We start from the raw sequence: 72,089 nt of genomic DNA on the forward strand, positions 1-72,089 counted from the left end.
TTTCTTGTTTATATCTTATAAATCAATACTTCATTAGCAACCCTTATACGAGGGCCATTGCAAAAGTCATGGCAACTATTTCTTTTTCGCGAAAATGGTAACGAATAAAAAAAAATCTAAAATTTGGAAATGGAAGATTAGTTCATATGTAAACATTACACGTAGGGAGATGGATGAACAACACACCACCATAAAGATATAGCACGAGAAAGAAGACCAGAAACAAATGTTTCAAATGTGTTTTACTGTCAATTGCAACAGTGCACAATAGTATATTAGACACTACAAGCATTCCATGGCATCAGAAGTCTCCCCAAGAATCCACAAGATGGCAAGTCATATAACACGTGTTCCTGCCCTGTAGTATTGCGTACTGTTGCAGTTGATAGTAAAACATGTTTGAGACTGCAAAATTTTGTTCGTCTTTTTTCTCGTGCTATATCTTTATGGTGGTGTGTTGTTCACCCATCTTCCTACATGTAATGTTTACATATGAATCAATCTTACACTTGCATATTTCAGAATTTTTTTTTATTCGTTCCCATTTTCGAGAAAAAAATAGTTGCCTTGACTTTTGCAATGACCCTCGTAATATGGTATAAGCAATTTCTTTTTTGTAAGGAAAAAGAAACAAACAAACCGAGTAGTTTAGTCTTGGAGTAATTTCTTTTCGGACAACTTTCAAAAAAAAAAAAAACTCTTTCTTAACAATTTTATAGTATCAATAATTTATCCTGAAAAAATCTACATCAGATAGTTTACTCTTGCGGGTGAGTTTTGCCGAAAGATATTCTCAAAAGCTGTTCTGGCTATTTCGTTAGTGCGGTAAGGTCCATCTTTTTGTTGTTAACTAGTAGGATTCTCGTTCTTGACAAGAGAAGAATACGTTTCGTTTTGGACATAAACGGCATCAAAACTATCATTTATCCACTAAGGGACCAAAAACTATGAATTCGACACTAATATCGATCATTTTCAATTATTTTTATATATCACTATCCCCGAATAGGAGTATTAAGCTGGGCTGAATTTGGATTTAAACGGCATCAGAAGTGTCATTGTTCATCTCAGCTACCCCGAAAACTATGAATTCGATACTAATATCGGTCATTTTCTGTCATTTTTACATATCTTCTCTTACTCTAAGTTGCACCGTAAAAGTGAAATGATAAAAACGATTCCAGACCCGAACCTCATCTATGTTGAAACTTTGATCGAGGTCGGTCGGATGGTTTAAGAATTATTAAGTCACAAACATAATCGCTTTCATTTATATATAAAACGTATATCCGGATTGGGCGTGGTAGAGAGCCAATTTACGCCCGAATCGTTAAAAGTTAGCAAAACAAAGGAAATTGACCAGAACTCTTTTATAAATGTACTATATTAGCATTTGCCTGGTGAAACTAAGGAAAAATCTTGGAAAACGTTTGTTTCTTTGACCGTAAACAGGATTTGAACTTGGTTCGTGCAAATCATGAATGAAATGCGGCAGCCACTAAGCCCTTATATCTAAACATCGCAATTCAAGTGAGCATACCACAATGGAAACTTTTGAATTCTGTACTCTATGAACACATTGTCTCGTTCATCCATTCTCGGTAAACCCAGATCAGAAAAATAAAAATAAAATGATTTTTTTTTCAATTTAACGTCCCACGATTATTCTATGCCCTTTAGACTAAGGGAGACGATAATTAATGCAAGTGAATGAGGATGGGAAAACTGGTGGAATGAGAAAGTGGGAGGAAACGGTGGTAACTCGAGAAAACCCACGGACACAATGTTGTCCTCCACAATTTGTAGTTTTTGAGTCCCTAAGTTGATTGGTGACAGTTTTGGTGCCCTTATGTCCAAAATGAAATGTATTCTCCCCATGCGAAGAACGGGCATTCTGCTAGTATAAGATAAAAAAAAATGTGCTAAAATGTGCTGAAGAGTTATTTGGCAGAACAGAAAGACACCCTTTTACCAAAAGGACAGAAACATTAAACTGTACACTACAGAACACATTTCATTTCAATATAGCAAATACCATCTGTAATAGCTACTTAAAAGTATGAGTTGAATATAGCATCGTTTCATGTGCCCTTATAAAATAAAGATAAGATAAATGTTTTGTTTCATTATTTCACTAAAAAGAGATTTTTTTTAAAGAAGGCACATAATAAGACATTGTTTGCATATCTCGCTTACAAAAAAGCAAAATACGAACGTACTTCTTAATTATGTAATATTTTATGTCCACTTTTAATGTGTGTAATCTCGTTTTTTTTTTAAAAAAAAAAGCTAAATGAAAGAAACAATTCTTATTCTCTTGTAATTCTGCTATTAAAATTCCGGTCTTTGTGAAAAACTATGCAGAGCCTTTTTCTGTGCAAACATTCTTTCTTTAAAAATAAAATAAATAAACAATCTTGTTTATACCATAAATTGGAAGTCTGTTTCCTAGTTAATTGTATTTTGTACTTTCCTCACACACTCTGCTTGTGCAAGAAACATACATAACGTTCCTCATTTTTAACACAATAATTGTCTCCGTAATGTATGAATTACAAGAAATTATGTGATGTGACTACCAGTACTTCAAGCTGTAATTAAATGCAGGTTGTTGTGTACAAAACAAAGTTAGAATCTCTCTCTCTGTGTTCATTTTTTATTTTCAGTTGTTTAATTCTAAGTTACTTGCATATATTGTGTTCGAATCAGGTGCGCATCTAGATTTTGTTTTTAAAGGAGAGATCCAAGATTTGCAGAGAGGAGGTCCAATACTCAAGCCACTACGTTTATGTAGTATTGGACGGGTATTATTTTGCAACCGAAAAGACGATAAGTAATTGCAAAATACTTCCACCTATATTTCCAGGGGAAAAAATGATAGAAATAGATTGTTTTTATATACGGTGGAGCCAAGCCAAAAACCAGCCACAAAGGTTTTTGGGGGGTATGTTAGGGGGGACCAAGTCATTAAACATTCTCTTACAAATATCCAAATTGTGTTCTTTGTATTGAGGTCTGGAGGGACCACGAAATGTTTAGGGAGGCCAGCCCCCCCCCTCTGGTTGCGCGCCTGGGTGGAGCCCCTTTCCCGTGGGTGAGCCCTGATGGGAATCTTTCTATATTTTTGTACACCCTCAGGAATTGGGAAGGAGCCGTAAGAACCATTTCCTACAGACATTTTTTGATATACTTTAAACAATTAACGTTTCCCCCCCTACTAGTGTATTACCGTGTTTTTGTCTAAAAATTGAGGAATTAAAATCTGTGTTTTAGAAAAAGACTGATTAATGAATGTAGAGATTTGATGATTTTTCGTACCATTTCCGATTGGGTAACAAGTAGTGTTGTTCAGAATAGAAAGAAATTTAAAAATTGTGCAAGATAATTTTAGGACTTCTGCAGTTTAGGATTTGTACGTTTTAGGACTAATGCATTTAGAAGACATTCCATATTTCTGCCGTTTAGAACTAGTGCATTTTTATGATCTTTTAGGACTTCTATCGTTTAGAACTTGTGCACAAATATTATTTTAGGACTTCTGCATTTTCCGACTTGTACATTTTAGGGTTAATGTACTTTTAGCACTAGGTGATATTTAGGACTTCTGCCATTTAGAACTAGTGCATTTGCATGTTTTTTTTAAAGGATTTCTATTGTTTAGAATTTGCCAACAAAGATAATTTTAGGACTTCTGCATTTTAGGATGTGTACATTTTAGGATTAATGCACTTACCTGATACTTAGATCTTCTGCCATTTAGAACTAGTGTATTTATATGATTTTTTAAGCACTTCTATCGTTTAGAACTTGTGCACAAAGATAATTTTAGGACTTGTACGTTTTAGGACTAGTATACTTAGGTAGTATTTAGGACTTCTGTCTTTTAGAACTAGTGCGCTTATATGATTTTTAAAGGACTTCTATCGTTTAGAACTTATTTATTTATTTAACAATCACCAGATACAGCTCAGAGGTCATTTTTATACTGGATATCTAACAACAACAATAACAAATGGAAAGGATTTGGGAAGGTAACGGCCAGGGCCTGTTTAGTAGGCACCATCCTTGCATTTGCCTGGTAGGACAGGGGAAAACCCCAGTCGAGATGGTCGGCAGCGGGAATCGTACCCGCGACCTTCCGAATTTGAAGCCAACGCTCTACCACTTCAGCTACTTCGCTCGGTAAAATAGAGTGCATCGGCCGGCATGTGCACAAAGACAATTTTAAGACTTCTGCATTTTAGGACTTGTGCACCTAGTTGACTTTTCGGAATTCTGCGCTTTAGTACTTATGCATGTGATATTCAATATAGTGCAGGCCTAACCGGTATAAACGTGGGACCTAAAACTCGAAGATTCCATTCCATTCAATATAGTGCAGGTTTTGTGCAATTTACGACCACTGCCACGTCTCTTTCAGGAGCATTGAATGATTTTTTAAAGAATTGCTAATAGCTAATGATTGATTGATTGTAATTTAGCGTCCCTTTCCAGCACCAAGGCTATATGAGACGTGGACCTATAGTTTAAGGTGGAACTTGAACCATGGTAATGCGTTCAAATTTCGAAGTTATCCCACCGGGAATCGAACACGGGATCACATGCATCAAAGGCGCGCGCGCGCCAGCAAATAAACCAGTGGGAAGAGCTAGCTATAGTGAGAGCGATAACTCATGAAGCCTGGGCTCTGCACGAATCATAAAACTGTTTTTCCTTACGTGTCATACATCGGAATTATTCGGTACGATTCGTGGGGCTGTCCTTCCGAACGCACATTTGAAGAAGGTTGAAACAGCAGAAGTCATCAACTACGTTGCCAAACTTAAAGGACATGGCAAACGAGCGGTGAAAAAAAAAACAGCATTCTTAAGTACTATAACACTAAACAATAATAATTATTCGAGTTAAACGGTAACAATAATATTAGCGGGAAAATGTAAAACAATTACAAGAATAATAACAAAAACGAAATCTAGAGGCAATTTGACAACACTGTACTCTCAAGAGATGTTCTCCGTATAGCGCGAGAGACGACCCTGAAAAAAAATTTCATTGATGGGAGCTGCCAACCGGGACACACTCTCGCATTCTATTGTGTAGTGAAATTGGTAGATCTAGGCCAAGCTTCACGACTCATCGCGATCACCATAGTGATTAATATATAATAATATAAGTAGTAAGTTGTGTTTCTCTGGCTTCTACGTAATGGACCATCTGAAAGAAAGTAAGTTAAGGGTAATTCAAAATAAAATTTCTACCATTAAAAGAAATATAAAGCGAAAGGCAATACTAAAATTTGAGGAATGTGACAGTCTAGAAGACTGACAATACTACTAAACAGAGCAAATACTGTTTTCAGCTTAGCAATCAGACATGATAAATTTAAGATGATGGCGACAGACTGCGTTCCGTAGGCTCCAGCACCAGGAACCTCAGTAAATCCCACAATTCAATTCAAGCTTTTTAGCCACTGGCAAGTTGTAACTTGTAAATCTGTCAACAGATTTCAAAATCAATTCACAATTCGTTAAAAAGACATTCGTATAATAAATTAGACATATAAATATTATATATGTGAATATTTTTGGTCCTCAAGACGGTGCAGAATGTTGGAAAGAAAATCACAGACACAAATAAAACAAACGAAAAAACAAAGTTAAGAATCTGAAAAAAAAAAGAAGAAGCTCATGGTTACGAGTGTCAGAACAGGTTATCGAGACAGCTAATGAGAATCCATAAGAAGTATTTAATAAAAGGAAGCACGTATGACAAGGTACAGAAAAAGCCCTTTTGCTATATACTAGACGTTTGGCTTGCTTGTTATGAACTTCTTAGCTTGAAGTTGTTCGTGCACTCCTCTCTGCTCATATCTGATGATTGGTCCCGGATTTCCAAGAAGAGACACCAGCACTTCAATGGAGAAAAAAAAAGATGCGAAACCGTGCTTTTAGAAAAAAGCGCGGAGGACATCTGGGGAATAAGACATTAGAAGAAATAGCACTAATTTGCTCGGAGTCTTTGGAGCTTCTTCAGACAATCATTTTAGTTAATTTAAGCATTCTGGTCTCTTCTCTAAATAGCAGACTGAAGTGCTGTTAGGTTTGGTTGGTAGATAAAACCATCACAACGTAAAGTATGATTTTGTTAACAACCTTTGGCTCCACTGTATAGCAGACGGACTTCTGAATGAATGAGAGAACCTTTAAAAAATGATTTTTTCTTTAAAGAGAGACAGACAGAGAAAGAATACCGCAAAATAAATTCTTTATGAAGACTATTTCTTCATGTGAGCTCTCTCCTTGATAAACTGCGTTTTCGCCTTGTTGTAACAAAGCCTTCCGTCCTCTGTAAATAGGTTAAAATCTCTAATCCTTAATTAAAATTTCTAATCCTTTACTTGTTCTTAAAAGTTTTAATTCTTTACCTGTGCTTAGTTAAAAACTCGAATCCTTTACTTGTACTTACTTAAACGCTCTAATCCTTTACTTGTATATAATTAAAAGCTTTAGTCCTTTACTTGTGCTTAATTAATAGCTCTAATCCTTTACTTGTACTTAATTAAAAGCTCTTATGCTTTACTTGTACTTAATTAAACCTTTAATCTTTTACTTATACTTAATTATGAGCTTTAGTCGTTTAATTATGCTTAATTAAAAGCTCTATTTTTTTTTACTTGTACTTAATTAAAAGCTCTAATCCTTTACTTGTGTTTGATTAAAATCTCTAATCTTTTATTCGTGCTTAATTAAAAGCTTTAATCATTTACTTGTGCATAATTAAAATCTCCAATCCTTTACTTGTTCTTAAAAGTTTTAATTCTTTACCTGTGGTTAGTTAAAAACTCGAATAATTTACTTGTGCTTACTTAAACGCTCTAATCCTTTACTTGTGTATAGTTAAAAGCTTTAGTCCTTTACTTGTGCTTAATTAAAAGCTCTAATCCTTTACTTGTACTTAATTAAAACCTTTAATCTTTTACTTGTACTTAATTATGAGCTTTAGTCCTTTACTTATGCTTAATTAAAAGCTCTAATATTTTATTTGTACTTAATTAAAAGCTCTAATCCGTTACTTCTACATAATTAAAAGCTTTAATCCTTTACTTGTGCATAATTAAAATCTCTAATCCTTTACTTGTTCTTATAACTATATAATTAAAACCTTTAATATTTTACTTGTACTTAATTATGAGCTTTAGTCCTTTACTTATGCTTAATTAAAAGCTCTAATTTTTTACTTGTACTTAATTAATAGCTCTAATCCTTTACTTGTACTTAATTAAACGCTCTTATGCTTTACTTGCGCTTAACTAAAAGCTCAAATTCTGTACTTGTCCTAATAATAAACAGCAAGACACGTTCATATTGAAAAATACAGTTTTAAGTTGCAATTATAAAGGTAACCAAGAAAGTTCATCGCTTTTTGTGGAGGTCTGTGTTCCATTGGTCCTCACACCGTGAGTTGAGTGCGAATGGAGGTAACGCGAAGGCCAGTTGGTGTGAGTATATCCAACATACAATCTGGTTGTGGCAGTTCAGTTACACCGTGAACTTGCATAAAAACAGAGTGAACATAGGACCTCCACAGAGCGTCATAAGGGCGTGTATGCTGTACGAGTTCAAACTGGGGTCAAATGTCGCTGCAGCGGGGCGGAAGATATGCCAAGCCTTTGGTGAAGGTGTCGTGACTATGTGGACAGTGCAGCGGTGGTTTAACAAGTTTAAGGATGGTAACGAAACACTCAAAGACGCACCTCGTGCCGGAAGACCAACACATGTACAAAATGAAGATCTTCAGGCAGCAGTCGAGGCAAACAGTAGCCAGACATATGAGGAACTGTGACCACAATTCAGTGTGAGTGAAGAAACCATTCTACAGCACCTTCACCAAATTGGGAAGCACTACAAGTTGGGTCGATGGGTCCCACATGATTTTACTCCGAGCCAGAAGGCAACACGAGCAGACACCTGTGTTTCTTTGCTGTCTCGTCTGAGGAAGGAGTCATTTCTGGGCAGGATGTTGACATGCGATGAGAAGTGGGTCCTGTACGAAGATCCACGGCGCATTCATCATTAGTTAACATCCCATGAACCGGTTTCAAAACAGCCGAAACAGCACTTCTCCAGAAGAAGGTCCTCCTGTGTGTTTGGTGGACTGATCGCAGCATCGTGCATCGGGGATTGCTACCAGCTGGTCATAGCATCAATTCAACTGTGTACTGTCAGCAGTTGAGCCGTGTTCAAGAAAAAACTCAAAACTCTGGAGCTAACACTTCTGAATAGCAAAGGGGTTCTCCTAATACAAGACAACGCTAAGCCCTATGTGTACCTTTCTACGCTTTGAATGGGAAAACACAATTGCATCCGCCATATTTCCCGAACATTGCACCATCCGATTATCATATGTTCCATTCCTTGGACAATAACCTGATAGGACGCGAGTTCAAATCCCTAGTAGAGGTGCAAAATGCACTTGATAACTTCTTCGCTTCACGGCCCACCAAGTTCTACCGCGATGGAATCCATGGCCTTCAAGAAAGTTGGCAGAAGGTCGCCGATGCTGACGGAGACTATTTTTGATCTTCCAGGTACGTCTTAGGTGACATATCGATGTTCGAAGATGGTGGGTGGATAAACGACAGAACTTTCTTCGTTATCTTTATAAATCATTGCATTAGTTTTACATTGGGAAATTGCTTGCACACTAGCGACGTCTATTGGCATTAGGCAGGGAGGTTGCGCATGTGGTGACACCTATTAACTTGACTGTGTACTATTAGAATTAGTATTATATAAAGAAACGTTTTAAGAAAGGACATCAGATTATAGTGGTTCCTTCACAAAGTAAATCAGTGGTTAATCGGACGTTCTGTGCCACTACGACTAGATATGTTGTTTTTATTTGTTTTAGAAATAAGTGTACTGCCACAGTTACGGGATGGGTAATGACTTCTACCCGTAGTCATTACAACACACAGAGAATTATTAATATATTTATATATTGAGCAAAATTGCACGTTCCTAGAAATCCTTTCCATGTATTTAATGGTAGAATGCTTACTTCCAGCACAAGGAGTCTCCGAGGCCATGTGAGTTTTAGGAGGCCAACATACTGTCCGCGGATTCCCCCGGGTTTTGCTGTTTCCTCCCACATTCTCATTTCACGAATTATATAATAATTCTTGACATTTTCATTAATCATGTGTCTCCTAAGCATCAATGCCACTAGATCAGCGATGAGAACAGTGGCGGATCTAGAAGGTATAAACCGGGGGGGGGGGCGATCAGAACCCGACTATGATAAGTATATCATGAGTTTATTATAAACTTTCAAAAATATATACATAATAGCTTAAATTATTTTCATCACTCAAAAAAATGGGGGCTAAGCCCCAGCGGCCCCAGACTAGTTCCGCCACTGCATGAGAACTAAGTTTAGTAGCTCGTAGAGGTTAATAGTATCTTTACAGCACAGCACCGAAATTATATTAGACATAGATCTACGGTTTAAAGCGGAATCCGAACCACCATATCTAAAGGCCTTCTTTCAGGGAATCGAATCCGAGACTCCGTACACCAAATGTGCGCGCTAACCACTAGACTAAAAGGGGAGTAGCCTGGACCATGCTCAAAGAAAGTACACACCATTCCCCCTAGTGCCATGAATAGGCTCTTAAAACATGACTTGAACAATAATCATTGTTGAAATACCAGCATAGTTGATACATATTGTACGTACATACATACGATGTCTACAAAAAAAAAAAAAAAAAAAATGCACAACATAAACAGTAGTTCCACTTACTTCGTTTGCAACCGTATTCATTTAGCCATATAATTTACTAGAACGCGAAAATAGGCGGAGATTGAACTGGTAAGTACAAAGCCATGTAAACTATATATATATATATTGTCGTGGCTAAAATTTCGACCAAACTTTTTGCGGTGTTTTTGCAAACACCCTGTACTCCACGACAAAGTTCTCCCTTGTATAACCTACGAGAACTTGTGTAAATCAATTGCTATGTGAGTATCACCCAGATCTATTCTCAAATTTCTTCACTTACTAATCTAGAGGAACAACTTTATTTCTTAAAAACTCTTGGAAGCCGAGAGGTATTCAGAAATAGATGTCTGTCGCATTCTGCTCCAGACACCCTTCCCAACCAACTACGAGACGATAAGATTATTCTTTTTTTTTCTCTCTCTCTTTTCCCCTTTAAAACAACTTCTCTGATATTAATGTTACCAAACCCTCTTAGAGTCTTAGTTCTGATATGACTCCTTATTCTATATTTAGCGCTGACTTCATACTTTCGCAGCTGCTAGATTGACCCTTGAACCGATTATTAGTAAGGGACTTGTGTCACCCTTTCCTTGTATAATGTTGTGTAATTTTAACTGGTTTTAGTTGGAACCCATATCTGTATTTTTTTCTTTTCTTGTGAAGAGGTGTGCGTTCTGGAAACTCTATACGATATCAGAAATGTCGCGCGCCTATCATAAGTAGTATGATATCACCTCTAGCCAATCAGAATTTACCAAGTGTTCCGAACCATTACATCATTTACATCCAACCAGATTCTAAAGAAATTTTTCTAAACGATTGCACAATCTGTGGTAACATTGAGTCATCTTAGATTGACACATAAAACCTCGAGGATGATCTTTCGGTTGTTCAATTACCGCCGAACATCCGAAGAGCACATAGTCCGTGCTTCTCTCTCTCCCCTCAGGGGGGGGGCCGTCCTCTGCACTCTTTGTAGAGAGAAAGAGAGAGCCTCTCATTACTTTAGTGGTAACTTAATAAGGTTACCTAGTGCCGTACAGTGAAGTTCATGTCTAGGAAGTTATAAAAAGCCAAACTGTGCTGCGTCTACTATCAGGCGTGCTGACCGTTTCCACGCCAACTTCTTGGAATTGATATTGTGTATTGTGAGTAAGTACTGTTTCTTTCTTAGCTCTCCAGAGAGCCATTTACCCTTACTCAAGACTTAAATTCTTCCATAGACTAAATTAATTACTTCGCCCTAATTTCGTTGAACTGTTTCCTGGACGTCGTCACACCTGTGTGTACAAATTGTGGATATGTAGAAACCTGTAACTGAATCTTGCTTAGTAAATTATAGTGATCCAATTTAATGTTTGATATTATGGTCTGTAAATAAACTGAACTCTTTCATAATAAATAACTCGCAACATAATCATACTGCTTCCATATTATTATTACTATAACAGACCATATAAAATCCTCTATCTCTCTATTCTATTGAGAGACGCCTCCGCTAAGATCACGCACTGCGATTAAGTGGTAAGACACCTTACAGTGGATCGTCGTGAGAGTAAATCTACTGATATTCTAGATCCTAGTTCTGTCTGTTCCTGGGGACCTCCGTCCCCCTTTCAAGGGACTACCAATGAGCCTGGTAAGTCAAGATCCTGTCCCGACAGAGATGCCAGATGCCGACCTCCTCTCTGAACCATCCACAGGTAAGAGTAACATCTTTTCAGCCAATCCGCTCGGGCTATCAACTACCGCTACTAGTTTGCCAACTCCAAGAGATTAATGTAGTGAAGGAGTTAATTGCGTCATCTGTGATTAGAATGTGTAATTTGATTTGCAGTAGTGTTGTGTGTCGCCAGTGCATAGTGTAAGAGGGCTTTGGTAGGAAAGTGCCTCTTAGTGTAAATCATGTGTTCCTTACTCGTTTGTTCATCTCAACGAACCGACTTCCTATCCTTGCGGCTTTTCAATATGTTCTTTGTAATGTAGTAATTCATTTAACCAAGGGGAGTCGCTTCCTCAATCGGCTTAATATTTAGTATATAAATGGATATTCTTAAGCCCTAGTAAATCACTTGATAGAATTAAAATGATCCTTGGTTCTAATCGTTTGGTCGTTCAACTAACCTAACTGCTGTAACTGCCCATTTGCTTGAACCCTGTCAATACTAACGAGGCGCACTTTTACTTTGTTGTTTAGTCCGCCCCTCGTGATGTCATCATTTATAGCGGGATGTGTTTGACCTCCCTCTCTCTTTTGATTTATAAATTTAGAAGTGTTTCTATTAGTCACTTGCGTGGCCATACCTAAATTATAGATATTATTATGTATTTCTTTAACTAATAATGTATCTGAGTAGACATCACGGCGGACAGTTTAACACTAAATATCTTTCTGTAAAATTGCAATATAACCCCTGCCGGGTTAAGGAGTTATTGCGCCTCCCTCTCTCTGTTTGATGTACTAACCTGTAAGTGATTCTTTTAGCCACTTGTGTGGCCAGACGATAATTATAGATATTCTTCTATGTATCTCATTAACTATTAAGATGTCTAAGTGAACATCCCGACGGACAGTTAAGTACTAAGTATCTCTCGGTGATATTGTAATGTAACCTCTGTCGGGTTATTGAATTATTGTGCCACTCTTGGCTTGAACGACCCTTCTCGTACTGAGACCGTCGTCTCAGACTTAATATCATAAATCACACCACTCCCTGTCCAGACCACTGCTATCGGTGTGATCAGAGAATTATTATTTATTCGTATTAATTGAGTTTATTACTTTGATACTGTCTCAAGAACCTCGTAATATTTTGTAATATTGAGGAAGCGACTGTTTGACGAGCCTTTTGCCTTTCACGCAAGGACGGGTGTAACCTTATCAAGATCAGATTGTTATTAGAAAAATCCTACCGGTGGTTCCGCTTGAGCTCGAACCCCTGACGGGTTCTTGCGGCGCTACATAAATGGTGCTCAGCAGTGAGATTCGATTATTAGCTCGTCATCTAAAAATGTGTTAATTGGTATTGTTTTATATAATCCTATGTTGCGTTTGTAAATGACAAAGCAGGAGTTATTTATATTATTACTTTCATTGTGTTATATTGTTTGCTTAGGGTCACATCTATATTCTAGATGAGTAACGTATAATTTAATGTTTAAATTGTGTTAATTGAAATGACAGGTTTCCTATTAAGTTGCTCGAAATTTAAATCTAAATGTAAACATTTTGTGTTGATGTGTTGCGTTGGGCAAATGCCCCCTTCTACCCTGAAAGTTTAGCTATCATTTTGCTTGTTCTAGAGAAGTCAATGAGGGAAGGAAAAAGAAACAGTCCATATATCAAAAGAATAGTTCGTTCCTTTTTCTTCAACACAGAGAGAAAACATCTGTTCTCTGTTAGTTTCCCCAGCTGGGCAAAACAAAAAAAAAATATATATATCTATATATTTTGTGAAAAGAAAAAGCGAGAAAAAGGAAATGTGTTGGTTAGCATTCCTCGGTTGTGTACTGCCTTAGTATTCAAAAAACTGTAGGGAGAAAATATCAACACAATACCTTGAGAAGGTTTATGGCGCCAAATGCGGGACGGAGACTTTCTTCTTCACCTATCGAGATGAAAGCTATTCCGTTCTGTATTCAAAGCTTCTCAACGTATTCTGAGTTCGATTCTTGCAATGGATTTTCGCGAGATTCATTTCAAGAATCATCAGTCGTAAGGCTGGTGTAGGAACTCCAAGTACTCAAATTCTGCTTGTGTACTTAATGTACAAGTCAGTCAAAACAAACATCATTGAAATTTTGAAATTTATTTTGAAATTTTCATTCTGTGAGTCCTTATACTCACGCGTTGTTAGTTCTTTGATTGTGGGTAAATTCTTGATCTTTCCCCGACTGGCTTCTCAGCGTTAGTGGTAAATTAAATATTATGTTAGGTGCTAAAGAGATTCCTTACACGAACTATACGAACTAAAGCCTTAATATGTTTCGTTTCTCAGTAAAAGTTCATAATGAGATTCATTATTGTGATTTTGAAGTTTTCAAATTATTTTTAATTTTTCTTGGAGGCCAATTTAATTTTATTGTTTATGAATGGACGTGCTTTTTGTTAATTATGAGAGGATTAAGTATACCAAGATTGAAAGTTTAAAAGGGCAATAAATTCAGTTAGTAATTTGTTTTAAGTAGAGACCATTCTTAATAAGTTGTTGTAATATTAATCCTAACTCGTTATTTTATTATTTTAAGTCGTGTTTGAATAAAGACAACACTAATGTGGGACACCCCCGAAGTATAGTACCCTGTATTCAAAAACCGCGAGATCCCTTGTATTTTGATTGAATGATAAGAGCGTAAAGTATTAGGATATGCGTTATTGCTTTTGAAGTCCATGGCATCAAAGTTTTGTAATTTTAATAAAGCTCTTGTAAATTTTAATTGCCAGTGTAAGGCTGTTTTATTAAGGAAGAAATACGTGAACTTAATGTAGTAGAAAGATTAATCCTAATAATTCCGTTTGTGCTTAGCTATTGTTATTAATTAAGGAGACGTTTAAATAATTTATTAGTAGACATTATTAGTCAATGAATCTTTTCTTATTCATTATGTCAGAAGTTGCATTATCTATAAATTTATTACTTTCCGGTCACGACAAATTCGACCGTAGTCATTGTGTTAATAATTTCATTTGTTCAGGACGTAAAACCGTGCTCTGTAGTATTGTTATTAATTTTGCTATTCCTTGCCGAGTGCTAATGCCTCGAGTTGTGTAATTATTTTGTAAATTTTAGCGAGCTATCTAATTTTGGAACGTGTCGTTGGGAGACACCCTGTCGGAAAATATTGAGACGGTGATCATACCTCTCCCTTGTTCCAGTAATAATTCATGGAGTATAGATTAGGTTAGGATGTGTCAATTCCCTTTCCTAAAAGGAGTACCAATTCCATCAAACGTGATAATTAACTATAATTATCAGCCCCAAAGCGTAAATTGGTCGTTTCAGAAAATTGCCGCTTGTTTCTATCGCTTGTATTAGCTGAGAATCGCGCAATCTCTGATGTGGATCCTCTGTTATATCGACCTTATTGTATAATGGTGCGTCCGCGTAATTGTAAGGATGTTAAGCCGGATCTTTGAGAAGGCTTACCCCCTTAAAGGTACGGGACCCTCCTATTACATCCCAGGTCGACATGGACCCCCTAGGTCCCGAAGCTGTTTATTATCGTTCTGTTTACTAACGAACGACCAGAGAATGTTTGGTTCTTTCGGAAGGAAGCCCAGTGTTTCGTTCGAAAGACACCCTATGGTGTTAAAGTTTTAATTATGTGCTTTTCGAGATGGTAATGATATGTTTGGAAGCTAATGTTGTATTTTAATGGTCATAAATGTTCTTGCTCGCGAGTGCCTAATCTAATCAAAGGTGCGTTTGTGTAGACCTAATCCTTTTTGAGCACTCTTGCTCCCTAATGAGTCCAGACACGAGTCCTTAAAAAACCTAAGGTTGTCCGAAGAGATAATTAAATTCACTTGTCCGATGTATCAAGTATTGTTATGTTTTCTAGCTTCCGAGTAACTTAGTGATGTTATAATATCATGAGTAAAAGAAATGTTTTTGCAAGTCCAGGAATCGAGTTATTTTCTAGAATGAAATCCTTATCGGGCCTAAATGTCAGATACAGCCGCCCTGTTTAGTAAATAAGTGCATTGTTGATCATTTTGTAATTGTGTAATTGCATATAAACTCTTTCTTGTCTCCTAGTTGAAACGATAAATCGTTCTTTTGTGCATCTAGATATCCCAAAAGGTCTCTAAAATGTAAATACGCGGTTAAATTCCTCAAATTTAAAGTTATGAATAAATGCGAAGTAAATGTAAGTCCCAGGGTCATATGAGTTAATATTAGAAGATAGACTAAAAGTAATCCTTATTATACCTCTCTTGCCTCCTGCCGTCCGAGTGCCAACTTAATTTGTATCTAAGAGTCGACATCAGGTCTCCTGTAAGGAATTCTCGTTGAATTGTATTAATTGTTCTTAAATGTATTTAAGTAATTATAGTCTATTCCCGTTCGATTGTATTTCTATAAGGTTGTGGCACATTCTATTTTTATCATTTGGATATATTGACTATTGTATTTACTAGGAATAGACTTGTTAAGCTGTAATTGTAATAATATTCTAACGTGAATATACATTCTAATAATTATGATAATGGCATTTGATATATTATGCGTTATAATGTATATGATAATTGTATTTTGATATCTTCTATATGATATAATTAATATGAATTTTTGGTGAATATCCAGGTTGAAATTAAGATCTACCAATTGAAGGGTATCAATATTTTACTGTAAAAGGTAGTTGTTATCATAGTAAGGCAACAAGATAGTTGCCTGAAGTTATATTTAAATTTATTCACTTCTAAACGTCAGTACTTCAGTTATATTGGTTCCTTTGTTAATAGAATGACGTAAAAGCGAAGTACCTCTGTGCGAATAGTACAATTAAATATATGTTGATTTAAAGTTCTATATTGTAACTTTACCTCTTTTATCGATTAATTATTTGTAGCAGTTCATTCTATAAATTGAGATGATTTACTTGATTGATTTAATTAAGCGTTCGTTCAACTGCGTGACAATAGTCACTAAACAATAATATTGAACCACGCATTAATTGGCATATTGCTAAATGAAAATGTTGAAAGTTTAGAGAATAATTGATCTTGTGTATTGGTCGTTTGCGTCATGTTGTAATTTAGGTATTTTTTAGACGTAACTGTAGAATTGCCATCTAGTTTATGAACACCCTGTATTGAGTCGTGTTCCATATAAATGTTATTTAAAAAGGGTTCATTTTGAAACATTCATACGCTGTCCCGTACTGAATTCTAATTGTTTAAGGGATGAATGTTATAAAGTGTTTAAAAATATATATATATGTTCTAGTTATCCCTTTCGCGCTAAAAGAAATCAGCCTTCATTTCATTCGAAAGCTTGTATGAAAACGTAGAAATTCTTCTTTTGGCCGTTCTTTGTTTAAAAGAAAAACCAGACCCTTACCAGACAGGGCTGTAGTATAATTTCTTTTTTTCACACCACCCTGACCTCAGCGTGGAGTGTAGTAGTAAAAAAAAAAAGAAAACATCTGAGTGTCAATTCTCAACTACCCTCCGGTAGTGGATAACCTTCGACCTCAGGGAGTCCCAGTGACCTAATTTTGAGTAAAGACTAGAGGGACATAAAAAAAAAAAAAAAAAAAAAAAAAAAAAACAAACTGGCTCCCTTTCTTATCGTATAATTAATGGTTTGTTTTGACAATTTTGGAGTCTGTGATAATGTGTAAATTTTAATTAAAGTATCCAAAAACAAAACGTAGATAAAAAGAAAATTTACATATAATAATAGTAAAAAAAAAATGAAATAAATCCTTCATTAACTAATGTAGTTATCTTCTGTATACGGTAATCTTGCGATTCTGTGTAGTGTTTATAATCTCTAGAATTTTTAGGTAATTGATTCTTGTACTTTTAATCATACAGAAGTCACTTAAATCTTTTTTAAATTTAGTAATTCTATATATATACCTAGTGGAAATTCCGTTTAGGAAATGTGCAGTTCCTTGAATGTCCAGATAGGTTAAAAATACAACTATCGTGAATGATTGTAGAGTTAGTAAAAAAAAAATATATATATATATACGTGTAAATATTTATTATCTATATATATTCCATATGTAGTTATAATTGATTTGTATAGCATAATCGCGTGTTCCTTGGGTTTAATATCTTATTATATTAATTTAGTATGGGTCATCTATTTTCTTTACATACGTGTATATCATTTGTATATATAGGAACTCGTATCATAATAATAACTATAAAAACTGTGTAAAAAAAAATATATATATATATCTTTACAGGTGTACTGTATATAATTGAGGTCTTTTGTGTTATCCCTCGCTATAATGTTTTAATAGGTATAATGTAGTTATATGAAATCATGTTGTATTGGCCTTGTTAATCTTTGTATATCTTTATAGACAAGACTTAGTTTGTAAATATGTAGGAACAAATCGTACCAACTAGGGAATTCTTTGTATTATACGTATATAACCATTTGTAGAGTCATGTAGTAACTTCTGAAATTTGTGATTCACTCACAATCGAGATTTTATATCTAAATAATTGTTGTAGATAGTGAGTGTATATAATAATCGTAACCGATATTAATCTTGTAAAATTGCTATATTGATACTATATTATTGTAGCCATTTTAATATATGTATAATTGTCATTTGAGGTAGTTACTAATGATAAATTTTATTGTGTATGTGTTTGTAATTGATGGGTCCAACTACACATATATATATATACATATAGTTTAAATTTTAGTTGATATTGATAATATGTGTATCGTCAGTGTGATATTATGAGTTCACTCTGACCTTTTATACATCTTTTACCTAGTATAAATTTGTATATATACTTTAGCTTAGATAAGTGTTTTAAAAGTTATTTCTATCATCATATCTATCTATGTATTAGTTACGTAAGTGTTTTTCTCGAAGTTGTAATCATGATCCTAATCTTATGTAATTTCGTATTTAGCAGTGTTGCAAACCCCTTTCAACAATTTCTTACTATTTTTACATTACTGATTATTTCAAGGTAGTGTTGCCAACCCTGCAGATAGTTTAATAGTAGTTAACAGTGTTTCCAACTCACTTAAATTTTTCTTCATTTCCAATCCAAATATGACTCTGTAACGAAATTTTGTTAACTTCACTCTAACATTAAGTACAAAATTTCTTTCCCAAGGGGCGTCGAATGTCGTGGCTAAAATTTCGACCAAACTTTTTGCGGTGTTTTTGCAAACACCCTGTACTCCACGACAAAGTTCTCCCTTGTATAACCTACGAGAACTTGTGTAAATCAATTGCTATGTGAGTATCACCCAGATCTATTCTCAAATTTCTTCACTTACTAATCTAGAGGAACAACTTTATTTCTTAAAAACTCTTGGAAGCCGAGAGGTATTCAGAAATAGATGTCTGTCGCATTCTGCTCCAGACACCCTTCCCAACCAACTACGAGACGATAAGATTATTCTTTTTTTTTCTCTCTCTCTTTTCCCCTTTAAAACAACTTCTCTGATATTAATGTTACCAAACCCTCTTAGAGTCTTAGTTCTGATATGACTCCTTATTCTATATTTAGCGCTGACTTCATACTTTCGCAGCTGCTAGATTGACCCTTGAACCGATTATTAGTAAGGGACTTGTGTCACCCTTTCCTTGTATAATGTTGTGTAATTTTAACTGGTTTTAGTTGGAACCCATATCTGTATTTTTTTCTTTTCTTGTGAAGAGGTGTGCGTTCTGGAAACTCTATACGATATCAGAAATGTCGCGCGCCTATCATAAGTAGTATGATATCACCTCTAGCCAATCAGAATTTACCAAGTGTTCCGAACCATTACATCATTTACATCCAACCAGATTCTAAAGAAATTTTTCTAAACGATTGCACAATCTGTGGTAACATTGAGTCATCTTAGATTGACACATAAAACCTCGAGGATGATCTTTCGGTTGTTCAATTACCGCCGAACATCCGAAGAGCACATAGTCCGTGCTTCTCTCTCTCCCCTCAGGGGGGGGGCCGTCCTCTGCACTCTTTGTAGAGAGAAAGAGAGAGCCTCTCATTACTTTAGTGGTAACTTAATAAGGTTACCTAGTGCCGTACAGTGAAGTTCATGTCTAGGAAGTTATAAAAAGCCAAACTGTGCTGCGTCTACTATCAGGCGTGCTGACCGTTTCCACGCCAACTTCTTGGAATTGATATTGTGTATTGTGAGTAAGTACTGTTTCTTTCTTAGCTCTCCAGAGAGCCATTTACCCTTACTCAAGACTTAAATTCTTCCATAGACTAAATTAATTACTTCGCCCTAATTTCGTTGAACTGTTTCCTGGACGTCGTCACACCTGTGTGTACAAATTGTGGATATGTAGAAACCTGTAACTGAATCTTGCTTAGTAAATTATAGTGATCCAATTTAATGTTTGATATTATGGTCTGTAAATAAACTGAACTCTTTCATAATAAATAACTCGCAACATAATCATACTGCTTCCATATTATTATTACTATAACAGACCATATAAAATCCTCTATCTCTCTATTCTATTGAGAGACGCCTCCGCTAAGATCACGCACTGCGATTAAGTGGTAAGACACCTTACAGTGGATCGTCGTGAGAGTAAATCTACTGATATTCTAGATCCTAGTTCTGTCTGTTCCTGGGGACCTCCGTCCCCCTTTCAAGGGACTACCAATGAGCCTGGTAAGTCAAGATCCTGTCCCGACAGAGATGCCAGATGCCGACCTCCTCTCTGAACCATCCACAGGTAAGAGTAACATCTTTTCAGCCAATCCGCTCGGGCTATCAACTACCGCTACTAGTTTGCCAACTCCAAGAGATTAATGTAGTGAAGGAGTTAATTGCGTCATCTGTGATTAGAATGTGTAATTTGATTTGCAGTAGTGTTGTGTGTCGCCAGTGCATAGTGTAAGAGGGCTTTGGTAGGAAAGTGCCTCTTAGTGTAAATCATGTGTTCCTTACTCGTTTGTTCATCTCAACGAACCGACTTCCTATCCTTGCGGCTTTTCAATATGTTCTTTGTAATGTAGTAATTCATTTAACCAAGGGGAGTCGCTTCCTCAATCGGCTTAATATTTAGTATATAAATGGATATTCTTAAGCCCTAGTAAATCACTTGATAGAATTAAAATGATCCTTGGTTCTAATCGTTTGGTCGTTCAACTAACCTAACTGCTGTAACTGCCCATTTGCTTGAACCCTGTCAATACTAACGAGGCGCACTTTTACTTTGTTGTTTAGTCCGCCCCTCGTGATGTCATCATTTATAGCGGGATGTGTTTGACCTCCCTCTCTCTTTTGATTTATAAATTTAGAAGTGTTTCTATTAGTCACTTGCGTGGCCATACCTAAATTATAGATATTATTATGTATTTCTTTAACTAATAATGTATCTGAGTAGACATCACGGCGGACAGTTTAACACTAAATATCTTTCTGTAAAATTGCAATATAACCCCTGCCGGGTTAAGGAGTTATTGCGCCTCCCTCTCTCTGTTTGATGTACTAACCTGTAAGTGATTCTTTTAGCCACTTGTGTGGCCAGACGATAATTATAGATATTCTTCTATGTATCTCATTAACTATTAAGATGTCTAAGTGAACATCCCGACGGACAGTTAAGTACTAAGTATCTCTCGGTGATATTGTAATGTAACCTCTGTCGGGTTATTGAATTATTGTGCCACTCTTGGCTTGAACGACCCTTCTCGTACTGAGACCGTCGTCTCAGACTTAATATCATAAATCACACCACTCCCTGTCCAGACCACTGCTATCGGTGTGATCAGAGAATTATTATTTATTCGTATTAATTGAGTTTATTACTTTGATACTGTCTCAAGAACCTCGTAATATTTTGTAATATTGAGGAAGCGACTGTTTGACGAGCCTTTTGCCTTTCACGCAAGGACGGGTGTAACCTTATCAAGATCAGATTGTTATTAGAAAAATCCTACCGGTGGTTCCGCTTGAGCTCGAACCCCTGACGGGTTCTTGCGGCGCTACAATATATATATATATATATATATATATATATATATATATATATATATATATATATATATATATGTATGTATTTCATATTATTTCCCCTTGAAGCGTTCTATTACTGTATGTGACATACAACTACAAAAAGATAATTTAAAATCATTTGGTTAATCTAGTTTAAAATCTCGTTTTAAAAAAGTTTTTGTTATTACTCATTAAGTTCAGAACTTACGTGGAATTAAATATACAGTTTATGACATTTTTTCCCTTACATATTAATTTCTTTTTATTCCGCTAAGAATAATTGATAACGCCAAACACTGAAAGATAAATTTTAAAAAGTCTTTATTTGATTTTCCTGTTGAAAAAAAATAATTTAAAAAAAGTCATGTATTCTATCCTGTAATTTCTCTACAGCCAGTTCCACATATGCCTGCTAGGTATTCTTTTTTAATTCTTTTTACGAAATGTCCTCCTTCTTTTTCCGTATCACATAATTTGCTCGCGAAACTAATTAGCCACAGACTTAATTATACATTTTGTAATTAAGCATTCTGGTGCTATCAAACAAATTGGATACCCCTTTCCTTTCTTTTCTGATATTTTTTTTTATATAAATATTTTTCATTATGAAATGGTGTGACTCCTTCCGTTTTAAATGAAGGAATAAGTGTGGGATTAAACATGTGTTTTAACGCAATCATTTGCACGTTCTTATATCCAATTCGTTAAATCAATATATTGGGATATATTGATCATTTAAATGTTCATTAATATATTCATTTTATGAGATTCCTATTTCATTTCCGAAAGATTTACATTACTACAATTTATAGTTTAGTGTTTGAATAAAATATAATAATAATAATAATAATAATAATAATAATAATAATAATAATAATAATAATAATAATAATAATAATAATAATAATAATAATAATAATAATAAATTTTATTGTCCATTTCCTTTTTCAAGAGAAACTCTACAATCATGACTTTCAAACCTGATTTATGTTTATGAGCTAACTAGCAGAATGCCCATTCTTCACACGGAGAGAATACGTTTCATTTTGGACATAAAGGGCACTAAAACTGTCACCAATCAACTTAGAGACACCAAAAACTATGAATTCGACACAAATATCAGTCATTTTCAATTATTTTTATGTTACCCCCCTTAGAAGTACTAATGGGAGATTTAAGCGCCATCGGAAGCGTCACTGTTCGTTTCAGCGACCCCGAAAACTATGGATTCGACACTAATATCGGTCATTTTCGATCATTTTTATATATTTCGTTCCCCTGTTCTAAGTTGCACCGTCAAAGTAAAATTATAAAAACTATTCTAGGCACGAATCTTATCTATGTTAAAAATTTGATCGAAATCGGTCGGGTGGTTCAAGAGTTATTAAGTCACATAGTCAGGTTCATTTTTTTAGGATTTAGGATTTAGATTTCTGGGCTCTCGGCATCTAAGGCCATTTAGCCTTCACGGTAAGGATGACGTCCCTCGGCGAGCACACTATCCTGGGAAAAGGAAGGAAGAAAGGACTGGGAAAGGAAGGAAGCGGCCTGGAGACCTATAAGTTAGGTACAATCGAACCCAGGAGCGCTCGCGCCGATGACAATTGTGTCAGCGACTACGCTAAGCGGGGCCACACGTTCATCTTTATTTATATATATTTCGTACTACGGATGTATTTTAAACTGAGTATTCCATTTTAGATTAAAATTAAGGTGACTTAAATTTATAGAATTTCAACGCATTTCACTTCCCTTCAACGCACTTTTGAAATAAAAGTGGGTTAAAAGAAATAAAAATTCGAACTGAAAATTGAGAAAAGAAAACTACTCAAATTCTTTAAAGCATATGTCGGACCGCAGTGGCTTAGTCGTAGAGCGTTCACTTCTGGTGCGTGGAGTCTCTAGTTCGATCCCAGCTCGCTCCAAATGAGCTTTGTGGTGGATAAACATCGTATGCGTTGGTTTTCTTAGGGTTCTCCTGTTTCCCCCCCTTTATTCATTCCACCATTATATTAGTTTCTCATCATCACCGTCTCCTTTATCCTAGCCAGCACAAACGTGGGACGTAAAACTGAAAATTTTTATTTTATTTCATTTTCTTTAAAGCATATACATAAACAAGTGAAATACTCATAGCTGTAAAAAAATCTTTCATATTAGATTTATTAATTTTTCTTTCTAGCCAAAATTAATTTTAATTGCTATTTAAATAGTATTTATTATTTGTTTTAATGACCAATGAATTGAATTGATTTACAACTTTGATTGTGCAAAATTGAGAAACAGAAGCCTCTACATCATAATGTTTTATACGTCATATAGCTCAAGGTCTACCACCGTATCAAGTTTGATCTTGATTAGGTGAGTTCCATATTTTTTTTTTTTCGAAAATATTACTCAAAATTTGACCAATCACAACTCAGAAACCGAAAGCCTACACAGCATAACATCTCACACGCTTACGTAGTAAGTCAAACTGTACCACCAAACCTCGATCCAGCGTAGCGCAGTCGCTAACGTTCTCGCCTTTGGATATTTCCAAAACATTCGATCGAAAAAATGTAAAAGTTGTTTCATGCGAGCCATTCTGATTGAGTTTTCCTCATTCACACCAGGTGAATGCCGGGATGATACCTAAAACAAAGGTCCCGGGCCGCTTCTTTTCCTCTTTCTTCCTTACTTTCTATCCCACATTTCCAGATAGTGTTCGCCAAGGGACATTATCCCTCAAACGTGACGGGCTTAGAAACTTAGATGCCAGTGTTGTCGAGAAATTTGTATAGCCCAAACAAAATAAATAAATAAATAAATAATTCTACCACCCAGTCGAATTTGATACAGATTCGATGAGTTTGATGTATGTTTTTGTTTTCTTTATCTTTCATTTCGAAAATATGATAAAGTTTGACCACGCATAACTCGATAACCGGAAGCCTGCATAGATGTATTCACGGAGTCAATTGTAGCTTCGTTCTCGCGTCATATCCATACACCCATCTCCTTACTATTTTAATCGCGCCGATACCACAGAAGAGCACCCAACTCTTCTAAATCAGAAGATGCAAATGAAAGTAACGCTATCTGCAGGCTAGAAATGATGGACACTTATTGCATTGTGCAATATTTGGTCAACCTACGCCATGTAGCTTTCCCAAAAAACAAAGAAGGTTGGATGCTTTTTCGACAGGCCTCGTTCGGTATTCAGCAGATCCGACTAATTCCTCCCAAGTCAAATGACTTAATACCGTGTTTAGTACGATATTCAGAAATGCATCAAACTCATATATAAGGTATCTGTAATATAGGCTTGATCAAGTGCTCAAATACTTAGTCCCAATCTTTATTACCTGATACCCTGATATACATCTTAGTTACAACGACTTTCGTTCATAACAACGCTATTTTTTTTTAGGTCCCTTTGGAGTTTTTACACGCAAATTCAACTCTAAATATATAGAATATATATACTCAGACAGGCTTGGATTAACGTCTAGCCTCAGTGGGCCCCAGCATGGGGCTGCGTATTAGGTTGCCTTTTCCCATCTCACATATTAATGTCTGCTACAAATTTCAAATTGGAATAACTTAGTATTTTAGAAACTTTTATTTTTTGGGGGGACAGAGCGTAGCTCATTTGAAATTGGTAACACCGTGTATTAAGACAACTTAGGGATGCACCTTACGAATTTTCTTAGGATAATTAATGAAATGATCAATTTCTTTGGGATATTTTCGACATCACATCACAAGCTATCAGGACTCGAAATGGTTTTAACTATAAAGATCTACTAAATCGTAATGGCACAAAAACTTGACCATTATGACTAACCAACATCGTAAATAGATGTAATACTCGCTGGTAGTTCAGCTTTAATGATCTCCAATCGATGTCTTTTCAATATACGATCTTAATTCCAATTCCCCAGTCCACTCTCCCTCCTCAACCACCACAACCCCTTTCCTGGATCCGAACGCTTCCTAATTGTAGCGTAGAGCTTAGTTCAGGTCCTCTTATGAAATGCCTCACTTTGTTATTTCCGTATAGGAAAACTTCCTATAACTGTGGTATAACGAATACATTATATGTTTTTAATTTTCTTAAACAAATATGTAGTTTGATTATCGCCTCCTTGTTTTACAATAAACAAAATAAATTACCAAAATACATGTTTGAATTTTGGGTACTTTACAATATTAAAAACATAAATTAATTCATTGGAGGACTGGAAGTTTCCCATGTGAATATTCATGCATGACATCCGATCATAATATAAAATCGACATCATGTTTTAAAACAGAATTAGCAAAAACACTGTAGTGTTTAAGATTTGGTAAAGATCTTTTAAATTATTTTGTAAACCTAAAAAGAAAAGAAAAAAAGAGATGTAATTGAATTGTTGGTATTACGTTATAGTTGAATACACTGAACGTGAAAAAGTTAGTTCAATAAGTGAATTAAAAAGGTACCATCCTAGTGTTAAAACATCCATACAACATTATAACAATTGTAATAGCTAACTCCAAAATATACATAACTAACTCCAAAATATACTCCAATATATTAAAAAAACAATAATTTAACATACAAACGTATTAACCCATCCACGCAAACTTTTATTACAATGTGCTATCAAATAAAGATTATATTTAAAAAAAATAGTGAAGCCAAATTACAGAGAACATTATCCTTTCGATAAAAAAAAATTGCAACACTTTCAAAGTCGTTATTCGAGATAAGGATAGATTTGAAATTACATTACATCATTTTTATTATTTTTTCTTTGTTTTTGGAGAGCGAGGATGTTTGGGAAGGATATCCTTGGAAACCAGAATGTGTTAATCTGGCCCTATACCCACGTTTTCTTCCAGAAACTTTTGTCCAGTAAGGAACAGATAAAGTATGAGGAAGATATACGGGTACACCATTTTAGATTCGCAAATGTGGGCCTCAACACGGTTGGCCAAAGGAATAAAATAAACAATCGCCCTTCTGATTACGTGCTACAGAACGTGCCCTGCATATGAATAGAACGTAATTTATCTTAGCTCCAGGATGGGGTGGGGATTGGCCAACTCTGGTTTGCCTAAGTATGCCCCCCTCCCTCTTCCCCAAGAAAACATACTTGTAAGAAACACTGAATATACAAGTTTCAAGAGTCAAATATTGAAAACTAAAGAAGGTGATATTCCAATTGGTTTCCTCAACAGCCACAGATATAGCTGTGGTAATTTACTATTATTCAATTCTCGGCCTCTCCATTACCCCTTCCCCCCAAAAAACTTATTACCGCACTATGCTTCAAGTACAAACAAGAAACATAAAAGGATTTTCCAATTACAAAATCTATTCTGCTTGAAATACATTCTAAAGCCAATTTCTAATGCATTCAACATACAAGTACTTAACAATTTAAAATTCGATGGCTGAAGATGTACGCTCGTATGGTCTTGTATTGACTTTAAAACAGGTGCATGCTACAAAGAAGAAAAAGAAGAAAGAAAAATATATATGCACAGCTATAAGAAAGACGTGCTTTCAGTTTTGTAGCTTCAGCGTTTCGGTGTTACTAAACGATTCAAGAAGAATCGCATAAGAGTGATTATTCCAGTTGGGAAATCTTTTTGAGAAAGCCCCCGTGGAAATTTAGATTGATTCTGCTGCTGTGGTGCAGTACACAACACATGCTGAGCACTGCTAAAATATATCCCGACTTGTTGTATGTCCTCGAAAGGGTAATTACTTCTTGTGAAATGGTGCGTTTCTCCGATGCATGCTATCTAAGGACATACAACTGTGAAAAATGCTTATTATTACATTCAGTTCTGTCCATCCCCCTCTTTCCCCCTTTTTATATTGCATGTACCAAACACAAAATTTTTCAAACTCTTACTTTTTAATATTCTGGTCACATAAACACATTCTGTCGGATTGTCTTTTTACGATGCCTAATGGATGGGCGTTGCTCTAAATAAAGAGGCGTGTTTTCGTAATGATTAATACGTAAGCCGTTCATTAAATATTTTACTTTCGTTATACGGTTTTCATTCTCATCGCGGGTGTCGTAAATTCGCAACAACAGCACTGCCAAGAAACAGTGTTACGTATGCACTTGAATCTGTTTAGTGGATTTTCGTCTTCTTATTGTTATTGATTGCAATACTTGATTGCATTTGCAGCTTTTTTTTAAAAAATTTCTTCCTTTGTTTTATTTCCAAGCTCTAATTCTTAACGAGTTTGGCTTACCAACAACTCTTACAAATTGTTGCACCGTTTATCTGTTTGTCTGTCCGCGAGTCAAAACCTCAAGAACTACTTGATAAATTACCATAAATTTTGACAACAATGGAGAGAACTTATCTACTTGTCCCCAAGGTATAGAGAATCAACAATAGGTTCCCAATGTATTCTTATGGGATTATTTATGGATATCATCCTTACATGTTATACTTCCCGCAGTGCTGTTTAGAATAACGGGTTAGTATAGTGCTGAGGATACATAATATTATGTCCTTGAAATACAACGTTAAAAGGAGCTTTTTCGTGGCTAAGCGGTTAGCATCCGCGCCTTTGGCATGGGAGAACCGGGTTCGATTCCCGGCGGGAGCTCATGTGGTTCGGATTCCACGTTAATCAGCCGGTCCCGTCTCATATAGCCTCGCAGCTGAAAGGAACATTAAACTCAAAATCAACTCAACAACGCTAAAGGTACCCCATGTATTCCTATGGAATTACTTATGGATATCATCCTTGCCTTTCATACTGCCCGCAGTGCTGTTCAGATTAGCGGGTTAGTATAATGCTTAGGATACATAATATTATGTCCTAGAAATACATCGCTAAAGGTTTCCTATGTATTCCTACGGAATTATGGATATCATTCTTGCATATTATACTGCCTGCAATGCTCTTCAAGTTAGCGGGTTAGTATAATGCTAAGGATATATAATATTAATATGTGCTTGGAATACAACGCTAAAATAAATCTAAATGACTTTCAATCAAACTCCTTCAGATGATTTGGAGAACATGCCATATTGGTCCTTGTTTTCGCAAGCTACTTGTCACAAATTAAGTCTACTTAGTCAATTCACATACTATTGCGACTTTGTTAAACTGTTCGCATTATGTGAATTCCTGATGGTGCTTGCACTGGCGTAATTTCAGATTTTGCTTCGGGACTGCGAGAGGAAAAATACTCTCCGATATAACCACTCTCCTCTGGTCTACTGGAGTGAATTTTTTCTTTACGGGATAAACAATTTGAGTTGGCAAACTAGACATTGTGTCATTCAACCACCCCAGTGCTATCACTCATGAACAACAAACACACGAAACTCCACCATTTTCCACCTTAAAGACCCTGTATAAAGTTAGATAACAACTAATGCAAGTTATTATTTTTCATACTTATTTTAATATTAATTTTATTCTAATTTGTAATTTAAAAATGATAGATTGACAGCACGTTTGTCAATGTTTTGGTGCGATTTTGGCGATGAAAGAGTTGAGTTGATTTTGAGTTTAACGTCCTGTTCAGTAGCGAAGCCATATGAGACGGGACCTACTGATTAACGTGGAATCCGGACCACATGAGCTCCCACCGGGATGGCGATGAAAGAATTGAGGCGTTCCGAATAGTAAGGGCGTACTGAACAAAGGTTTGTTTCCTGAAAATGAACTCTGAAGGCTTAGATAATTGTTTGTTTACTTAAAATTGCATTTCCTAAGGAAAGGAAGAAGGGCCTCCACAAACTATGTAGGCACGAGAACTTCCTGCCACAGGGCAGTTTTTGGTACTACTACTTAAGTACCTCAAATGTAATTTTACAGCTCTGAGATTCCATGTAACTTTTGCTGAGTTCGTCCTTTCTCGGAACGCCTTAATTGATGTGACGAAGAAAGCGGGAGGAAACGGACGAACTGCGACCAAGTCCACGAACGTATCGTCCACCCAACGCAAATTCACATAATCTGGAAACGAACCAAAAAATTAATGCGTGAGAAATAAGCACTCTGTCACCAAGTCACTGCCTTCTACCTAATTATCATATATGTATATTTTGTACTTCTAATGTTGACGAAACACTAAGATTAATTATTTCTTGCTTTTTCCAGGTTTATTTGAAATTTCCCTGTGTTGAGATTCCAAAGTCAACAAAAGAGGTAAGTTACTGAGATTATTTTACAATGAACATTTCCACTGATTTTTGTTATTGCTTTAAAATAAACTTCAGAGCTAGCTAATTACGGAAAGCACTTCCTTTCGCTCATGCGATGATTCTAACTAGTCGAAATTTGCGATTGAATTCCGGTCTGTTACTCGTGCGTTTGAAACAATGACCACCATGTTTGAACGTCATACGTCGGTACAGGAGAAAATGTCTGCACCGCTCACTAGGGAAATGGCTTAGCGAAAGATATGATGCATATATATATATATATATTAATGTGTACGACGTTGCTAATAACACAAAGAATAAGAAAACCAACAGAATTTAAGACTTCTTTAAACGAAAGCTATTTGTCTATTTATTTATTACCAATTATTTGAATATACTCAGGGCCGTAACTTGTGAGGGACAGGGGGGCAACTGTTCCCCCAGAGAAGCTCCCTGCCATTTAAGGGGGGTTCATTTTAAGACAAAATTTTCTTACTCTATATACGATACGAACATGAAATTATAAATGAAGCATCAAACAGGTCCACTACGTTACATAAACGTAACAGTACACATAAGGTCGTTGTGGGTCCATTTCAATTAAAAAATGTCTATATCTACTATTAGGGGCCCTAGAAATAATATTTATTCGTATGGCTTTGAGATTTGTCAGTATTGTCCCTTTAATCAATTTGTCATGTATGGAACGGGCCCAGGGGCGTAACTAACGGCCCCACTGACCTTGCCGTGCGGAAGGGTCCACAGGCTCCGGGGGCCCATATAGAGTAAGAGAAAGATGGAAAGAGGGGGCCCAAGAATTACAATAACAACTTTTCTAGGGAGCCCGAACACACGTATTAATGCTTGCCCCCCTTCCAGAAATAAATCTAAGTTACGGCGCTGAATATACTTGAATATCTTAGAACAAAGTAATTAATGCTCTTATGTTTGGGTCACCGACCGACCTTACGAAGCGAATTTTATTCATTATTAAGAAAAAAATCAACAATATTAATGCACAGTGATTTAATAGTAGAGTGCTAATTTATTGTATGCAAGTTCGTAGTGGATTCGATAATTATGCGTTCAAGGAGAAGCCCGAGAAAAATTAACACGTGCAAAAAATTTTCCCAAGTAAAAATAACTTAAATTCTTTACTAGAGTTCAACATAAGGACGCACTAACTTAAGATGATAATCATGTCCATGAGCATTCTGAGAATTCACCAGTGCTATTACCGAACTACTTTAAACTAACAATTTGATATTATTTCACCATAATATCTTCGCGCTTATTGTCGTTTTCTTTAGTCCATAGAACATACTCGTAAATTGTTTATATTAGTAAAAGTGAACATTTACAGATCGACTGAAGTGTTTTGAACACGCGAGTCAACATTTAAACCAACAAATAAACAGATGTGGTAACACAGTAATGATAACAAACTAGTTATGATTGACTTGTTACTGAATAAAATAAAATGAATTTTCTACTTTTATGTTCCACGAATATGTAGGCAAAGGGAGATGGATGATTAATGAGAGTGAATGATTATCAAAGATTCGGTGGAATGGTCATGCGGGAGGAAACGTCGGAATTACGAGAATATCCATGGACATGATGTTGTCCACCCCAAACTCATATAGCCTGGGTTCGAACCAGGAACCCCTCACTAGGGGTGAGCGCTCCACTATTGATCCACTGTTTCCTTTGATAATGAATGTTTGTAATATGTCATGACGAATAATAAACACAATATTCTATTTCTGTAAGTGAAGCAATATAAGGGAAATCAATCTACACGGACGAAACTGAACAAAAGGCTAAACTCTTGAAACGTTTGCTTTTATGATTTTTCTCCCTTGTACACCTCGTAAAATACAAAACGCAATATTTCCACAATACTGTATAATCTTTTGCAAATATACTGTACCACGAAGAGAGAATATAAATAAACTTATGTTCGCAATCTTACATTACAGTTAGAATACTATTTCGTGTGAGGTTATTCAAAAGAAAATGTTAAAGTAACAACACATGTAATACATAATGAATTTTCTGTCTCTTTTTTAAGCTCGAAAAGTCCCAAGTGACAGATATAGTCAAGGTGATTGGAAATACGACTCTTGTTCCTAAATAATTTAAATCCAAATAAAATTATGTAAGGCCATGTATGAAATTGTATTATTATGGTGTCTATGTTTGAGAACCGGCGTCTAGGTCACAAGAAAAATTTTCGAACTCTTATTTATGGTGCTCTTTCGGCAGCCTAACCATCTGTCTGCCTTTATTCGCTACAGCTTTCATCAGCTTCAAACCACCGAGGTGATCATGAAAACATTTACCTTGTAGAAATATAGTAAAAAAGTAAAACGCTATATAATACAATTCTAATAGCATTAAGATAAGAATAGTTGTAGCAATGGTTTGGGATGACCAATTGTTAATATGCACAGTAAATAGTAGAAAAATGTAAGGATGTAATACGATACGGATTAAGAGCTTTTTGGCGCAGAAAGTACTTATTTGTAGCCGTAGTATAATAACATGGAGATTTACGACAAATCTTAAAATAAAGAAAAGCTACAATATGGTGGAATAGATAGAATATGCTCAATCTGCGCGTGACTTAATTTGATGGCGTAATACAATAATAAAGTAATCCTGCTTAAGTGTACAAGTATCTCTAAAATCCAAAACAAGAATCTAAAATAAAATGATATTGGAGTTGGCAGTTTATTCATTCAATTTTAGCTGTATAGCCAATACTATATGAGACAAGATTTATTGCTTAATGTAGAATGTGGATTACTAATCGAGTTTTATCCGCGGCTTGATATCCTGACAAAAGACTGAACCCGCGAACATATACATAGAAAGCACGAGCGTTAGCTACTTAGCTATGAGGGGTGTGCGACCTATCAGGGTCGGACCCAGAATTTCCTGGCGGGGATGCACCAACAACTACCAGTACATTTGAATGAAATTTGAAATATGTTTAATGCCTTTAGGCACAATGAGGACTTGCTCTGGAAATGATTAGTGTCTGGTCTCAGGAATTGAACCCACTTTTCGGATGCAAAGTCAATGCTTTAGCAACTGAGCGATGGCCGCTGTGTATCGGCATAATTTTAGTAGAAAATTAGCTAACTGCTTTAGATCAGGACTTTCTTTAATCAGGGACACTGAATATGACGGATAGTTTTATCGTACGGAATCCTTACGAAAAAGTTATTTTCACTGCTAGCTTCTCGTTTTAGATAGTGTATATTTACAACGAATGGGGTGCATGTGCACCAGTGCACCCCTCTAAATCCGGCCCTGGGACCTACAATTATTCTCCAGTCATAGACGAAGCGAAAAATAAAAAGTACACACAACAGGGTATAAAATGATACTACTTACACATTTTTAGTTTTCACACAAGCTTTTTCTAGACTATCGAGACAATACTGAGACGAGATCCCTTGCCTTGGCTCTTGAGCTCGAGACAAACATTTGATGATCGAGATGAGAACGAGACAGTAATTTACAACTCGAGACGGGATCAAGATCGAGACAGCTATTTGTCAATCGAGACGATACCGACATTGTATGAAGTCCCGTCTTGATACCATCCTTACAATGTAAAAACCCATCATGGATCGAAAAGGGTCATCAGCAGGAAAGGCGCAATGCTAACTGTACAGTTACAAAGAAACTTTTTTACAGGGTAGAGACTTTACCCCGTAACCGGACCTTTGTTAGAACTCATGAAACATCAAAGCAAGTTACAATATGATACAAAAAGTGGTGTTCTCTAGTTGTGAGCAGATAACAGAAATCTCATTATCAGAAAATTATCATAGCTCCTTCATCTTAATTTTCTTCGTTAAGATTGAAGAAAAAATGGTTAAAAACAGAAATTACATCCCTCATCATCACGATGCAAACCGTTCCGGCATTTAGGCTGAACAATGAATATATTTAGACCTTTAGAAGGTTACCAACCATCGTCAAAAAGAACATGTCTGGAATAAATAATAATATGCTTTTTCCGCTATGCAAGTATTTCCATTGCAAAAACCTGTTATCGAGCTAAGAAAGATGGCTTCACGGCAAATGCAGACGGAAGCGTGAAATTGCCAACAGTCACCAAATGCTCTATCGCATGTTTAAACAACGAATCTCACTTTAACGCCTAACTTATTTAAGCCATATATATATATATATATATATATATATATATATATATATATATATATATATATATAACTTCACTTTTCCTGGCTTCTCTTTTCTTTTAAACAAATGGGAGGGGGGAGATTACAGCAGGAAAGCAGCCATGGTGAAGGAGAGTCTTGAATAATAGATACGTGTTTGGTCATGCTTTTAGGAATCTACTTAGTTAGCTATTTTTCATTTTTAAAGAGAAGAGCAAATGCAGCAAATAAAACCCAATGAATGATACAGTCTGCATAACAGACGCTTTGGTTAAATTTATGGCAGTAAGAAGAATTCTCATTAGGCACAGAGGAAGATAGTTGCCTCATTACAGCTTTGTTGAAATTTGAAATCTTGTATGCATCTTGGTTCGTTTCCGGTTCGCATATTTCCGGTAGCTACAGCAATATATTGTTCTAATTTACCAAATCCGTATAAATTTTGCATGTAAAGTTCTTAGGGAGCGCAAAATAAGGCATATTCTTTTGTCGCAAAATTACAATACTTTCCCTTCCCAAGTTACTCATAATCACGCATATAATGTCCTAATGATTCTTAGTGCGTTCTCACACGTTGCGTCATTTGTGGTAAGCTGGGATTGCGGCGTGATTCGCTAGTCCAGCTCTCTTGGAGACAACATAATGGGATGGGAAATGGCCTATAGTGTAAGGGTTGATATTACACGATGCTCTGCGCACCAATAGGTTCTGTTCTTTATGCCCTCGTTGTTGCAGAATAACTTTAAACACACAAAAAGAATAAACTCAACCCTGTCAACTGTGAACTGAACGCAATGCTTTTAAATGAGAAATTTTGAAGAGGCGTAATCACTGCGAAATTAAAATACTGCTGATTTTACAATAATTATGTGATATATTCAAATACATAAAAAAAAAATAATCGAAATGTGGAACAAGAACGCCCTAGACAACATTATTTTGCATGAGGAACCGTTATCACGAGTTACCTAGTAGCTTTCCGTTTGCAGCTATTTATAAACGGGAAAATAAATGAACGATTTTCTAAATGTTGGGAATCAAAAACAGATAAGTGAGTTGTGATAACGATATCTCATGTAAAATAATATTGTCTAGCGATCTCTTGTTCCATTTTTCGATCTTTTATCTATTTGAAGATATCACATAATTACTGTAAAATGAGCGATATTTTAATTTCGCCGTGATGGGATCTCTTAGTATTACAAGAACGACATAGCTTGTAGGAAATTGATTACATTGTTTTATAGTATATCATGTTGGGTATCGTTCCGATGTTTTATGTGTATGTCATGTCGTACTTCATAACATAATAATCTTTACACAACCGCTCGAAACGACGCCTCATAAAATATTGAAACAACATACTTGACATGAAATGGATTTGTTTTAGAGGGAGAAGTGTCCATGCCAAACATTTGGGAAAAACCCAACATGTTTCCCAGTGGAAGGAAGATCATGCATCCTGTAGAGCAGTACTTCTCAACCGATGTGTCGCGACACACTGGTGTGTCACGCAGTCCCCTAAAGCGTGCCGCGAAATTTTAGAATTTAAAAATCATGAAGAATTTAATAATAATTAGTTAAAATCAAGTCAACACCTCCAGCGGTAGCAATAATGCTCAGTGCTATATAAAAACTAATTGGTTTCACTAGCCTATTTATTATTATTATTATTATTATTATTATTATTATTATTATTATTATTATTATTATTATTATTATTATTATTATTATTATTATTATTATTATTATTTATAACAAAAATATACAACAAATGTGTCGCGATGCCCTGGACGTTCGGTAAAATGTGTCGTCAGTCGAAAAAGGTTGAGAACCACTGCTCTAGACAGCCAGCAAGGGGTACAAAGTGGACTAGAAACAAATTTGAGAGGAGTACAAAGTGAACCACCATGAATACATGGGTCAATTGTCAAAAATGTAAATTTTGCTGACATCGGCGCATTACCTATCCTCGTGTCAAATTTCAATCAGAAAATTTGCAGGTGAAAACTCTTCGTTGATATAATACATCAAATTCAAGAAAGCTGGACCATCCATGTAGTCGTGGATATTGACCATAACATGTTTAGACGTGTAAAGCCAAATCTACAATACATGATTGGGTGTGTCGCATCACCAGGAACATTTATGTACGCAGGGGATGGGTCCGGGCTCCCGAAATCCCAACTTTTCTGTAAATTTAGTCTATTTTTAGGAGTGATTTAAGATTTTTTAATATAGTTTATCCTCATCTTGAATTTGGACCCTCTAAAATATTGGGGGACCCCTCACGAAGTAAGTTCCTGCGTATATGGCTAACCAGGGGTACATATATCAAGCATCTGTAAAGGTATGATCAAAATTGGAGATACTCTTTGCCTAGTGATAGCTTCATTTCTGTTGTATCTCTCTTTCTTTTGCAGTATTGTTTTATGAAATCCCGGAGTGAATTATGAATAACTTGGACTTTTAAATTCAGTTTTGTTACGAGTACTTTATACTTCTTAGTACCTTTCATTTATATGTCTAGCAGCAGGACAAAAAACGAACTCACTGTTCAGAAGTACATGGAAACTACGAATTACGTACGAACTTTATGTTATCTAACAAGTGTACGTTCTGATTTTGCGAATCCATTAAGCTGACAAATTTTGAATATTGACGAAATTAACATATAGAATAAGGTTTGTAACTGATGAATTACTCTTAATGGTATATCTATGCAAAAGTTTGTTAAAAAATTAACTCCAAAACTTTGACTGGAATATGGAAGACAAATAGAACAAGATTGTTTGAAAGGTTTCGGGATTGCAATATATTGTAAACTCTTGGGTATCACGATCCAAACCAAAATGCATGAGGTTTCGTCACCTCTACGTGCTTAAACGCTTAATAGCGGTCCAACCAATCGGGCCTCTTCAATCACCGAACAATAAACATACCCGAAAACAAATTGGTACAACGGCGTTACAAATAATCAAAACGTCTTAATGAGTTATTATGCAAAAGCATTAACTATTCTAAACCTATCATATATCATTAAGAAGCTGCTCTAATCAAACCTCATTTCAATTTGCACTTATCTCTTGATGGAAAAAAAAATAGAGCCAGGTGTCGTTGTTCGGTACTAAAAATTAGTGATAACGGTTAAAAGGTTATTATAAACTCGCCACATTTCTGTATCGGTTGCCATTTTATAGTTGTGTGTCTCCGATGGAAATTCTGTTGATATATGGACTATTATGTGACTCCTACGTTAACTAATCCCAAGGACGATTTCAAGCGAGTCTCACTTCGTTAGCTAGTTAAGACATTAAAACTAGCAGATTTCTTTTTACTGTTTTTAATTTCAGAGGAGCTTTTTATACGGCCATTATCTGGTTTTGTGTTTACATTATCACCTCTTAATTGCTCGTAATGGTGTGTTTGGTAACGGTTCGTCCCAAAGTCTTTAGTACGCAACGAGGGTACCATTATGAAATAAAAGACAGGCTATTAAAATCTCATAAGATGGAAGGTTTTTGCGATGTTGTTCGTTTCTTGTAGCTAAGGATAAACAAACAACTAGTATCTGAAGAATAAACATAAAATTTACGAGGTAGGTCAAAGATAAAAGAATAAATAAATAAATATAAATATAAAAATAAAGCAATAATTGCAAATTTATTTTGTTTCGTTTCAGTCTTATTTTTTTTCTTTTAAAAAACTTTCAGTTGTTGTTCAGATAGCGATTTGAAGAGTAGCACAAAATTTATGGTATAGCAAAAGCTAAAAGAACACAGATAACTGCAAATTTATGATTTCAATTTTGTTTATCTGGGTGTTAGTTATTTACTAATGTCAATTACCCGCTTCGCTGGGTTAAAATTTAAAAAAAAAAATACTAATATATTCTATTTATTCACACTTTTTACTATTACTAAACCGCTCTCCAATCGATAAAAACAAAGAAAATATAATGAAAAATCAGAAAATAATAATAAGTAATCTATATGAATTAAAATTAAATATTACTATTGTGTGCTGATTTTGGATTTAAATGACATCAGAGGTGTCACTGTTCATCACTCCAAAAATTATGGAATCGACACTAATATCGGTCAATTTCGATAATTTTTATTTACCACCCCTCTGTTGCACCGTCAAAGTGTAATGATAAAAACTATCCCACGCCCTAAATCTCATCTATGTTGAAAATTTGATGGAGATCGGTCGGGTGGTTCAAGAGTTATTAAGTCACAAATATAGTCACTGTAATTCTTAGTTATATAGATTTTGTAAATTCCGGTTAATGAATGTTTTGATAGCAATTATTTTACTTACAACGGAAGACACAGTAATAAACCAGGTCGAAGATAAAACAGATAAGGCTTGACATCTCTCATATATATAACTCATACATAATCTATTGATGAACAAGATATATATATATATATATATATATATATATATATATATATATATATATATATATATATATATAAAATATATATATTTTTGCTAGGAATTAATTCGTGCGGTTGGTACGCACACATTGAAGCTGTAGTACAAACACAAAATACATAAATACCTTAAGAAAAATATTGTCCATCGCTAGCCACCACTTTCGCCCATCTGTCAGGCAATGTACGGATTCCGTGGCGAAAGAAGTCCTCATCCTTGGAAGCGATCCAGTCAGAGACCCATGTTTCGATATCTTCTGAAGAAGTAAACCGCTGTCCAATCAAATCGTTGTTCATGCAATCGAACAAGTAGTAGTCCGAAGGAGCAACGTCTGGTGAATACGGCGGGTGGGGTAAAACTTCCCATCCGACATTTTCTAAATAGGTTTTGACCGGTTTTGCGACATGTGGGCGAGCGTTATCATGTTGAACAATAAGTTTATCATGTCTGTTCTCCCATTCTGGTCGTGTTCTGGCCAGAGCTTGCTTCAAACGCATTAATTGTCGTCGATAAAGTTCTCCATTCATAGTTTCACCCGGTTGCAGCAGCTCATAGTACACCACACCTTTCATATCCCACCATATGCACAGCATAACCTTTGCACAGTGAATATCTCGTTTTGGTTGTGATGGACCTGGTTCACCTGGTTTCACCCAGGCCTTTTTTCGTTTAGGGTTCTCGTAATGGATTTACTTCTCATCACCCGTAATAATTCGATGCAGAAACCCCTTTCTGCTCTGTCGTTGAAGCAGCAATTCGCAAATGGTTTTTCGTCTTTCAACGTCTCTGTCTTTCAATTCATGTGGAACCCAATGTGACATCTTTTGAATCATTCCCATGGCTTTCAAGCGTTTGGAGACTGTTGTTTGATCAACGCCTAATGCTGCTGCAAGTTGTTCCTGCGTTTGACACGAATCCTGCTCGAGCAATGCTGTCAATTCTTCGTCTTGAAATTTTTTTGGCTGTCCAGCTCGCTCTTGGTCTGCCAAGCCGAAATCACCACTTCTAAACCGTGCAAACCACTTCTGACACGTTCGCTCAGCTAGAGCATGGTCACCATACACTTCCACCAAAATACAATGACTTTCAGTCGCACTTTTCTGCATGTTAAAGTAATGCAGCAGGACATCCCGCAAAAACACTTTATCAGGCACAAATTGCGCCATATTCACTTAACTACAAACTGGTGTTGTTGACGCTTTAATCCACTGCCCTATACTACGAACAATACGCGATGACAGGGGTTTGCAACACATGTGTGGATACATGGAACTGTGGGACGCTCCGTTCGTTGCGCCATCTCTTGTCCACCCGCAAGAATTAATTCCTAGGCCAAATATATATATCTTGTTACATCCATAGATTATTATGTATGAGTTATAATCGTCTGCATGGAAGATATCTATTGGTGTTAAAATTTCAACACTTTCTTCCTTGTAATGAATCAATAAAGCTTATAACAATGTGTCTCAAATGTAAAATTGAATAAGATTTAACAGATCGTTCTTTTAGCGTTGAAAAAAAACTGAACTCAAACCTGATGTTAACATCTACTTTTCATAACTAGTCATTTTAAGATACGAAATCATTATAACGTGTGATTAATAATTCAATATTAGAAATTAAATCAAATTTCTGAGTAGTTTTACATTCCAGGATTTTACCTTGTAGGTAGTTTTTTTTAACTCGTAGGAAAATCCCATTTTGTGGGATTTTTTGACGTTCATTTTTTGAATAGGGAAAAAGGGATTTTTGGGGGTCAAAATTGGCAACACATATGGATTTTTTTACGTATTTATTTAGGCTAATGACGCTTTAGTAAACGTGAAATCAATGCTAATAAGCAAATTTTGTTATTAGAAAGTGTATATTAGTCTGCAACTGATGTGTGCAGGGACTTATGAATATCAGAAAACAATCAACGTAGAATGTAAATTGTACTCTGGAGTTTTAAAATAATCATGAACGGAAAAAAGTAAATTACCAAACAAGTAACAGCCAACAACGTTCTACAGAGAATAGTTGGAGAATGATATTTGTGTAGTTTCATTACGTGTAGTAGAACAATATGGTACAAAAGCGTGGTGGATATCCTAAAATTTTGAGAACAAAATGTGCTTGTTTTCTTCAACGATCTCAGTAGTGTCTTTTATTTAAAGATAATACTTATTAGGAATTTAGAAAATCGAAATTTACGAATAATCCACCCAAATATTAAAAAGTATCATAAAGTAGTTCCAGGGGCGCCCGAAGAAAATTTTATAGAGGGGGGCCCATCTCCATGGTTGCTATATTAGGCTGTATTTAATATACGTAGTTTGCTATATTACGTATACATTTTCGTGAGCCAGAGGGGGGCCCGGGCTCCACCCTGCGCTCCCCATGAGTAGTTCAAGTGTTCATACTTTGTAAATTTTTGAAATTTTTGTAATTATTATAAATTTTAGAGCAAAATGAGAATTTCTGCCTTTCAAGATGGAATTTTATAAGGTTCCAGGTGGATATCACTGCCTGTAGGCTAAAGGAGACGTAACGAAACTAAATGATTATGAAATAATTGGTGGAATGACAGTGTGGGAGGAAACGGGAGAACCCCGAGAAAATCCACGGATATAATGTTGTACACCACAAACTTATTTGCATGATATCAAACCAGTAACCTTACCGCATAAGAGGTGAACCATCGTACCCTCAATATAGTTGAAATGCATGATGAAAAGCGCAAACAGTTGATACAAAACAAAAAGTATCTTTTTACTATGCTTTGTAGAAAAGATATACTATAATATTAGACGTAGCAAATGTATTGATGTATTATTTAACTGGCTATCAAAAATTGAAAGCAGTTACCTTATTACAAGTATAAAATATATGATAATATATATGCATGACTTGGCAATCATCAAATCTAAAAGTAAATTTTATAATCGACTAACTTTAACTCCTGTAATGTTGAGTGTAAAACGGTTTCTTTATAAATTAATATATGCAATATATATATGATGTATCTATTGTATGTGTAGGTCAAGTAAACATGTTGTATTGTGGTATCAACTATACCAAATGAAAAATAGCGCTGTGAAATCGCCACTGATAGTCAATAATGGGATTATTATTATTACAATAAAAATATTTTTAGAACAATATTGTTTCGGTGTATATTTTTTACATGTTTTTTCTGTAAATTACAATGCTTCAACCATCCCCCGGTTCAACTGCGTCCACAAATCTCACAACCTCACAACCTTACAATCTTACAACCTTATTTTAACTCATTTCTCAACGCTATAACTACATTACTAACTAAAACTAACTCTATGGCCTATGGTACCCGGAGGTTTAATCCTACTTTCACGAAAGCTCTCCATTGACTTCCGTCCTTAGCCAACTGGATTCAGTTTCTACTTTGTATTCCTATTTCTGGAGATCCATCTTAATATTGTCCTCCCATTTGCACCTAGGTCTTCCTAATGGTCGTTTTCCGATTGGATTTCCAGTTAAAGCTTTGAAGGCGTTCCTACTTACTTCCATTTTGGCTACATGACCTACCCACCTGAGCTTCCTAGACTTGATCACCTAACAATGTTTGGTAAACGATATAAATTATGCAGATCTTCGTTATGAAGTTTCCGCCATTCCCCATTCCCGTTCCTGTTGGGGCTGAGGATCTTGTTCTCGAATACTTTCAGTCTAAGTTCTCTCCTCAGAGTAAGTGGCTATGTTTCGCAACCATACAGAACAACAGGCATAATTATCGTAACTGTATATAGGTGTATAGTCACATACCTGTATATGAGGCGTTCGATGGCAAAGCAGACATTTTGAGATATTGAGACCGTTATTAGAATCGATATAGAAAAATCGGACAAAATAGGTTCTTCGTGCTGCCATCTTTTGGCCTATGGCCTGGTCTTGTAACTCTGAAATACGCAATTTTGCCATCCAACGCCTTATATATATAAAACTACATTTAAGTTATTGCTCTCTAGTAACTATACTTCCTATTCTGTTATGCAACCAAAATGCTCTGGAAGTAACGTGTACACTATAACATCCAGGGGGTCGTAAATTACATTAATAAATAAAATACGTTGATAAACAAAGAAGAATTTGTGTAAAGCCTAACAGATTAATGCCTAATAAAATTAACATTGAAATATTTATGTAAGGCAATAACTTGGTTGGATTTACACAAAGCTAAAAAATTTTATTAACAATAGTAACGTTTTAGGCTCTTAAAATTATTTTTGCTTTTTAGCGCTTTTTGAAAGTCGATTAATATCTTTCATACAAAGTTTTTATTGTTGAACACATCTTTATACGGCAAGATCACTCGAAAAGGGAAACACATATTATAATTTGCAGTGGAGAAATGCTCATATGGGACAGTTAATTTATTTTGTAATAATATAAAATAGGGCAGAGGGAGCGAAAATACGCCGCCCCAAGCTCCATTCCATTCAGCCTAGGCACTAATTCGGGCCTGAATTCCTCTTTTGAGCTTATACTCTCAATTGATACTCTAAAATTAATATTCGCAACACTGACAAATATATATATATATATATATATATATATATATATATATATATATATAAGTACGCAACACTTAAAGTAAATTCTGCTGCTAAATTATAAAGGATAATTTTAAATGTTCTTTCAAAATATTATTAATACGATATTTTACAATTGACATTTAACAATTCCGTGTTAGAAATAGTAGGGACGACAATCGCTAGGAAGAACAATTTTAAGTGTAATTAAAATCTTTCAGTTTAACATCCCACAATTATGACCTTTTAGGCTAACCGAGATAGATGATTAAAGCAAATGAATGATGACGGAAGAATTAGTGGAATGAAACTGTGAGAGGAAACAGGAGCACCCCGAGAAAACAAACACATATGGTGTTTATCCATCACAAAAATCACTTAGCGCAAGCTGGGATCGAACCAAGGACCCCATGCATCAGAGGTGAACTCTCTACTACTGAGCCACTGTGGCCCCTATTAAATGCAATTAAAAAGAAGAAGAGAAACCGTTTGGGATGTCGGCTTATGAAGGAATTGTATCATGAGAAATGTGCTAGAAGGTACAGTGGTAGGAAAAAGAGGAAAGGGGTCAAAGAGATTACAATTAACGGACGGTATTAAAACAAATCAATCCTACGTGCCGACTACGAGATTAGAAGACCGTGGTACATGAAACTTTCTCAGCTAGTGACATGCACATAACAGAATACCTACGGCGATGGTGATGATTATATTTACTTTCTATCAAGAAAAAGGATATGTCTACCACATGCGTACGCAAAGGGAAAATTTGAGATTTTAAGTCACTCTCTTTGAGCAAGATATTATGGAAAAATAAACACTATATTTTAAAAATATATATATACAACAATCTGCGTGTCTTTAAAGGTTGTGAAATTGAGTGCTTGAACCTCTTCTCCCTTGATAAAATTCTGCATACGCCACTGATGTCCACTAATCCACTCGTCGCATTTCGTATTGCCGGAGTGAATATTTACATTTTCTTATAATAAGACATCATAATATATACATGTCCTTGACTGCCAAGTTTGGAAGAACGGAAAATTCTGTTAGAATGTAGGCTTTGGCAGAAATATCGTGTGGGTTAATATATATCCGGCTTCATATGTAAATACAAAAGCCTTTCAAGTCGGATAACTGAAAGTCGAACGTAATACAACATTTAAGAAAAGCAAATATGGTTAAAAGAATCGTGTAACTGGTTGAGGAAATGTATTCCGAAAGATGAGTGTTTTTCATGATCAGTTACCGTATCTTTTAAATTGGTGTGGCCCCTTCATAGGTTCGAGCATTAGCAGTTCTTCTGTCACATACTTAGAAGTGTAGATAAATACCACGGAAAATGATGTATTTCTCTCATCTGTGCTCTCATTCGAAGCAAGTGAATATGATGTAAATTCGAGTAATTGTTTTTATAAAGTCCCTTCAGTGTCAGAGGCAAGTTCTTCGACACGTACAACAGTTATCTCAAACAAGCTCAGTTTTCTAAACACTTCTTTAATATTCTTCCGCAGAACGTCCACAGCAGCGATAGGATACTCTTTCACGAATTCTCGCCCTCCAAGAATGATTCTGATTTTTTTAACACATTTTTTTAGCTGTTAAATAACACTTACTTTGATGCATTCTTCGGTCGCCCCAACCTTTGTAACAAACTTATAATTTAGTTGAAATTTTAAAATCACTTTGCAGAAGGTTCAATTTGTCAACAGAAAGCAGCCCTTGAAGTTGATCAGAATTGGACGCATGGTTTATCTTAGTGTCTTTTCATATTGTATTCTTTTGATATGACTAACTTATGCCAGATTAAACACACTGAGTTAGCATTGATTAGCATGATCCACTTTGTATTAAAAAATTTGGCACGAATCACTGAACTTAGGCTTTTTACTCATAGACGCCATAGTGATGGAAGGTGGCTTCAATCACTCTCGGTTGTTGTTTATTGAACATTTATTGGGTATTAACCACATTCACTCAATCTAATAATAAAACTACATGTGAGTATCGTTCCTAATATTCTTGTTTACAAAAATACATACAAATACACCCAGTCAACAATGGGTGCAAACAGTGGCGTATTTACGATTTTGTTTCGGGAGGGGCTTTTCCTCTTTCGGGGGTGGGGGGCTTTGCCTGAAAATGTGATCATTCTGCAAGAATTTTATATACTTTACTATAGTAAGTAAGATTTCGGGGAGGGCTTAAGCCCGGAAGCCACCCCCCTAAATACGCCACTGGGTGCAAAATATGCTTTTTTGAATAGACACATACACTATTGTATTAGTTTCTTTCTGAAGAACAAAGAAGAATTTAAGGATTTATATTGACCAGTCAGTCAACGTGAGAATTTTCTTGGATTTTCCCGTTTCATCGACAAAAAAATCTCTTTATCCCTTTTTTGCTAAATGTGCCTACGAATTTTCCCTTGATTACGGAAACTTCCCTTAAACTACGAACATGATTACTCCCTCTTTCGTACTGTCCACGTTTGATTCAAATACGATTACCTGTTTTTAAGGTGTAACACTTTGAAATTTGATCAAGATTTTAGAAACTCCCTATATATGAAATAACAAGCATAAGGGTTAAAAAAAAAAAAAACAGGACAAAGAGAAAAATATGTGACCGGAGTAAAGGCCTGTACATCATAATATTTGGCAAATAAATCTACAAACGAACTAGTAAAAGTATGAGTAATAATAGTAAAAATAAGAACCAAAGAAATGTTTTTATAGCCACAAACATGAATATAAAAAACACATGAAAGTCGTTTCGCGCAATGCAAAATTAATAAGCAGAAGTGAGCTACCATAAAGTAAAAGACAAGAATTATAGCAGATGACCAATCGAAGAATAACAACATTAAGCTATGTAATTTCCTTGTCACAAACTGAAATAACTAAACCAGTGTGAAACTCCCCAACGTATTATTACACAATTTTTACACTAGGCGTGTTAACAGACACACTGTAATTTTACGGGATATTATTTTTCTTCTGTAACTACATATTTAGCCAAGTATATATTTAGCTGATGCGACTGCATGCATTATATATTTGTTTTTAACTAAGATATACGACAAGATTTTTTTCCTCTTAAAACGAGAAAGAATTACATCGAAATATGAATATCAAATATCTTCACAATTCCATTACGTTGGCAATATTAAATTACCAAGTAGTTGTCAAAATATTTTTTATTTACCAATTACGACTACTAATTACTGGTAGCAAATGGCTTGTATCCATTATATCTTGATTTTGTTTTTTGGAGGTTTTGTCTATTGTGCAGCCATTTTAAAAATTTTAAGGTGATTGTTGGGAGTATATCTTGCATGGAATGAGGCTGTTAAGATATGAAATCATTATGTTACTGATTTGAATAATAATAATAATAATAATGGCACATGCCTATATTTTGATTATGTGTTGTTATGATATTGTCAGTGCAAAAGTTAAGTTGTATGTGTTACAAGATGGTTAGGAGAGGAAGAAAATGGCGCTCTAGTCGATAAGTATAAGAGAGCTTAGCTCTAAATTTTTAAATTAATTTTTACTTATTACATTTTTTTTACTTTAGACAATTTTATGTTTAATACAATATATGTTTTACGATTTAAAAATGTTTGGCTCTCCTTTTACCTTATTACAATAAAAAGTGTGGAAAACAAATCTAGTCATAAAAGGCTAATTGTCTATCTTGGATCGGGCCATTTTGTATAACAAGTTTTAAACTGATAACATTTTTTTAGTGGTATAGCCGATTTGGCAGCATGACCTACGGCTTCTAATCATAATATTCCTCGCAAGAGAATTTAAGATAAGTTACAAGATGGTTTGGTAACTCGGATAATATTATGTCATTTTCTGGATTTGGAAGGGGTATCTCTAATTAGCTAATATGCAGGCTCGGATTGGCCAGGCCGGCTACTTGGCAATCACCAGGGGTCCCGAGCCCGGGGGCCCCCAGTGCAGATTTTTTTTAAAAAAAATGAATAACGCTGAACATAGAAATAAAGTGGTATTTAAAAAATCAATTTTAAGTTCTTGAAACCATTTGCTTGATTTTCGATACTTAAAATTTTCTTGTAGAGGAGATGATATTGACACCCTCATTAACGTAAATCAAGTGAAAGAAAGGGAACATGAAGTTGAAACCCGTAGATTAGTTCTAAAGAAGTTCATAGATATTATTGTGTTTATTGGTAGGAAGGATTAGCATGCAGAAGTGATAAAAAATGAAGGAGCTTATTCCCTTGAGTCTGGCAACAACTATGGAAATTTCCTACAGTTAGTATTATTAGTGTCAGAATATGATGCCATTTTAAAATCTCATACTGACAAATGCACTGCGGAAAGTAAAAAGAAAATGTTGTCTTATTGGAATAAACATGAAATGCGTCAGGAAGGCATTGGGTGGGAGGAGGATCTCTTCTAACTTTTGTGTCCAAAACGTGTATTAATAAAATGGTGAAAATTGTAGCGTCACAGGAGAGAAACCTTATTTTGAGAGATCTTAATGAGTGTTTGGTTTAGTTGTATGGTAGACGTACTCAAAAATTTCAGTAAATACAGCAGTTACCTATTTGTGTTAGATACCTTTTTCAAGGGAAAACCTATGAAAAACTCTTGGAATTGTGTGTCATACAGGATTCGAGTGGAGAAGTCATTTACAATGAAGTCGTAAGTAAACTGGAAAAACACGGAGTTTCCATATCAAATGCTACTGCTTGCTCTTTCGACGGTGCAGGAAGTATGAAAGAATACTACAAGGGTCTTCAGGCCCATCTGAAAGCTAACAATCCTGATATAATTTACATTCATTGTATGGGCCGTGTTTTAAATTTAGTGGTGGCTGACTCAACTATCAATTGTCCTGAAGCAGAAAATTTGTTTGGCCTTGTAGAGGAATCTGCAACTTTCTTGAACCATTCATACAAGAACATATCTGTATGAGAAAAAGAGACAAAGAAGTGTCATGCAGGTTACAGAAGATAGGTGTTACACGATGGGGGACAAACATAAAGCCCTTCAAGAAATTGTTGATTTTGATTTAAAGAAGATGAATTTCAGTCAAGTAAGCTTGCAAACTTCTTTTCAGTTTTATTAGAACTGATAAATGGAAATTTTGATTGCAAAACTAAATTTCAGCCCGAAATTTGATTTGGCAATGGAGCAAATTTGAAAATTTGTTTGTAGCAGTTGTTTTGTTGGATCTTTTTTTCTGTGACATCAAATGTATCAGTGTTTCTGGAAAGCAAAACACTAGATTGCTCACAAACATGGCATTTGGAAAATACATTGTTGAATCATGTAAGCAGCAAAAAGAACAGATGACAACTTTGAAAACTTGCTAAAGAAACTGGGAAAGTACATTACGTTAATTCAGTTAAAAAAAAAAAAACGAAGACGTCAAAATGGAAACAGAAACTTCTCTTCGAGGGAAAAAAATATCCCACAATGGGGAAAAGATGAGTGGTAAACTCTCTGAAGATGATAGTAGGCGGATTTCTCCGATTCTAAAATTGAAAACCATATATTTCAATATTTTAGATTCGGCTATAAACAACATTTCTGACAGATTTGTCCCAAACAAGGATATTTGATTGACTGCTCTTGGTTAGACCCCCAAAAATATGATGAAATTCTATAACCAACGAAGAAATCTCTGAAAATTTGTTTCAGAAAGTCTGCGCGCTCTCGAAATGCAGTAGATCGAAACTTATACAGGAAGTGAACCAGTTTGCCGTATATTACTCCACATTTCTACACACTGAAAACTCCTCAAAGGCAAAGGAAGATGATGGAAACAGTGAAGAAAATGATAACGTGGAACAATGTGATGAACGCCGAACAATATGAATAAAACAGCCAAGAGAAGAAGTGCTCAAAATGTTTATCGTGTGTATTCAAAATTGTGTATGAGCTTTCTTCCCAGTCAGGTCTCTTTCCAAATTTGTATTCAACATTAAAATATAAAATGACTCAGCCCAGTATGCAAGTAACTTGCGAGTGGGGTTTTTCCAAACTAAAAATTGTGAAAACGTGCTTAAGGTCCTCTATGACGAACGAGATGCTCTCTCCTCTAATGCTTATTGCAGTTGAAAGAGACTTGTTTTCAAATATTGACAAAGATCTGGTGGTTGATGAAATAGCCAAATCAAGCTAGAACTGAAATTGAAGTTATTAAAATAAGTACTGTAACGTGAATACTATTAATGTTCTAATATGGTATTGATTCTTGATTAGTTTTGTGTTTCTAGAAAATGTGTATCTTACCTTTTGGAAACATGCAGTTATGGAAATATACTTTGTCCTGTGTAACTATAATCCATTAATAGTCTGAATAGAATATCTCATTCATATTTTGCTTTGCTTATGTAAGAGACCAACGGCCCGCACATCATAATATTTCATATGCGTACTAAGCTAGTCAAGGTGTTTCAGTATGTTAAATGAAATGAAATGAAATCTTTGAGTTTTACGTCCCACGGATATGCTGGTGAGGCTAAAGGAGACGGTGATAATGAGAAATGAGTCAAATGATGGAATGAAGAAAGTGGGAGAAAACGGGAGAACCCTGAGAAAACCCACGAGCACGGTGTTTGTCCACCACAAAGTCCACATGGCGCGAGCTGGGATCGAACCAGGGACTCCAAGCAACGCTCTACCACTGAGCCACCGCGCCCCCCTTTAGTATGTTAAGTTTGATCAAGTTCGAATGAGTTTCATCGATCGTGTTCGGTTTATATACTATCCGTGTGTTTTATTTTTTTTAAAAAAAATAGAAATGGCACATGTACACCGTGTAAAGGAGTTTAGTTTGTATGAGCCTGATGTTTTTTCGATTAATAATAGAACCAGTTCCAAGTTAAGGTTGGAATATATCCCTGGGACGCTTAATTGATGGCAGTCTGGGACACTTTGGGACGCTTAAAATTGATGGACGATTGGCAATTTGCTATCTATTATCGTTTGTACAATAAATAAAATTCAATTAAAACTGGAAGCGGTTTATTTATACCATATCCTGTTTGAATAGTGTTAAGGGAGATGAATAGTGCCTATTCATAGAATGCTAAATCGATTAAAAAAAAAAACCTTTTCATCTTTTATCGTGTTTGATCTATGTAGATCAATATAGAAACCGGAAGTTATAGTGGATTCTATCACTTCTGAGTTTAGCAGAGAGTCAAGAATGGAAATCAAATGTATTTTTGGGACAGTTAATCGATAGCACGAAACCGCTTCTCGCTATCTGTAAGTATTACCGTTTTTACTCTATAGCGATCAACGTTAAAATCGTTAAGTGGTTCATTTCCACTACTTCTGCTTTGAATAGAAGGTTAATGGGTGAAGATGGTACGTGTTCTTACAACGCTAAATCAATTTTAAAAAATCACTTCTCGCTATCTAATACCGTTTTGCTCTATAGTAATCAAACTGAAAAATCGGTTTTTACCACTTCCGGTTTGAATATCACGATCTCTATTTGTAACTTTTGGCCGTGTACATTCTGATTAAATTCGATGGTGATCCATCAAGTGGATCTTCAAAGTTTTTTGTCTCACAGACACACGGACACAGATGGTAAATACAACTAAAAAATAACTAACTGACTGACTCTATGGCCAATGGAACCCAGGGGTTTAATGCTGCGGTCACAAAAATCTTTCCATTAACTTATGTCCTTAACCAACTGGATCCAGTTTCTACTTTGTATTTCTATTTCTACGAGATCCATCTTAATATTGTCCACCCATCTGCGCCTAGGTCTTCCTAATGGTCGTTTTTCGATTGGACTTCCAGTTACGACTTTGAAAACGTTCCTACTTTCTTCCATTTTACAAACCCACCTGCCCACCTGAGCCTCCTATCCTTGATAATCCTAACAATGTTTCGTGAACGGTATAAATTATGTAGTTCCTCGTTATGATGGTAAATATCCAAAGGTGATTTTGGTAATCCGTAAAATCCTTAAAAATCAAATGAAAACTGAAAGCTACTTTTCCACAGAAATAATAATAATAATAATAATAATAATAATAATAATAATAATAATAATAATAATAATAATAATAATAAGAAGAAGAAGAAGAAGAAGAAGAAGAAGAAGAAGAAGAGGAGGAGGAGGAGGAGGAGGAAGAAGAATGGAATTTTAAACTTCTTTACTTCCAATTTTCAACACAGATTGATTTAACGCATGAAGTATATATTCTATTGTTCTTTTGCCTGATACACTTTAAAATCTGAAGAAACTCAATTAAGACCTTTTGCTATGCATTAACCATATCACAAATATATTATAATGTTCTTAAGTGTTTACTATTCTCAATATGTTGGTCTTGGAAAAAGGATAAATAAACAAATAAAAGAACTAAGGCGGTAGAATGTAACTATTTCTTGCTTCTGCGATGATTCTTCAACTTCTGTGATGCAGTTTCATTGCTCCAATCTCTTGCTGACCTTTAAGCGAACTGAAAATGGAAAATCCAAATGAAAATTTCTTTCTTGTTTCCTTCTCCTTTTTTATTTTGTTTTATCCTATAACCAAGCATGTAAACGCGATCTTCGGATCAAGAATTAACAGCTTCCTACAATCTTGAAACGTGATTCGGTTTCTCTTGGTTTCATCTATTCTATGCTATTTTCAAAGCATGAAATTCATTGGACTTTCCTTAATTTTTTTAAAAAATTGTCGGTACTGTCTAAGGATATCTTTGTGCAACGCCGCTATACTTTCACCGTTTGTCAAGTAGAACTGATGATGCTAATTAATCATTATTTCACAGGATTGATTGCCATGACGCTCTCTCCCTTCAAAAATAAAAAAAATAAAAAACATGAATTAATCTATTTCACGAGGTCTTTATAGCTAGTTTTGGGTCTAACATTACCCGTAATACTCACATTGTTTAGCGCTTATGTACAGCCCTGTTGAATTGAATGGATAGGTGTCTCTTAGTTCAAAATAACTACTTCAAAAATGATTAAGATGCAGAAAAGCGAAGGATATGCCGGATACTGTAGTGTGAGTAACCCAAACTAATTCTAATTCCGATAGCAGAGTGTAATTCCTAGTAAGCTAAGTTAAATCCTTGGCTCTTCCTTTTGAGCTTACAAATAGTAGGTTATGTGCGTCACTCATAGGCGGATCCGGGGGAAGGGGTGCGAAAGGCTATTCGGAGCCTTCCTGCTAGCACCACAAGCACCAGTCCTGCAAAACCCTGGTGAAGAGCATAGAATCCTTCACCGCCCCCCAGGAATACTTCCTGGATCTGCTCCTTATGTTACTCTAAGGGTTGTGTGTGTCACTGTAAGGTTTATGTGTATCACTGTTAGGAGAATGTGTGTCACTGTAAGGATTATGTGTCACTGTTAAAAGAATGGATGTCACTATTGAAAGAATGTGTGTCACTGTTAAGAGTATGTGTGGCTAGAATGTGTCACTGTTAGAATTATGTGTGTCACTATAAAGATTATGTGTCACTGGAAGGAGTACGTGTGTCACTGTTAAAAGAACGTGAGCCTCTGTCAGGAGAATGTATGTCACTGTAAGGACTGTGTGTCACTATAAGTTTAATGTGTCACTGTTAGGAGAATATGTGTCACTCTAAGGTTAATCTGTGTCACTGTTATAAGAATGTATATCACTGTTAGGAGAATGTGTCACTGTTAGGGGTAGGGAAGAAATCAAAAGACGGTAGATACAAAGCAATCGGCTTCATCAGAGTAGCAACGAACAAGACTTTTTATAAGGACATAATAATTTATTTTTCTCGATTTTTTGAGAACTACACACCAACAATTTCCTTCAAATATATGATAAGAATCCATACTTTTTCACATACTACAAACCACACGTTTTCACTACAAACACATGTTTTTACGATTATAAACAAACAATGACAGACAATAGAAGGAAACTACACTTTCCAGGAAGAAACAAAGAGGACACGGAAAATACAAAGAAGACACGGAAACTTTTATACATTTTTTGCCACAGATACAGCATTGATTACACTACTTTTCAACATATTCGCAATTGGATATATCATAAGAATCAACTGTCTGGGAGTGGAACTAATGTCAGTTGCTTCGACACTCATCTGGCACAAAACTTCTTGAAACTAGTCGTATCGTGACAATTTTGTGCAACACAGATCGGGAAACCTGTGGGACCGGCTGCTGAGTTGCGAAGTCAGCAGCTATCTCCTGTGACAGAGAATATTTCGAACCTGTTGCAGCAGTGCATTCTGGAGATAACTAAACTCAGGAGCCAGTTCCTACAGATTTCCCGACCCCTATCGCACGAAATTCTCACGACACACCTGGGTTCCAAGAAATTATGTGGGTGCCGAAGCAACTGATATCGGTTCCACTCCCAGGTGGCTGAATTTTATGATATCGAAATAGAAAAGTCGATTCCATGGTATGACGAGTGTCTGAATTCCGGTGGTGAACTAGTGTGTCACCTGTACCGTACTTTATCTGTGGCAATAAATGTTTCAAGCTTACTGTGTTTTCTTTGAGTTTATTGCCTTAGGGAACCATCTTACTTTCCGGATGCTCCTCGTGTATATAAATATATATTCAATTCTTCACTGTCTTCAAGGTATTCAGTAAAATTGAAAAAAAAAAAAAAAACAGAGAGGGTAGTAAAATCCTACTGGGCCAAGGGTATGAGATTTGATTTGTGCACGAAGATCGTATCTCCATAAATCATCAACAAGTCTACTGACAGGTTTAGGTGAGAAAGTCAATACCTCAAACTGAGTTTATACGTAATGAATTTCGAACAACCTGTGTAACCAGGTGTTAAGTATCTTCATGACGAATAAACTTGCCAATATTAATGGTTTGTTGCTTAAAATTGGTAATACATTTACTCAAAACAAACATGAATTTTAAAAAGAAATTATCGATCAATTTTTGTCAGACTTCTTCTTCTTGGTACAGACAGATTAGGATTGCCAACTTCTCAAAGTGAAACGTCGGAAGACAACTTAGCAAGTGACATGAAAGCAAAAGAAAAAAATTACCTACCATACAGTGTATATATTCACACAATACAATAACGCTGCTTTATCTTTATCTCACAAAATAAGACATAAAATCGTATTTATATCTCACACAATAGAATAATGATCTTTTATCTTTACCTCACACAATAATGTCCTTTGACGTTTCACACAACAGATTAACGTTCTCTTTCCTTTACCCAACACAATAGGATAATGCCGTCTTAACTTTACCACACAATAGAATAAATGCATTTTCCCTTTACCTCACAGAACAGAATAATACCTTTTTACCTACATCTCACAAAATAGAATAATTGCATTTTGCCTTTACCTGACACAATAGAATAATGCCTTTTTACCTTTATCTCACACAATAGAGTAATGCCGTCTTATATTTACCTCACAAAATAGAAAATAAATCCGTCTTACCTTCATCTCACACAATGGAATAATACCTTCTTATTTTACTTACACAATACAATAATGCCCTTTTACATTTACAAAACAGAATAGGATACTGCTGTCTTATCTTTACCTCACACAATAGAATAATGCCATCTTAATGCTGGGTCAATCCATACGAAGTGGTCCAGAGCAGGTTGCTTGGCCATCTCCGAAAATTATAGAAATTGGAGTATGATGAACCTTGTGTATGAGAAGGCCAATAACATCATTGACGTTATCGTATATACAAGTGTTCTTGAATGACGGCCATCTTTGTTGTCAGCTAGGGCCAATTTTTGCATTTGCAAGCGTTTACGAAAACTACAGCTGCCCAGGACGTACGAATCAGACGAACAAACAAAAACAAATGTTTACAGAATAGACTGAGATACACGAAGAATATATAATCTTTCTTCTAAATAAATATACAGGGTTGCAAACCAATACATGAAGTCACCAGAAAAACTACGAAAAATTACACTTTTGAAGAGTCTGTATTTTAGAATGGCATAAAGTAGGGGGTCCATAAGTTTTGTGTTGAATACTATTGTATATAAAGAGTCTGTAGAAATATCCACAGCTATGATACTACTGGCACTGTAGATTTATGGGGATCCGAAAGTTGAAGTTTGTGATTTTGATGCTATTTTTGGGGTGTAATATCTCAGGAGGGCAAAGTGCTTAAAAAAAAAGAAAAAAAATACTGCTTAGGCCACAAAGCAATTCTGTATGTGAATAAACTATTGCAAAAACATCATGACTGATATTACATGGGTAAAAAGTGAGAACATCGTAAAAACAGGAAGAAAGCACGTGCGTGACGATAGTCGAAGCCCGGAAAAATTTAAATGTTTGGATATATTTCATGCTAGATCTCAAAAACTACGCATAGTGCAGTAATTAGGCCCGTTTTGTTGGTATTTAGTTGTGCGAAAGCTTTCGAGTAGTGTTTGTTCATCTTTCTAGCTCCATGATCACTGCCACGTCTATATGGTAAGAGGGTTAGCTTCCCCTTGCACCCACAACACCCATCGTCGAACTGGACCACGGTACTATGGCACTTAATGTATCAGTAAAGTATCATCGAAATTCAATACCAGTTACGGAAGTTAATTGTGTTCACAAGGTTGCGTTATATAGAATAGATGTAACGAAACCTTGTGAACATATTAACTTCCGTAACACTCACACGCACACTCACTCGTACTCACACGGACTCGTGATTAACTATTGAATTCTCGAACTCAGGCTTAGGTTTGCTATCCACTACTAGTAGTTCGATTCCCGGCGGGAGCTCATGTGGTTCGGATTCCACGTTAATCAGTAGGTCCACGTCTCATATAGCCTCGCTGCTGAACGGGACGCTAAACTAAAAATCAACTCAACTCCACTACTAGTACTCATGCTCACACGGACTCGCACTTAACTATTGAACTCCGGATTCGATTCCCGGCGGGAGCTCATGTGATTCGGATTCCACGTTAATCAGTAGGTCCACGTCTCATATAGCCTCGCTGCTGAACGGGACGTTAAACTCAAAATCCAATCCAATCCAATCAAGGATGATGGAGTCCAAGAGCCGGGTACGATAGTTTGTATATCTCAGTGTAGTACACGGAACATCGTAAGATAAAAGTGGAAATTTTCGCTCTAAAATCGTAACGGTTGGCAACCATGAAACAGGATAGACATTGTTCTTATTTTAAAATGTCCTCAAGGATATTAACCTTTCTTCCGATTGGCCTGTCAACAGTCTCCGTGCATTTGCTGCAGTTTTTGATGAATCTAACTACATTTCAGCCGATCTCTTTTCTTGAATTAATACCACCAGACACATTTGAGTTGGGTCGGACCGGACAGAAACAAAACTGTAAAATTTATTACGCTAGAAAATAATGTAAGCTTCTGATTTATTTGACATGACATTACACTAAAGTAATAAAATAATTACGTAAGTACAAAGATTGAACGTGAAAGAAAAAGATATATTTTGTAATGTAGAAATACATGTTACGTGGTTATTCGTCTTCCTCCACATCTCTATGGAATGCAAGACATCAGCTCTGTTCTTTGGTGTGTCCAGAGTGTAACCGTATTTATTTAGTATGCAAATAGAGATTTGTAGCTTAGTTGGAAATACCTTTATGTTCAAAGATCATTAAATCATGTTTCACGCATTGTAAGAGCTGCTTGCTTTCCTGTGTCTGTCTATGTATCTATTTATTTTTTTTCTAAATTCTTACTACTTATAGTGCCCGTGATGTAAATGATACGGTCCAATATTATCTATTACAATCACTTTATATAAATCTCAACTATTTCTTCCAAAACCAAAATTAATTCTTGCAAGTAACGCAAACACTTTTCAATTATATACGTACATATATGCATGATTGTGTATGGTGTGTGTGTGTGTATGTGTATGCAAATTTGAGATTTTGCGTGTTTAAAACTTGTATTATATACAGAGGAAATGAATAAGATACAACTCTACAAAGGAAGTGCGGAATGTACTCTAATCATGTACTGTGGCCAGTTTAATAAAACAGGCAAACATTTAAAAGGGGAAGAAGTGTTGCCAGAGCGGAATTCGTATAAAAAGATAAAAGAAACTAATTTTCCCCTCTTTTGTTGGAAAACAAAATATAATTTAAGACGAGAACAGAAATTGTAGACCCTATTTGGTTCAGCTAGACAAGAAAGAGACAGTAAATTTCGGAAAGAGTGGTAAAACACAAGACGGTCTAGTCTCAGTATGGATGAAGGTTATCTATTTTTTAGATTTTCAAAGTAATCTATGCGTAAGTAAAGGAAGTTTTATTGAAGAGCTATAACAGTCCGTATGCCAACAAATATCAAAGCAAAAATGGTAGGAGATATAGACAAAGGGTTTCTTGATATGTATTCAGTCTTCCAACCAATTCTTCGTTTCGTTTCTTAGTTCGCTATGCAAACTGAAAATGGTGGAAAATTAGCTATTTCCGGTTAGAATGTAGATCTCAATGGAGTTAAACGGTTATAGGTAGCGAAAAGTGGGTTTTTGAAATGGATTTTCATCCTCTCCACCTTTATGTGTCTCTATTAGTAAAACCTTGAAGAAAGAGTTGAGAAAACAATTCATAAAATGCTTTGTTGTGGAGTAATGTGCTGTATTGGCAAGAAACGTGGACATTACGCATTATAAAGTAAAATTACTAATATGAAATGGTGTAAAATTATATTTTTTAATGAAAATGTAATATTTTCTTATAAATTTACTGTAAATTTGTAAAAAGGTGTAATTTATTTTAAGGAAATGTATATCAACTTACAAAATGAGGAGTAAATGATTTTACATTGATATTTGGTAATTTAAACTGCAGAATTTTTTTCATTGTAAATACCAACTTTTCTGTAAATTTATACTAATTTTAGGGATAATTTTACCAATTTTAGTCTAATTTATTCATATATTGAATTTGGATTCCTCTCGAAATAAATTCCTGCAAGTCTGGTAAACGGTAACAATTGTCTGTAGCTTATATACCAGCTGTTCATACTCCTTAGTTAATAAATTATATTGTGATTAACATGTAATAAATATTTACGGATTTTATACTAGTAATTACAACCTTATTTACATTTAATACAACGCTTGTATTAATATTAAACAGAAAAGCACATTCTTGTTCACCGTCGGACATTTTCAAATACTGGTAAGCATGCAGCGAACGTAACGAGGAGACGATTGTTAAGGCTGCAGACTACTAAATATTTTTGAAAAACTAATATTTTTCCTTTTGCCCGTTTTTCGTAAGTGGAAAGAGGTAATAAAATGTAACTTACCACAATAATAGATAATATTATTCTACACCCGAAAATACGAATCAGAAGAATTTTCAGTGTTGCCATCCATAGAAATTACAGTGTGACCAGAATTTGAATTACTCAAAAATCTAGGTAAAGGCAGCGAATACAAAAATTAACTCAACGGTAATTGATGACTTATCATGCTGTCTATGTTCGTTGTTTACTACTTTTTAAATAATATTCCTATTTATTTTATAAACCTTACATAAATTATTACAAAATAAATAAGTTATTACAAAATAAATAGAAGCATTATTTAAAAAGTAGTAAACAAGAAACATAGACAGCATGATAAGTCATCAATTACGGTTGAGTTCATTTTTCTAGTCACTGCCTTTACCTAGATTTTTCAGTAATTCAAATTCTGGTCACACTGTAATTTCTATGGATGGCAACACTGAAAATTCTTCTGATTCGTATTTTCGGGTGTAAAATAACATTATCTATTATTGTGGTAAGTTACATTTTATTACCTCTTTCCACTTATGAGAAACACGCAAAAGAAAAATTATTAGTTTTTTCAAAAATATTTAGTAGTCTGCCCCCTTAACTATTAGGAATTACGTTACTCACAAAACGAGATGGTTTTTATATTATAAATAGATGTTTTCGTGAATTGATTTTTTATTTTTTATTTTTTATTTTATTTATTTATTTATTTATTTTTACATTTTCATGGCCACACATGCAAAGCAGCATTACACCAGGTAATGATTATACACCTGCAAAAATTATTAGAATACTAAATCTACCAACTAATGACTTCCAGGTTGGCTTACTTTGAGGGCGTTAACTGACCTTCTTCATATTGGCACCTGACCAGAAGGAAAAGGTGCATAGACCCTTATTCATCATTAACATACAGCAATACATCATTTCTGCTCGTATGTGCATAACAACCATTACACATTACATGTACAAAGCATAACATTCATTACAGGTTTCACGCTACACTGGATCAACACAAGCCACGTGAATACAAATACTCGTTACTTTCTTCAAATCTCCGACTTTAGAATTATTATTATTATTATTATTATTATTATTATTATTATTATTATTATTATTATTATTATTATTATTAAAATGACTGATTTCATTCTAAAGTTTCAAAAATTTACAAGTGGAACGTACTGCTTTATAGCAGCGTTTTATGGAACATTTCCAGGTTCAAGGATAAGTTATTATCGTATGTATGTACGTCATAAACGTTCGTGATGCATGACAGTGTAAATTGTAGATTATCATCAAAATGTGAACCCTCATGCTTCAAAAACGTTTACTTGTTATTACTTGTTTTGTTTAGAAACAAAAATCCGTGGAGTTCCACAAGTTTGGCCTCATCCAGGATAAAAAAACACTAAATAAATGAAATATGTGAAAAATAAAGTAATCACAAATATACTCTAGGTACCATCGGGAAAGTATTCACTGCAATTTACAATTAATTTCCCTAAATTTGATGTGAAAGTGGCAGTTTCCCTTCTGTGCTGTAGTAAGCACTGACCTCATAAGGTTATGGGCTTAAGTTGTCAACAAGGCACTTTCCAAATTTGTGATGGCTCCGTAATAGTTTCGAGTTTACATGACATAATTTGAGTCCTCTGGAATACTTGAACCGAAGATTGACAGATCATCGCAGTTGTGTTCGGCTGCTTGATAATTAACTCCAGCCCTTTACTGACTCTGATACTCTACCAACAATGAGATATTCCAGGATGCAAAGGGCTTCTGGAGAACATTCCCTATCTAAAACATAAGAGTTTAGACGGCACACAAGTCTTTTTTAGAAGATCGAGAACAAGTGGAAGACCAACCTCGTGCGGGAAAAACTTCAACCTCAAAAACGGATAACATTATGGAAAGAGTGAAACCTCTTGTGAAATCAGATCGTCGATTGGCTGTGAGAATGGTTTCCCATTGATGACGGAATCTCAGAATAAATGTAACACATTTGCAACCACGTATTGTACGCACTTGGATGCTGCAGCGTGACAACGCATTATGTCACAGGACTGTTTCCATCAATGAATTTTTGGCAGTAATAAAATCATTCCTATTGTTCCTCGTGCACTCTATTCGTCAGATCTCAGTCCAGTGACTTTATTTTACTCCCCTTGCTCAAAAATTACTTGAAAGGGTTCTTTGGATAATACCCAGAAAGAATAACCGACAAGCTGAAAGATATTCCAGGGGAAACCTTCCAGCACTACTAGAAAACTGGAAACAACGCCTCTATCGCTGTACAACTGCCCAAGATTATTTTTTGAAGGTGATAACCTCCATTTGTAAAAAAAAAAAAAAAAAAAAATATAATTAAATTCCTCATCAAAAGAAAACGTCTCATTACTTTTCTAACATACCTCGTAATTCTGATTTATACATTAAGCAATTTGAATACTATTTTCACAAATTATTTCTCATACTTCCTCAACATTAAAATTCCATTATAGAGTTTCTCGTTATGAGTTTAATCTTGGTCTTAATTTATAGCTAACCTTTAAGGTTGTATTTGTATTCTACGTAAGTACTTCAAGGTTAATATACAGATATTTAACATTAGCTATGCCTTTTTTGCAGTAATAGTATTAATCAAAGAAATGTTAGTGAAACTTACGTAGTAGCATAGAAGACGGACAAATGTTAGATTTTGATCTTAAATTTCCGGTTGATGTATTTGAGTGAATCTTCTAAGTAATTATACTTAATTACATATAATTAACTATGTACATTTAAATTCCACATATTATCTAAACAAAAATATTGCATACACAACACTGTTGGAACATTTTGTACGCTACGCAAGGTTTTTTTCTTCTCTTTTTTTCTGATGCTAATTTCAATTTTGAGCCACGCATCTCCACCCAACTTTGATGGGCAGCAGTGACCTTTGGCCCCTCAGTAGGAGGAGCGGCTGTTTTTCATCAACCTTCTACAACGGTGGTGGTCTCAACTGTTCTCTTTACAACAAACACTAGTAACAACTAGGCTTGTATTCAATTCTCAAGCCATACATTTAAATTTAATTCAGCTGCGGTTACTTACTTTTACTTATTTAATCATGTGCCACTGTTTCACCTACCGTCATACCAAGATATAGCGCTACCTAAATTCAATAATCTAGCTAAAGTTAAGAAATTATAAAACTATACCAAAAAAATGTACTTGTCTGAAATGTTAAACTAAATTAAAATCTGTGGCACTATACTTTTAAGAAGAACCAGCCGGTGATTTGAAATTCGAAAGTCTGTGGTCCCCCTATCTACTGAGATTTGAACACTACGTTATGAATAATTTCCGTTATGACTCAAAATTTGAAATTCCGGATCTGTTGAATCGCATTGTAACCATTCGGTTATGTCATCTGCATCGCACTCGGAACAGCAAGGAACTTTCATGATGATATTCTGACTGTCTTAAATTGATATTTGTTTCATTGTGTCAGTTTCTTTATTAGTTTCTTTTCGTCAATATTATTTTATTAATCAACGAATTTAAAAGGTTCGTTACTGAATTCTCTATGTCTGTATGTGTGTGTGTGTGTGTGTGTCTTGTTATTTGCGATTTTTTTTCTATTTTGAGTCCTCCATTTGATAGAGCATCAAAAACTATCTGCAAGAACTCCTGGAAATTTTCACGTCCTTTTTACCGTTCCCGAGATAGTAGCCCCCCCCCCCCCCCAAAAAAAAAAAAGTTCAGATTTTAGAAGATTTTAAGGAGCCGTATCTCGGGAATCCTAGGTCAAAGAGAGATGATGTTGGTGTTGATCAATACCTAAGAGGTTGGTGAACATTTTGGTACTAAATAGTAACCGGTGGCCACTGTTTATATCTGCATTTTCAGTATATATACGAGCTCATCCGTGGCTAAGTGGTTAGCCTACGCGACTTTGACGTGGGAGACCCGGGTTCGATTCCCGGCGGGAGCTCATGTGCTTCAAATTCCACGTTAATCAGTATGTCCCACTTCTCGTATAGGCTCGCTGCTGAAAGGGACGTTAATCTCAACATCAACTCAACTCAGTATATATACCGTGATAAAAAAGTGGCAGCTCAATATAGCTAATTCAATAGATCCCCTAATAAGCAGGTTCCAAATATGTACGTGTATTATCTATTGAATTGAATCAAATAAATTGAATTTAATATACAATTCTATGTAAATTTCGAAAAACCAATTCTTTTTAAATTCGTTCTTGCAATGCTCTTGAATATTCTAAACTGTTTTATTAATTACTTCCTGATATTGATATTCGGATAATTGGAGCTCGGAAAATTGAAGTTATGTTGTAGAAGAAAAATAGGGCCATAAAATTTAGTCTGTAACTCAACCCGATTATTTCCCTCTATTTTAGCATTCTTCCTCTATATAAAAAAGGTTTTTCCCTATTTGCTTAAAAGAAATCCCTCGATCTACGTACAAACACTGACTCCCATCTCCGAAGTTTAACTGTTTCTGCTCCTCCCGTCTTGCTCTCATCATCCGAAAGAAAGAAGAAAATTATAATTGGCCAGTTTCATTAGTTATTGACCTTAGCAAAGTGCAAAATTGTGAGCTTGTTAAGTGTTTTTTTTTCTCCCTCCTGCCAAACTCACTCCTCATCAAATAGTTTTCGCTTTATCATATAAAGTAAATATATATTATTATATCTCTCTAACTAGCCTCCTCTTCCCGCCCCGCTGTCTGTCAGCATACTTGTTCTAACACGAACAGCAATTTTTCATAATTGTCAACGTCTGAAAATTTTGCCTAAAGTTCACAGCCATTTAAATTCAATTTATTATTTTTCGTTTTCTTATTTTTTTTTCTTTCCTTCCCTTTTACATGCGTATGTGTGTGTTTTACACATGTTGAATATTACAGAAGACCCGCAGATGCCTCAAAGCTATCATATTATGATTAGCATGAAATACTTTTTAAAAAGGGCACTTCAGGCTGGAAACGCCACTCATTCACGATTTGGGTAAGAGTTTTAATGTTCTTTTTTTTTATTATTATTATTATTATTATTATTATTATTATTATTTCTTTTATCTTATACCTACTTAAGTGGATACATTATTTATTTATTTACAAGGTGTCTACTAAAATTCCAAACTGAAATTTCGTGACGTTTCCTTTACCAAACCATACAATTTCGTAACATTCAAAAACTAATGACAGTATCTATATTCTTCAGCACTTATCTTTACCTTATCTCTACTCTCAAAGGTTGTTTACTGGAGCGATAAAAGCTTGGTGTCTTGTCACAGTTGAATAAACTGGTTGGATGCGTACGTGGTTTCGGCGATGCGATGGGCTTTGCATAGCCACTGCTCAATGATGCCAGCTAAAGGACAGTCTCAAGAGCAAATTTGGATGTGAAAAAGGCCAAATTTTCATGCATGCTATAGAAGAGTGATTTGCTTGCTATTTGGTAGCGTCTAAAGCCGACAATAGACATTTTTGGTGGTGAATTTTGACGTTGCATACAATAAAATTTTCCAGTCTGTACTTATAATCGTACAGATAAAAAAAAAATCATGACCATAAAGCTAAATTTCGTGACTTTCATGACCGTTTTCTGATTCCGTGACTTTTTCATGACTTTCGTAACTTTCGTGTCCGATAGACATCCTGTTTTATTTATTTATTTTTAAATTTGAACATACAGATTCGCGAGTCCAGATGAGCTACAAAGGTCGTATTTTCTGTTCGTTACTAAAGAAGGATTTAAGTAATGGAGATAATGGTGGATCTAATCTGGGGCCGGGGACCTAAGCTCCTCAGTATTTTGAGTAACAATAGTAATTAAAGCTATTACTTATGTATTTTTGAAAGTTTATAATAAACTCATGATACACCCTTTCATAGTCTGGGTTCTAGTTGATCTCCCAGTTTTTATCCTCTAGATCCGCCACTGTTGTGTATGGAGCTACAGTATTCATAACAATTCAATCAAACGCATGAGATGAATATTGAAACTTTCTCCAAAGACAAGTTGAATCAGGTTCGACAACCATACGGTAATTTATCGTGATATACGATAACTTAAACCTTAATGCTACTATATACGATAATGCACTTGCGATAATAGGTGAATAGACCTATACAATAATTTCAGAACGCACTTTTTTTTTCAGGGTTTCAGCGTACAAATAAATTATAGGTGTGCATTAAATAATTATAAAACACACACACACTAAAGTTTTTAACAATCATTTCTGTTAAAACTAAAACAATAACGATTTGAGAATTGGCAAATAGCAATCCAGTCCATTCTTTAAATTCAATCACGTTTTCGAGAGGGTGGAAATATTGTCTTTATTCAGAGTAATGTTAATAAGATAGTGACACCGATTTGTGGTTCGAAACTGAAGATTACAAGATAAGTTTATTGTATTTTATCGTTATTATTAGCAGTATAATACTTGTTTCTACGATTATCACGTTCGTAAAGAATATACCATTTTTTTTTCTAATAAACGATAATTTTAAAAACGAAAATCGATAATTTTGTTCTCTTAAGTTGGCAACTCTGTTTTGAATAGCCCATGAAAGAATAGTCCGTATAATTTTTCATACCGGTGTTTTGTTTCTTTCATTCTTAAGAGTATTCCATTTTATTCTGAAGAAAAATGCTCCCAGTAATGAAGCTATTTTAACATATTTACAGATTAAACGTCCATCGCTTATCAAAATAATCACAAACGGCTGTGGTTAAAGAGATGAAACAAAAAAAAAGAAAAAAGAAAAAGAAAAATGTAGAGAGAGACAGACAGGCAGGAAATTTTATCATAAATTGAATGGACCGAGTAGTTATTATTATTATTATTATTATTATTATTATTATTATTATTATTATTATTATTATTATTATTATTATTATTATTATTATTATTATTATTATTTTACAGTGGCTCTTGCTCTTTTCACGGGGAACTGAGTGCTCACTCAAAATTTTTTTTAAAAAAATACTATGTCATTTGCTGTTTAATACGCTATTTGAGTGTCATTTGCTAACAAATTTGCACAAACTTTAATGTCACGAATAATATATATTTTAAGCTTCAAATTCTTCGAGCAAATTAGCGAAGATAAAAGAGTTTGGACTCAATAATAACACGAATTCCCTGATTTCAAGCGACATTTAATTTCTTAGTGGATGTAGTTTTGGTCTGTTAATGATGATCCAGATATTTAAAGTCATCCACTTTGTCGAAAGTATTATTTGATATTTGATATTATATGATATTTGGTATTCATAATTTGCAATAATACGGTTATGTATTTAGTTTTCTCTGTACTTACTTCTAAACCGATATCCCTGCAGCGTTTAATAAAACCTCTGCATTTCTTTCTATTGTCCAGGGCGGGCACGGTGGCAAACTGGTGCCCTCCCTGCTGGTCTAGCGCCTGCGCCTTTGGTGTACGTAGTGGTAAACCCTTTTAGAAATTTTAGCTGTTCTCGATTTTATGTGTTCATGTCCTGGTTCTTAACAGGAGCGTCATTTCAGATTTTGCTGGGGGGGGGGGAAACCCTTTGATATAAGTACAATTTCGCGTTTTTCACTCATTTACTACTACTCTATTGATAAAATGCCCCTCCCTACACCTCTAAATGACGCCCCTGGTTCTTAAAGGTAAATGGAAAATGAAGTAAAAATGATGCTAATTAGGGAAATACGTTACTGAGGAACGTTCGGTAAATCAGTGAACATAAAAAAAAGGTGGTAGAACGCTTAGCTCTGGTGTGCAGGGTCTCTGGTTTCATCCTTAACCAAGTAAGTTTGTGGTGGACAACATCGTGGTCGTGGGTTTTCTGGGGTTACTCCCGTTTCCTCCCGTTTCTCATTCCACCAATTCCTCCATTATCATTCACTTGCCTTAATCATCCGTCTCTCTTAGCCTAAAGTGGATAATTGTGGGACGTAATTCCCCTATCGTTCCTTGTCAGATTTACATCATCAGCATAAGCTACAATCTGGGGAGTGCCATTCAGCTCTGGACTCTGGTTGCTATCTTTGATTTTTCTTATAGGGTAATCCAGAGCAAAATTGAATAATAATGGCGACAACGCTTCTTGTTCCAGGTCATTCTCAATGTGACAAACATTGTCGACGATTTTCTTCTTTTTTCTCTCCCTTAATCTCACTTTGAAGGAAGGAGGGTTATGGGTGATCTCGCTAATACTATATGCTTCTTTGGGCTGTTGGACACACAAGCTTGGAATTTTGGTATAGGCTATGGCAGGGGTGTAAATAAGGGCCCCGCAGACTTCGTATTTCGGGGGGCCCATGCCATCAGAGGGTCCCCAAATCGTGAACTGGGACGTAGAGAAGGGGCCCCCTCTACGCTGTCTGTGGGGTAGCCCCCAAACCTTTAGTTACGCCACTGGGCTATGGAGCATTTTGGCTATAAGGAATACTTTCTCTAATTACATAAATCAAAACCAGTATCTTTATTTTGCCTAAAATTACAGTCACAAATCTTATCATTTATATATCATAATTATACGAGATAATTGGAAATGTGAAAACGGGAATTAGACCAAAATATGCAAGATTTAAACGCACGTTTGCATTTGGCTTTTAAAAAGAACAAAATAGTTCAGATATGATTTGAACAGGAAATCTGCTGTCATTTCAATTAATTGCAATAAAATATGGACTCAGAAAGGAAGAAAAAACTTAAAACGATAAACTTGTTTGACAAATCCCAAACAGCACCTCGCTTGCCGTCTCCCTAAAGTCGACAAAAAAAAAAAAATCATTCACCGCACTTTTGAAACTGACACACACATGTTTTGAAATTTATCATGTAAACATTTAAACAACTATTATTGTATTCTAAGTATTAAAAATTTTGTATACCGCTCTCATTGTCTGGAGTATGGGCAAAGTAATAAATCATACCGTCTTTCAATGAAGCAATTAAGAAGAGCAAAAATGGTCGAACGCACATGTGTAATAAATCATAATGGTTATAACACCTACCGGAAGAAGGTAGCACATGAAAAAAAAATTGATAAAGTTATGCCCGTAATTATGTTCAGTTGGTAATTAAAGAAGAGTATCAAAATATAATTTTAAAAGCTGTAGCACTATATTTTCACCATTCAGAACAAGGCTTTTCTTAAGTAGTTCTCTATATAGAACTTCTAAATGTATTTATTGCTCAAAGGAATCCAAACAGCTTGTTATGTTTTTTGATATGGTATTTGGTTTGAGGTAGCTATACAGATACGCGAAAAGAATAATTAATATCACTATAGGTTATGAGTTGAGATGTTACAATGCTTCCAGAATGAAAAAAAAATCTTACATTAAAAAAAAAAAAAAAACTTGTTTTGTTTCTTTCTTAGGTCCCAGAGAGTGGCATGGTGTTTGATAAATAATGAAAACTTTTAATCCCAGATGAGAAATAGCTGCTTGACTTGAACAGCAATGTACAAATTACAAATATTTTATAGTATTGCCACAGATTAGAGTAAAGAAAAAGCAATAACCGCACAGATTAAGAATATGAGAGCAAATTTATACAGCAGCTATACTGACATTTGTTTGGAAATACTATTCAAATGTTTTTTTTTTTTTTTTTTTTTTTTTACTCATGAAAGCACTCATTAAACACGGATCAAATTGAAAGGGATCACAAGAAAATGTTCCAAAACAGAGTAGGTAATAACGGACAGCACTGCTAGAAGAAACCTGAACTTTAGGGCGCCCTTCAAGATATTAAACGCGATTGTCAAAGGGTTTTTCTTCAGGGGCGTCATTTATAGGGGGCAGGAGGGCGTAATTGCCCCTCCCCCAAGAGTTTAAGGAATGCATATACTTTAATCAATTGTCTACTCATATACTAGTGCAAAACGTGAAAGTCTTATGTCGGTGGTGCTCTTGCCCACCTCAAGCGAAGTCTGAAATGACGCCCCTGCAGGGCCCTGGTTTGCTTTACAGTTCTTCGAAAGGGATTGAGGTCAAATTTGGTTTCACCGCCATTGTTCAAAAATTAGAATTCTTTTCTCTGATCATACCCTAATTATAGGCCTACTCTTATTTTAATTTCTTTGTGCGTACAGATTTATAATATGCCTGCAAACTTATATGTCATAAAAATACACCAATATGATATTAACAATTTGTGTACAGTCGTAGTTTCGTAAATTAACTTTGAATGGAAGGACAATTTGAGTACAGTTTTAGGTAAATTAAAAGGAATGTAATTTTATGTACGTTCCAGCCTTGAAATTCGATTAAACGGGTACGTTTCACCTTATTCCCAAAATAAATTTTACCAGATGGAAATAGCTTTTGTTGCTGTTGTACAGACTTAAATGCCAAGGAAATGCCAAGTACAAAAGACACCAATATATGCTAGGTGGTCACTAAAATATACTTTTGCCTCTATTTTGGTTCAGATCAAGGCGAAGCTGGATAGTCCATGCTACACCTCGGGGTGCGTTCGTAGAAGTAGGCGTGTTCACAACGATGGGTATATGCGTATAGTGAAACATGTGCGAAAAATAGGCCCTAACCTCTGCTAAACGGGTACTGCGAGCTAGCTGTGTATTATAATTGCATAATATATCTAATTAACCACACCTTTCAATACTGTTTCTACAAGTTCACAGGTGGCATACATATTTCCCACCTCAACATACTCTTCTTTGTGAACTAACAAACTTTATCTGTAATTTTTCATGACCTCATATTTTTAATCTATACTACAAATACTGCTATTTCGGGTTATGAACGAAAAATATTTATTCTTTATAACCTTTTTAAAAATTATTAAAAGCGTGTGTACAAAATCTAGAATTATGTTTTTCAGAATTATACCATTTGAAAACTATAGTTATTAATAGTTTCACAGTACCATCTATACAAGAATTCTATAAAATGCTTGAAAATTTCATTGTGCATCCGCATCATCCTTGTTTTAGCTTGGACTCGTATTTGCTAACAAGGAAACAGAGCATCGTATTTCTTTATCTATTTGTTTGAGATTTACGTACCACTTTTGCACCAAAACCATATGCGACATAAATCCAGAATTTAATGAAGGAAGAAGACAATAGGCCTATATGTGTCTATTGGGAATCGATTTCGGGTCTGTAGCATTACAGAGGACAAGATAAACCATTTAACCACGTGAAAACAACACGAAGGTGGACTACAATGGAAAACGCTGTCTTGTAAACTATGACGAATAATGGTTTAAAAGATTCCCCCACCAGGATAACAAAGGTACTCTGGTAAATTTAATCAACACCGTGGATTAAATTTACGAGGGTACTTTTCAACAGATATCCTTATATTGATGTGAAAGAACATGTTTAAGGAACAACGATAACCCCGTTTAAGGTTGCAATAGCCTGTGACCTTTTCGGATGTAATTTACTAGAAGAGTTGTTATCGTTGTTTATATATTTTGACAAATTGCTTTAAGACTATTTGTGAAGATAACTGTATTATGGATAATGTATATGTGGTTTAGATATGCTATATCGTTCGGAAATCTATTATTATAGAGTAAAAGGGAACTATTAAGGTTTAAAGTGTTTATCTCGATTCCTAGCAGGAACTCATGTGGGTGTCTTATCCCTCGCTAAGCTGAAGGTCATATATAGCCTAACTGCGGAAAGGGAAGCTAGGCTCAAAATCAAATTAAAACCATAGCAACTATTTGTAGGGTTACCAATCGTCCTGTACTTTACCGGACAGTTCTTTTTATCCCCCTTGTCCGGTGTCCGGTACGACCTCAAAACCGGATGTTAAATGTCCGGTAATTTTTCCTCTTACTAGCCCTATTCTCTCTTCTATTCAGATTACTTTGGAATGACGAAAAGAATTGTTTGTCGATGAACATGGTTAAAGCAGAACTTATGATTCGCTTTGGTATCGGCGTGTTGTACGCAGGATTTGCTGAAGAGTTAAAGGCATGAAACTTTACTGAACTTATCAAAACTGCTAAAGGTCAACAAAAGTACATTTTTAAGAGCGCAGCTAGCAGTGCTTCATCCTCAGCTACATCAGAATCCAAGTTCTTTCAATTAAATAATGTATCAGATCCAGCAAAAGTATGTGGGCATTGTGAGATACTACCATCTGCAGTGAAGCTAATAAGAGTTCTTTTTCAAGTGTATTTTGTGTATCCCATAATTATATTTCCAATTATATTTGCATTTCTGTTTTAAATACGATATATTATTGATGATAGACTACAAAAATTACATGTGCCGACTCAACCAAAACTAGGGATAAGTAAGTTTAATAAACGCTTAAAAAGTAATTAAATTTATTAAATTCGAACTCCAAATCGCTCAATTTTATGTGAAGTAACCACTTCCAAATTGTTATCATTTTTAATGAGCAATAATGTCACAATCTTAAGAGCATACGTACTCCAGGAGGGAGTCTGGTATTTCAATTTTTAAAAATTGGCAACCCTAACCATCTATGGATTCGACTTTTACAACAATTTGAGCTAATCTGAATTATTCATGTAAAGTAACTACGTAAGTGCCTCGCACTAGGTATCTTTATTAAACAAATATATTCTAGCTACAGCGTATATGTAACTTCCAAAAGAAGTTATTAACAATTTCCTACTGCAGTTTAAAATTTTCTTTCTCTCTCTTCACTCCAAATTAGCAATTTATTAGTTTAGCAACATTTAACTGAAGATAATATGTCCCTCCTATGTCCGCTGCTACCAATGGGCTTTTTACGCACCAAGATACCGCGAACATGAGATTGGCACACGGCTAGTGGGAGTGTTTGTAAATCCAAGAATATTTTCCTAACCTAGAGAATTAATTTCACATTAAGATGCTCCATTACCTAATATTTATAGAATTACCCTTTGCTTCTGTTTAGTCTATGAAAACGGTTATTTGTTGCAAGAAATTAGCAACAAGATACTAGCAAAATTAGAATGGTTCTTTAAAATTGTTAAATGTTTCATCATATTCAGTTCTAACTATGACAATGCTTGCAGCGCAGTAACAAGTCAGGTTAAGAACAACTCTGTAAATTGCATTTCTTCTCCTACCTCTATTTTGGTATGTTGTTGCACTCACGTAAATTAATTTAATTACAATATTTTACTAAGAAAACTGTCCATAATTAGAACTATTTGATCTTACAGAACATTTCTGTCGCATTCCAACTTTTGTGAAACTGGTCCAATAGTCTTGAATAACTTATGCAAGACGCCAGACTAAAACAGAAACAGTTACCTTTTTGCAACTTCCTAAAACAGCACCTTGCAATTATAAATGCAATATATATATATTTAAAGTTCAAACAATTTGCATTGCATTGTATATAGACAGGTATGTACTTTACTAGTAACAGAGCCTAAAGGAACATAAAACAAGCGAAGCCTCATTACGGAATTTTTTGCATTGTGTTTTAATACAAGTAGGTACGAAGAAACTTCCTGTTTTTTCGATGATATATTGCAGGTGATAAAGACATTTTGCAAATTATTAGTTTGAACGTACTAATTAAGCTGGCGAGCTGTTCCAATCTTGGGATCGTTGTTTTTGCTACGGTTGAACACTCCATGCAATTAAATGTTTTTATTATCACTTGAAGCAAGAATTAACATGCGGATAGCTTTGTTTTACCAACTACCAACTACATCCACAATTTTAAACTGCTAATGTACGTGTATACAGCAACTCTATTCTTTTATGTGGAGCTTCCGTTACTTCACTTGTTTTGATGATAGTATTCAAGACGTAATATTTGATTTTCATAAATGACTTTTCAAAGTGATTTCCATTACAGTAGATATGCAATATTTTTACATTCCAGTAGGTATGTAAGATAATAACACGAAGAACAGACGTTTCGCATAATTGCAATCAATATGAACAAAACTGTATAATTTATGTTCAATCCTCTGTTCACTTTTTCTTTTTGAATCAAAAGATCCAATATATTTTAATCAAAAATTTTCT

At 35.2% G+C, this 72,089-nt stretch overlaps 1 long non-coding RNA gene across 1 annotated transcript; it reads left to right on the plus strand.

The window, feature by feature from the left end:
* Positions 1-9,909: 9,909 nt before the first annotated feature.
* Positions 9,910-19,910, plus strand: LOC145664785 (uncharacterized). Its single transcript, XR_014127519.1, has 2 exons — positions 9,910-17,677; positions 17,710-19,910. It is a non-coding gene; the product is annotated as an uncharacterized LOC145664785 (long non-coding RNA).
* Positions 19,911-72,089: the final 52,179 nt, after the last annotated feature.

This window comes from Thermobia domestica, chromosome 11, assembly GCF_964235325.1.
Source record: "Thermobia domestica chromosome 11, izTheDome1.hap1.1, whole genome shotgun sequence".
Lineage (NCBI taxonomy): Eukaryota > Metazoa > Arthropoda > Insecta > Zygentoma > Lepismatidae > Thermobia > Thermobia domestica.